This window comes from Netta rufina, assembly GCF_964035555.1.
Source record: "Netta rufina genome assembly, chromosome: 9".
NCBI lineage: Eukaryota > Metazoa > Chordata > Aves > Anseriformes > Anatidae > Netta > Netta rufina.
In genome coordinates, this window is record NC_140132.1 from 8674586 (window position 1) to 8735428 (window position 60843).

The window sequence follows — 60843 nt, forward strand, 5'->3', positions numbered from 1 at the left end:
AAACAGGGATGTGCCCTGCAAACAGGACATGTTGGAGAGTCCAGCACCAGGGTTCCAGCACATCAGTGCCTGGCGCTGTGGAGACCTAGGGGGGATCTCTCAGTAAGTGATGCAGCTTTCGTTTTCCTCCCATTTCACAGCATTTCTGAAATGATTTCTGTGCCTGTGTTAGCACCCCGCTGTCCCCTTCTGTCAATGTTCAGAAACCTCTGATCCAGAGAACAGGCTAGACAAAACAACACTGGCATTGAGTGAGAGCCTCCAGGCAAGGGGTAAGCAGAATTTAGGGGACAGGAGAGCATTTTGCACTGGAAGGAGAAATTCCCTGTCTGCCAGGCAACAGCAGAAAGACAGCTGGTAAGAGCCTCACCTGAGCTCTGCCAGGAGGTCACACCACAGAGGATCCTGGAAGCAAAAAAAAAAACACGACCAAGACTGCACAAGGAGGCAACCAGAGTGGACTGTCAGGCCCGGAGGGGCTCGTGGCATCGCTGAGGTGCCAGGGACTGCTCAGCTTTCTTCCAAGGCAGAGAGTTACACGGAGCTTAGGGGCTGGGGTGCTCGCTCAGTGCCTGTGCTGCGCTCCCCTTTCACAGGAGGGTCTGGAAAGGCAGCCCCAAATCCCTTGCCATCACTGTTTCAGGGAAAGAATAGCTTAACAGATGGCAATTAGTAACTTCTCTAAAGGAACACGCAGCAGTGGTTTCCTGGAAGCAGGTTTAATTACTGAGAACACAATCCCAAATTGCTATTAGTATTCCCTATCAGTGTTACAAGCGGTATTGTGGGATGGGCAACAAGCAGGCAAGCATTCAGCCGTCTCTTATCTGCTCTTCAGAACCTTTCATGTCTGAAAAATAGCCAAATGACTGAAAATTTGCTCCTGGAACTGTTTTGCATCCCATTTTTGTGTGCCAAGGAAATGTTGTCTAGCTTTAAAGCAGACGTTTCACTGCATGCAGAACCAACCCCTGGAAAGTCCCAAGGGAGACTGCATAAATATTTGGGTGTAAATCAAAGGATCAGATGTATGGTTAAGCTAAACCAGTACAAAAGGAAATTAACAGCATCTGTATAGCATCTGCAGCATAAACACAGCCTGGATTTTAGTGTCCTAATTAAACAACCTGCACTAGCACAGCCTCTCCAAACTTGCATTGACCCAAATGCGTGCAGGACTGGCAGAATTCCTGACCCAGGCTGCTTAACTGCTCTTCTCATTAACCAGAAGTGCTTTCAGAAATGGGAGAGTGAAATAAAAGGAAAAATTCACGCCAAGATGGTTGACAGCTGATCTCCAGCTTCAGCACTGGGACAGGCCAGTGGGACAGCAGCTCTGCCCTGATCCAGGAACTGATAATTGGGCCCAGAACCACAAAAAATGGGTCAGATAAAACCAAGTTCACCTTTTTGGCATGGTCCCACATGCTGACACAGGGGCACACAGGTGTGAAGAGAGGCTCTGCCCCAGGCCTGGCTCCCCCAGCTGGTGGAGCTGCCCTGGACCCAAACAGCCTCCTCTTTAATGAGGCGCCCCAACGAGAAGCTGGTGGCTTCTGCACAAGGCAGTTTGGCCCAGCTACATTCCCACAGCACCCTAAGCTACAGCTATAATTAAAGATGAAAATGAAGCCAAAGATCTTAATGAGCTCAAGGGATGCCTGCTGCTACATCCTGATGGCAATGCATTTGCCATGTCACGTTTGATGCTGCTAAGGAGAGACTTCCCAGTGCTTCCAGCCACGCAGCAGCCAGCATTAGACACTATAACCATGTTTTCATCCAGTAAATCAAAGCCTGATACTCACAACTAATGAGCCCCTGCAAAATACCTCTCAAATATGAGATTTAAAAGCCTGAAGTGCTTCTAAAGGCAAAGAAATTGAGAACAGGTTCACTAATTAGGGTTCAAGTGAAACAGTAGCGATCCAAATACACTAAAATGCACTTGGTACCAGCCACAAACAGCTCTAGCAACAGGCACCGTGAGCCAAAGAGAAAAACATACTTTGAAAGGAAACACAGGAGGGATGAATGCAGAAGACCTGATTTTGCTCATTCCAAATTGCCTGCCAATGTACTTATGCAGCCTGAAGTGGCTGAAGCGTGAATTTCAGCAGCTATGAAAAGAAAGGTATAAAACACAAGGTACAAGAGGCTTAAGTCAAAGAGAAAACAATCCTGTTTTATCATAAACACAGGAAACAGATTTAGCCAAGCAGTCATAGATAACAGCACAAAGTGTCCCAAACAAGTATTTCTAATACTTTCTAAACCCCGTGGCTGGTTCTGCCATGCCTGTACACCACATTGGCTGTACAAAGACTGATGGCTTTGCTACACCAGTTTAAGGTCTGTTCACACCACTGGAGCAATGGGGGAACGAAGGGATGCAGCAGGCTGAAGTGACAGTTGAGTGACTGTGGGCTCCAGCCTGAAACCAATGCTCTGCTGTCACAAACCCTTCTCCTCCAAGGGTAGTCCTCCTCCTGGTACGTCCTCACCCTTCCTTCAACCCCACTCTGCATTTGGTTTTGCTTGTTTGTTGTTTTTAAGCACATCTGTTGTGGTCCTTTCAGAACACCTCAGGTTGGCCCCTTGCTTTGGAAAACTGTCAGGGTGCAGTCATTTATTTGCATCAGACTGGAGCGACTTTTGCACAGAGGAAAGATCCCACTTTGCACACGTACGTAACTCAAATACAGTCAGAAAATTAGGGTATCCCTGTGTAAGGCCTTCTGCAATGACAGGACTGCCTGGAGCATCTCTGGCCCCCATCCCACACACGTACGCAGCTCCTCCCAAACACTTGCCAGCCGCTCCATCCAAATGCGCCCAGGTAGGAAGCTGCAGTAAGTTTGTGCAGCTAACTAGGGAGGCTGGATCCTGCACGTGAGTAGGAAAAAAATAAAGATTTGCTATCCTGGCCAGTGTCCTCGGGTGACATCTCTGGCCTGCTCTACGGAGGGGCCCTCTGGGCCTTTTAAGAGCCAACGAGTCTATAAATATTCCATGAGAAACATCTCTGAGTTTAAAATTAGCACGAAAAACACTGAGGTCTCAAATGTCTGAGAAGAAGGTTCCCCAGGGCTTTTCCACAGTCAGGCAGACCTCCAGCAACCCCTCACAACCCCCCAGTGGGCTGCAGCAGGGTGCCAGCTCTGCGAAGGGACGGTGCACCAGGGCCCAAGCGATGTCTCTGTGCATGATACAGGAGCAACAAGTACTTTCTAGTCGTGGCTTCTATTGGAAAAAAAAAAAATGTATATTTTTTTTTTAAACCTTGAAATGGCCATCTGACAACTGAAATACAAACAAGGTGGAGGAAAATAGGAAAAAAGCCAAGAGAACTCACTCAAATATGGTAATTGACAAGATTTTCTCTTTTCAATCCCAAAAGAAGAGAGGGTCTTGTAACATTATGTTTATTTTTAGTATAAATAGAGATGAGGGGTGGTGTGATTTTTTTTCTTTCAAAATTGAGGTTTTAGTTTTTCCTTACAAGAGAACAATCGTGTCTAAGAGGCTTTTATGACTTACTATATAAGTCCATGTTTGTTCACGAGTTGGTAAAATCATCCCCAGTGCAATTAAAGTCTTCGGGGCTGCTGTTAAAGCTCCACCCAAACACCCCAGGGGGCAGCTAAGAAGCAGTTTCATTATACTTCAGACTGGCACAAACTCTTACAGCAGGATTTCAGACACCATGGAAACCCATCCCAGGCTCAAAGGCAGGAAGGGAAAAAAGTCTTAATGCTTTTCTCCTCATATCATCTTTGAGAACAAGGTCTTAAGTGTTTCCAACACCTCCACATGAGCTGTGCTTAAAGGAAAATTAATGGTGGCTGTCTATGGGCCACCAGGAAAAGCATGGAAATAATAAATTTCATCAACGCTTACTTGCAGCATGGTGAGAATGGAGCACAGCTTGCTGAAGGACTCAATTTTCTTTACCCTTGCTAACAACCACAGTGATTATTAAAATATAAACAGTGCTTGACTGCTACTAGGAAAGTCCCCTGGATGTTAACAATCGTTTGATTAACCAACGTGTCAGAATTGTTGATTTCCTTCAGCCTGGTAGGAACAACTCTCTTCAGAGCACAAACAAAACGAGGAGTAGGACTGCTGTATTAAAGCAGTCACAAGCCAAATCCACTCTACTTGCCAGAATCAACTGTGGCATACTCAGATAAAGCCCACTGCCTGGGCTGTTTAATCCAGGTATCGGCAAACATGCAGTGTAAATACCAGAAAAAACCCACAAGGTTAATCTACTACGTAACACGTTGATGGGAAATGTTGGCTCACTTGATTGACCCTTCCTGAAGGGGAAGATAGGAAGGATTTATTTATCAAAGCTTATTCTAAAACGTATTGTTGGGCTTGGGCTTTGAAGGTGGAAGGAGAAGGTCTGCACAGACTGCCCCATGCCTGCCCACTCATTCCAGGAGGAACTCTTGGTATCCACAGCATTTGTCAGCCTTTCATTCAGTCCTGTTCATTCTTTGTGGAAAAATCTTTCCATATGAACAACTTTTAATCTACCACCTCTGCCTATATGAAATTAAAGCCCTGATTCTTCTGCTGCAAGGCATGAGAAAGGGCAAGCCTGCCCACATTAGCCCCTCGTCACATCTGATGGCTGGATTTACAAATGCAGTAAAAGAAAAAAGAATTACAACTAGCTAGCTATTCTACCAGATGTAAGATATGTATCAAAGGAGTACCATAAGATATACAAGCTCTGAGGAAGATATGTGAACCCTTGAGAGCATGCAGCTAGGAGGACACAACATCCAAGATTTCTTGATTACCAGAATTATTTAACACAGCATAGTACTTTATCACAAAACAATTTCACTTTGCAAAAGAAAAAAACACAGAAGACGATGGAATAAAAATATCTTGTGGAACAACAGAAGAACAATCAGAAGCAAAAATAGGAGCTTCATTCAATCTTTTGAAAAGATGCTCCCTGAGGCAGGCATCTGTACCACGGCTGCTCATGGCCATGCAGGCTGTGGAGGCTCCCCCGCTGGGGAGGTCTCCACACACCGAGCTTTCCCCCAGTGCCAGGCTGAGAAGCGCTGCCACCCCGCACCACACCAGGGCTGCTCATTAACCCATTAAACCATATCCCTAAGCTCTACATCTAAACGTCTTTTAAAGACCTCCAGGGATGGTGACTCCACCACTTCCCTGGGCAGCCTGTTCCAATGTCTAACAACCCTTTCGGTAAAGAAGTTCTTCCTAACATCCAGCCTGCTCATCCAGAGCTGCTCATTAACCTGGAAGGCTGCAGGCATCTCTGCCAGACAGACGTCTGTGTTTCTGAGAAGAGAGATGTGGTGTTTATTTTAGCGGTACTTCTCCAAACTCGCTTCCAGATAAGGGTGAGGTAATCACAGCACGGGGCACAAAAATCCAGCCAGCCCTGCTGGGAGGCACCGGGGAGGGAGCTGGGTACAGAAACCCCCGTGGGCCACGGGGCTGCCGCCTCTTGAACGGGCGCACTCCAATGAAGAGACTTGGTCCCCCAAACAAGGGGCTCGGGTCTGACCCTTTCGGCTCCAAGGCAGAACCAACCACTGGCCATCCATCAAGGCAGAGGTTTATTTATGGGACGGGCATGAGATCCAGGCAAGCGACACCACAACTTGCTAACGGCCAGCCTTGAAGCAGCAGCTCCCTGGGTCAGACGTCAGCTCTGCTTTGGCGTGACCTGCCATCCCCCTGCTCCTGCCCAGGGCTGTCCTCACTGCAGCTCCAGCAGCTCGGACGAGCTTGCTGCTTTTGTCTCTTCCCTGAAAACCCGGCAGCACAGCTGGGTCACATTCTGATGCCCTTTAGATATTGACTTACTGACTCACGACATTTCTCCACATTGGCGAGCAACCCCGAAGCAAATACCATTTCCCCATTTTTCAGGTGTGTGATTTCCCTGCAGGCTTTTTAAGGACAACAGACTCAGCTGCCCCACCAGAGACCCACACCAGTGTATTCAGTGCAAGGGCTGGGCCACACGCTGCAGATTTCACTGTGGTAAAAACACCTTTTAAGAACACTTTTAACAGCACTTCCTGTTCTGACTAACAAACAGATAACTATCTGCATTTTTAAATAACCAGAAGGAGCGATCTCAGGCTACCCAGACAGCAAGCCATTTCTTTTGTGGGTTTGTAGTTGAGCTCTGGACCTGTTGGGCAGCTCTGACCTTCTCCTGAGCAGGCTGACCCTGTGCCTGCAGAGCCAGCACCAGGGCCAGCGTGAAAGCTGGTGTGCCAGGAGTCTGGGGAAGGCAAGGGGAGAAAGATGCACACCAAAACACCCCAACCCCGAGGGTTTAGCACCCTCCCACTGCAGTTACCTGTGGTAAATGAGCCCCAGCACTCCCCCCAGACGTCTTTTGAAACAACCAGCATGTTTCAATAAATACCCAGGTCTAGCAGCCCTGCAAAGGAAGTCACAGCCCAAAGACACACCAAGGCCACGTCTCTTCTTCCCTTCGGGAAATTTCAGTCTGAGAGAGGAGTGTTTCTCATTACTGCTCATAGCAGCAAGGAACAATACTGGAAAAATTAACTTGTAATTGGGAAAGTGACTCAGAGATCAACAGAGGCATTGAGTCCTGAGAGAATAAATGGTAATAGCGCCAGCTTCCAGGAAGAAAGCATGCCAGAAAATTACAATTAGAAAAAAAAAAATAACATGCAAAAGGGGGACAGACACATGTACGTATTTAAATGGCTGAGATGAATAAAAAAATGCTTTTTTCTCCCAGGTTACGACAAGCAGACTGGAACAGCAGGCTCCTAGCCCTGTACCTATCTCATCTCCTGCAAGGGGAAGCCCTTGCTCCGAGAGCCCCTGCTGCCCAGGTACAGGCCGCTGTATTTTTAAGCGCATGCAAACATTTCCTGTGTCCAAGCTGCAGTCTGTGCCCCATCCTCAGAGGGGAGATTGCTGTGCTGGTAGAAGTTCTGAATCCACAGGTATGAGGGAAGTATCCAGAGACTTCATCATCTTCCAAAAGACAAGAAAGAAAAACTACATAAACCAGCAAAACCGTAAATTCTTATGCATTGACAACATACTCTGATCTATTACCAATAAAAAATGATGAGCTTTCTCAGACTTCAAATTATACACGCATCAGACTTACAAACATCAGCAGCACAATACAGCATGCAATTTGCTCACATACCGCACTATTAGGGGAAAGTGTGTGCTGTGGGAAGAGCACACAGCAGAGCCCTGTAAAGTTACCCCCAGAGGCAGCAGCTATAAGCATCACTGCAGCACTGTGCAGCTTTTTGCTTCTTCCCCTTGTGCAAGCGTACAGCATATGGCAATAAAAGCCAGTGGAGTCCCAGCAGAACAGGAACAAACTTCTTAAATCATGCTGAATGTTGTAAATCTGATAAGTGAGAATCACACTGACAAAGCAGCACAAAATCGCTTCTTGCAGTCTCCTGGTGGAGTGCTGCGTCCTCACATCTGGCACAGAGAGGAACCTCTCAGGTTTACACATCGGGCACAGGGTTACTCAGGTTTGTAAGTGGAAACAACTTCTGTAGCACTACAGGATTTCTGAAGTGTATTCAGTTCAATAAAATGGCTTTAAAATATTTATACTGCAGCAAAATTGCACTGACATGGGACACTCATGACCACCAACCAGGACTTGGAGTTCCAAGCTGGCACAGCAGGCACTTTGGTCATTAGGTATCTGACTGATTCTTTATGTACTCACTTGTTTGAATATAATTTCCTGAAACTTATTTTACAGCTCTCCCATTCTCGTTATTTTTTTTTATTTTTTTTTCTGTTTGACAAGCAAACACAAGCCAAACCCTGCCATTGGTGGAGCGCACACCTTCCAACTTCAAAGGAAGAGCTGCTGGTTCCTGGAAACCTCCACATCAGGGGCTTCACTCTTCAAGCCAGAGGTACGTTATTAGGTAAACAGAGAGCAAATTTTTAACTCAAAGTTAAGCAAGCAGTGGCATGGGACTGTGCAGAGCACGCTTTGAGAGAGCAAGCTCAAAGTGACTCCCGAGGAGGCGCTGGTGCAGCGGTCACACTGCAGTCACCCATGGCTGATGCCCACCGAAGCACTGCGATACGCGGTGTTGTAACAGAGCCCCTGCAGCTTCAGCTCACCTTGGAAACAAAAAGCAAAATGTTTGTATTTTTGCTGATCCACAGAGGAGCTTTGAAATGCAGCCTCATCGCCACCAGAAACCTCAGAAGTAGATGCTCAGGCATTCCCAGCTGCTTTTGAATTCAGCGACTGAGTTAGTGGTGGTTCTGCAGCAGATGGTTTCGCAGGCCCTGTTTTGAAACTTTCCTGTATTTATTTATTTATTCAGCTCTCTTGTGACCACACAGCTGCAGCTGGGCACAGTGGGGGTATGCTAGCAAAGCACACTTTGCAAAAAGCAAGTGTGACCTCAGGTGATGGCATCAGCTCAGCTCTTATTAATTTCTGTATCATCTTTTCCAAGGATGCTTTTTTGCTTATGCTGGAAGATTACTGAACAAAGCATTTTCATATGGCTTAACCTAGGGAAATGCCAAACGCAGACCTACAGAAACCACCTGCTCACAACGTGGGAAGGATAACGAGTGATGATGGAATTAGGCCACTGTGTCTAGCTTCGGGGAAAACTGCTGATTCACGGAGAACTGTAACATACACCATGTCCCCCAGCCTTACAGGAGTCCCTGGGGACTGCAGGGACTGGGAAATGCAAAGCGCTCACTGGTCACTGCCTGCCCAGAGTTGTGCCACACTCACACGACTGCAGTCCCAGGTTTGCCTCAAACAGGAAAATAGGAAGCGACCGTAGGGCAATGGGAAAGGTGAGCTGCAGCTCACGGCATGCACGCTTTGGATAGGAGACAAAGGATCACCTGAGTGAGCAGTACCTGCATCACGTCTACACACCAAACACATTCCTGCTCAAAGCTGTTTGCTTGAGTCTAAGAGGAACAGGGTACTGCTGTGGCCTTTGCCAAAATGAAACCTCCAATTCTACGAGTGAACAGCAGGCACTCTGCGCATTACTTCTCTGCACGTAGAAGTAGGACATGGCCCATCTCTAGAGATCTCCTACCGACCTATTCTAAAAGGTTCCCAAGGTGTTACGCCCTCACAATTAACTTTAGGAACTGCATAGAAGCGTGCAGTTTGATGGACTTCGATTTCTCAAGTTAAAATTTTAAAAAAATAAATAAAAGAATAAAACTGCCTATCAGCTTCCAGTCTCTGAAGGCTCTTTTGTTCTCGACACAGATCCAACTGCAACAAACCTTCAGGGTTTCAAGACACTGAGCTGAAAAAAAAAAAAAAAAATCATTTATATTTCTGTATTATCACCTAACACACAGTGGAGATGTTTGTTTCCAGAGCACCAGGCTAGAGGCATTGTTAGCAACATAGCTTGAAAAGCTAATCAGCTTTTGGACACACAAATTTTCAACCGCACAGAAAATAAGCCCCAGTCACATAACAAGATGAGGTCTAAGAGCACCCCACTATGAGGGCTGTGACATGGGAATTCAATGGCAGGCTAGAAGATGCTGTTTGCCATCAGCTGTGGGTCACATTTTCTCTCTGTGCATTCACATCTTCTCCCAAAACTGTATCATGTGGCCAAATCTTGAAGTCTCCTGAAAACAAAGACTCTTGCAATCAAGTTAGATAAGAACTGTCTGAACTAGTACAGAAGGAAACAAAAATACAGCTAGATGCTCTCCACATGCTAGCAATTAATTTATTCTCAAACTCCCAAATCTCGGCCATCACATGAGCTTAAGGGCCTGATCCACAACCCACTGAGTCACAGGAAGCCTTTCTACCCTCTCACAGTGGATGTGAACAAGCTTCAGGTGACAGGAGTTGGTCAAGGAGGCAGGAGGGAGCAAGGGATAACACAAGCTTAGCTTTAATACCAATAGCAGGGCCCTAGAACTGAAAAACTGATTGAATTTGAAGTTGTCTGTATTGTCCCTTTCATGGAAAACAGTGATAAAAATATCTAACTTCTTGATATGCCACTTCCTTATTAATGTGTATCACCAAGGCTATGTATTTGTTATTTTTTTCCACTGCAGTTAAAAAAAAAAATAATACATTTTCTACCACATATACCATTACTGTATTACACGCAGGGCAACAGTCTGGGTGAGCGACTGACCTGCAGAGCTGGATGAACTTTTCACCGCGAAATCTGGAGCAACACACCCACACCAAAGCCCAGTCCCCAGCTGGAGGTATTGTGTACCCCAGACCCACCCACATTGACTCATTCTGCCTTTGTTTGCCTTGCACGTCTTGAAAACAGAAATCTGAAGAGAACTTCCCCCCCTCCTGCTTGCAGGACGCTCTTTGATTGTTCTGGCACAGGGGGACTGTTCTGAGTTTCACACTCCTAGGAAGAGAAACCCAAGGTTGGCACTGCCGTGAACCAGATGACAGAGAGCAGCAGGTAAGCAGCCCACCCCACCCAGTGCAATGCTCACATCCCAGCAGATCTTGGGTAGGATCAACGAGAAGCTAATCCAGCAAGGACTGCGTGAGCTTCACCTATGAATACAGATCGATGTTGAGGCTTTCTATCAGCTTCCCTCACCAACATTTGCAGTCAGATGCGAAGCAGCCCCTCACACCTCATTCCTGCCCAAATTGTCACAGTTCAGTTCGAGGCAAGCAGAGTTGCCACGGTTGGCATTCGGGTTTTGCTGACCATCCCACTGATACATGACTGCAGGACAGGCATACCAAGCCTCAGCAAGAGATGAAAAGCCCAGAATTGCCATTGTCACAGCTGTGCCACCCACACTTGGTGAGAGAACCAAGCCAGGTCAGATCAAGAGGTGCTGTGTCCACCCCCCAGGCCACAGGGACAGCACAGACCTGTGCACAAACTGATCATGGAAATGACTGTGAGGTGCTGCGAGGGACAGGTCTGGTATCCCATCTGTGCTGTTCGAAGGCAGCTAACACCAACTCAGCCACAGCTATCATTTGAGACCTCAGCTTGGAAACTAGGAGGGCCAGCTTTCTGCAAGAAATAGGCTTTAACCAGAATGTCACATACTGATGAAGACAAGGAGTGAAGGGGACTTGCTTCATCTCAAAACCAGAAAATACTGTTTCAATTCCCGAAAAAAAAAAAAAAAATATTCTGACTGAGAAAACAGCAATAAGCATACAGCTCTGTTGTCATTGCTGTTCTTCACAGCAGTCCAGAGCATCCCTCAATAAGCATGCGAGGAGCCCGATGAGCAAATGACCCACCCTACTCTCTCTGTGCAGTCTGCATCTTCTCATGGTTCTGCTATGAGCCTGTTCTGTACTTCCAAAGCCTGTAGTTCCCCAGGTTCTCCTTACAACCCTTCTTATAGATGGGTGTCACATTAGAGAGTGATGCCACAGAAGAGGCACTCACACACCTGGCATCCCTGTACCCACTGCAGACCTGCAGAGCTGGAGGCCATCTGAAACAGAGCTCACACCTGCTGCCAGGATACACAGCTTAGCCGTACCATTACCTCACACTACTCAAAAGCAAGAATCCCAAATGACTATTGCACTGCCAAGTTGCTCACGGATGCAAACAATGCCTAGAATTTAAAGTAGCAAAAATACAGACAGGAGACCACCATACCTATCTTATTTATGCAAGTTAGATCTGTTAATCATTATAAAGAAGGAAAGAGTGTCTATAGACAACCAGTTACAGTTACATCTGGTCAGACTCAAGTTATCTGCCATGACAGTGCTAGCGAACAAGGTTAGGTTGCTTCCCGTTACAAATGCTTAGAACATCTCAGTTTTATCACTTTAAGAGGAGTTTTATCACTTCCCCTTAATTCTTCAGCTAGGACCTTCCCCATTCACAGAGCCTGTATAATTATAATTGAAGGGGAAGCGGCTTTTCTTCTGCCATGAAACTGAGTTTTAAAATGCACTTTCTGGTTGGTAGTTGGGATGAGCCAGCAGCCTCTAAATTACCTGGAAAACTCCACTGCCCTAATAGCAGATTGCTTTGCAGCTGTTCTAGCCACACAAGGCCCAGCTTTAACCATTTGCTCCACCCGTTTTCCTAAATTCAAGTGTAAATGCCCCCCTCACCCACTTATTCCTAGGAAACATGGCCTGACCTTTAATATACACGTACCTTGGTAAGCTGAGAGAAAATCAAATAGCATAACACTCATCAAGATAACTGAGGAAAAAAAATCAACTCAGGGAAATGGATTCTCAGCTCGTGAAAATGATTTATAACTTCCTTGATTTATCCCAGTTAAAGATCTGGCTCCATTTTTGAGAAGTGTTTTAAAACAGTAATGCCGCTCTTCAGCACGTATGAAGAGGCGGGGAATACTTAGGCGAGCAAGAAAAAGCTAAGTTCCCCCTCCATACTCTCGTTAAGATTAATGTTTAAGTAATGGTGCATACACTGTAAATAACACCCATTTGGTAATATATAAACCACAAGTTAGGGCATGCAGTTCAGTTTTCCTATTTTTATCTTGCTGGATGCAGCTGAAACCGGCTTTTAACAAAGTACAACCTACTCTCACGCATACCAGTGCTGTTATTCTCTTTAGTGAATTAAAACAAATGCTACAAACACTAGTATTATTTTCACCACCTACAGCTCTGAGTTTCCTTTTACTCATTCAGTACCAGAGGACACAGATATTCGGTATTTTAGACTGAAGCAGGTTAGTTGTAAAGGTGGCCTACAGGCTGAACCTGTCAAGGGCTCAACTCGGTTCAATCCCCCTGGTGTAACAGGCCTCCTTCTGAGGCTCCCATGCACTGACAAGAAGGACTAATACACCGCAGACCATTTCTTCATGCTGAAGGGGACAGAAGCTCAGCCCTCCATAGACAGTTTCTGCCGTGCTTACACGGTGCCCGTCTGCAACAGGGATTTTGTAAGCTCCTGCTGGTCCCCTACAGCAAACTGCTTTCCACCCCAGGGTCATCACAAACCCATTGGAGATCTTAGAGCTCTTTTAAACTGCAAACCACAACTGCCCAGGCTAAGAGTCTAACTTTCTCTGACCTGAAGAACAGTCATTGTCATCTACTGAGAGGGTTTTGTCATGGGTTTAAAATCGAGTGGGCTCATGGAAGTGCCATACTGTTGTTGTTGTAGAGGACTCCAGGGCCAGGCAGGAAAAGGGCACCGCAGGATTTCTGCATGAATGGGCACACAGTCATTTCGAGCTGAGCTTATTCCCAGAAATACAGCTTTCAGTCCACACTGACCTTCAAAACAGGCAGCACGCTCAGCACTGGCATGCAGACCGCAGAACAAGTTCGCTGCATTTTGGGAAATCTCTGTTTCTGTTTAAAGAGATCCAGCTCCTGCCAGAAGTTACTTGCAACAAACTAAAGCACTTTCAGTCAACTCCCTCTGCTCCTCCCCTTCTCTCTCACCATCTATTTTTGTATCACACTGAAAACCATTTTCGGTGTCACATTAGCCACATGGCACAGCCTCCCCTCTCCTTCTGGGCTTCTGAATTTAAGAACAGCTGCAATAAGAAGACACACAACTGTGTGTCCCCTTATGTTAGCTAACATGGTCAACTTCATACAGAAAATAAATGAGGTAAGAGGTTAATTTAGCATTATGCCCTTAAAGATTGCATCTTCTCTGGCTTTTGGAGAATTACTTGGAAAAAAAATGCATTAGATATAGTCCTCCCAGAATGTACTCTGAATAGAGTTTTTTTTTCAAATACACACTGCTTAAGTTTTCTCCCCAAATGAGATTTGCTCCCTGCTCCTTGAACAGAGTTTAGTAGCAGAGTGCTATGTGTAGGAAAAGCTCCAAGACTGACCTGTTAAACGAAGCATTCCTTACGAAATTTCGCCCTTCTCACACACAAAGTTTTAGGTTTACACTGCTAAGCAGTTTGTTGAGTTTAAAAAATATATTTGCATACAAGAACAGAGCTAAGAAGACCACTTACCAGTTTTCCTTCATCTACATTTTACAAACAGGCATGTCCTCCTCCTTGTAAACTCCCTCTTCAGAGAGCAGCCCTCACGTGCAGACCCTGAGAAAAGAGGCTGCTCCTCACCTGGAGTGAGCCCCAGAGCAGCTGAGGCACAGCTTGCTCCTGCTACAACCCAGTTAGCTCGTTAGCTCCAGGTGTCAGCATGCTACCCATGGGGCTGGGGGCAGTTCCCTTCTCAGGACACCAGTTAACATTTACACAGCCATCCACAGGCTCTTTCCTATGTTCATCTGCCCTGCAAATGCACCAGGGCATTTCCATCTCTGTGGCATACTGTTTCTGGTGTGTTTGCTACGATCTAACACCTCCATAGCCATGCACACGTACATGTAATCTGCTCCAAAACAGTATCTGATTTTCCTATGCTGTGTCTTGTATCATCACCTGAAACAAGTGAAGATGTTTCCCTGTTAGATTGGTAAAATTTGCAAGTGAAAACAAACATCAAAAGGGCTGGAAAGAGTCACCTTCACGTTATGCGAGAGAGAAGAATAACCCTTCTCAGCTGTGGCTGTACCTTTACTTGAGTGTACACACAGCAAACAAAAGGAATATTTGGCTGAGGGGGATTGTGTTTCTTTCCAGGGAGTGTTTTTTTTAACCATGTTTTTTGATAAAACAGATAAGCCTTGTCAGATCTAGCTGCAAATCAACCACTATACTCATCTGGGGCAGGTGAGGAGGATGTATGTGTTGACTCAGCTACATAGAATCTGAATTTCTGGGATTTTTCTCCCCTTTTTTTTTAGTAAAAGCAAAATGACAAGAGCAACAAAAACGTGCAGTTTTGTCAGACCAGCGTTGCTCTCCTCCTGCTTTGCACATGGGTAGGAAGTAAGCTGTTCAAAGTCTGGAAACCTTTAGAAAGACACCGTAGGAGGCATAAGGCTTTTGTTACAGCCTAGCTTTTATTGCCCACTCATGTAAACTTGGCTCTTCTAAATACCAGACTCGTCATCACTTGCAATTTATATCAGATTTGTATCTATACAGCCAAAAAAAAAAAAGAGGGTTAACACTGGCCTATTTTAGGCTCCGTCATAATTCCCGTAAAAAATGTTTACTGCATAAGTGAATTATATGTTGGATCTAGCTAAAATTGTTAGCATGTTTGAAATTTCATGCTGAGTGCAACACTATTGCCAGTAAGTAACTGAGGGCTCTGAAAGACCCCAGGGAGCCTGTGTGGCATTTTTTCTCTTGCAGGAGAAGAAGCTGGTTCAGGAGACCCCCACGAGAACACCAGAAGGACTTCGCAGAGCCATGTTCAGGCACAGCTGCTCCTCCACAGCACGGGAACATCCATCTATCACGCAGCCCAAGGTCATCCCAACAGGGAAGATGAGGGAAAATGAGGTTGTGTGAAATAACAAATGAAACCACCTAAGAAAAAAGGAAGAAGCAGGTTGAATCCCAACTAAACACAAACTAAGAAGGCAAACCACTGTGACAGATAGTCCCTTAAACCAAGGGCCAGAGGTAGGACTGTTACATGCTACAAGTTGAGATGGCAAGAGCAGACAGCCACTTTGGGAAAAGCCTGCTGGTTATCTCCTTTCCCTGGCAGTTCAACATAAAGGAAGAAAATGAATCCTTCACAAGAGAGAACTGCACAGGGGCTTCACTACATTCTTGTCCTTAGTGGCTGTGGGCAACAGTGTAAGGATTATAATTTAAAACAAACAAATGGACAAATATATGTTCATGACATACAACGCACAAGCAGTGACAGATCCAATCCATCCCAAAAGGCCAACATGCAGAAAGCCAGCCTTAGAGCTTCTTCTCAACCCCAGAGCACTGGCTCCACGGCAGCACTCTCACCAAGAGCTGGACAAGAGCTATGGGCTCCCTGAAACAAGCATGTCAGCAGTGCCCATTCCAGCTCTGCCTGCTCTGCTGCAAGACCAGCCCAAGTCCCCAAGTCCCAGGAACAACAATACTTACACTGATTTCACCAAGGTAAGAATGGGCCAGCGACTTCACAGGATTTATTCAAAACAGAAGAAAAGGCTTTCTTTACAGACATCATGAAATACATTGGTATGGAAAAGGACACAGAAGGTGTTCTCACTGAAGTACAGAGATTGTGGAGCTGCTACTTCCACCATGATGCCACAGGAGAGTTGTCTCATAAAGAGGAGGGAGAAGGTGCCTCCTCAGCTCTGCCTGGGATTTAGCATGAGAAGCAGAGCACACTCTCCCCGTCCCCAGTGTTGATAAAGAATGGAGGCAATGCATCTGCTCCCCATGTATTCAGAAAGCACAAAAACGCTGTGAGATTACCTTGGTTAGTTTGCAGAGAACTGGATATCATCTGGCCAGCAGCTATGTGGCATTTTTGTTACTGAAAACATGCCAGAAAATAATTTGCCAATAATTACAAAGGTAGACCAGCAGAGTTGGAAAGAAGTACCAGCTTCCAATGAGTTTCCCCATTTGTGCCTTTGAACATCAACCCCAAAATATTTTCAAATAAGGGTTCTTTTGTACCAAGCACAAAACTATATTGGAGAAGTAAATGTTAAAAAAATATGTTTAAAATTATTAAAAAAAATCAACAACTAAAAAGTCTAAATATATCTTGCACAAATCACTGAATCGTGAGTCGCCTCCCTCCTGATTTGCCAAAAATGCCACCTGAATGATTTCAAAAGTCTTACAGTTTGAAAGGAAGTTGCCATGGTTATTTAACTGTTTGTAAAATCAAATATTTTGAACCAAGATTTTAGCTTATCAATACCCAGCTTTGACAGTGTTTCCATAAATCAGCCCTGCTCCCAGGAGCTCTAGGATCATGGGAATGAGTTTTATGGTAAGTTCCTTCTTTCTCAATGGACCAGGTTTCCAGCTGTCATAATCCCTTTAAGCAACCTGAACTTTATCAGCATTTATCCAGGCTTGTGCAATCTCTGCTTAGAAAGCATCTCCTCTGTTTCCCACACACCATCAGCAGTTGAGATGAAGACAGGGATCTCCACCGGCTGCATGAGCCTTGCTCCACAAGGAGTAAATTTATTGCAGTGGCTCATGCAGATACCGTGTGGACGTACCACAACGTATTGCACTGCCTTACGGTTTGGAAAAGTTATGCAACGAAGTCCCAAGAGCAAGTATTGCAACATGGAAGAGCTGTCAAAACACACCAGTGCTTAGACTTAACAAATCTCACAACCCAGATTTAAAAAGTGCTTTAACAGTCAGGATAAAGTTCTAAACGCACTAAAAATTGATTTGCTAGCAATGCACGTTTCGGAAGCCAGGCAAAGTAACTTTCCCATACGTATAAATGTCCTCGTCTGTGCCCCGGTTTATATGCTTCACCAAGTTTTTCTCAAACAAGAGAGGGTGGTAAGCTCCCATGGTACAGGCACGGTCGTGAAACTTCTGGTAGTAGTGGCAAATGTCAGTCTGCCGCTTGGAAGGGAGAAATTCATACACATCCACTTCGTCACACAGCGTCATCATGATCAGAATGCCTGCGGAGGGAAAGAAACAAACATCCCCATTTCAAAGCAGAAAACTCACAAACCGCTTTGGTGAGACTGATGGCCAGGCATGAAGGATCCCACTCCAATGGGAAAGGTTTCCTTTCTCGGGGGTTCAGGTGAGAGGGAGAAAAATCTAGCCAGACGGAGCTGTTTTCTGCCCCATCCGATGGACCTGATTAGAGCAGACTGCTTATTAGGATGCCAGTCATGCCACAAGGACATTTTTTTAAGAGTGCTGCCATTTACCAAGATATTCACGGAACCGTGGGTGTCTGCCAGCTGTGTGCTTTGCTCAGCTGAACCAAACAGCCCATCTCAAACCTGCTTGGGTAAGCAGAGAGAATTCCTTCACCTTCTCCCATCTGCCTCTTTTTAACGCAGAGAATCCAGAAGTGACCCTGCTTGGAGATGGCTCCTGGATAAATGCACAGGCATGGAACAGGCCCACAATGCTTCCTCGGAACAGAGCAGTGCTGCCCTCCTGTGTCTTCTGACAGGCACACGAATGACTTGAGCCCACTGATGCCAGTGCTAGGCGCAGACATGATCTGGCTGAAATAAGCCATATTTACCAATGATAGGATAAGGGATATAAACTGAACCATAGGAGCTCTCATCACCATATAAGGAAGAACTTCTTTACGGTTCAGGGACAAAGCAGTGGAACGGGCTGCCCAGAGAGGTTGTGGAGTCTCCCTCTTTGGAGATATTCAAACCCTGCCTGGATGCCATCCTGTGTAACACGCTCCGGGTGACCCTGCTTGAGCAGGGGGTTGGACTAGGTGATCTCTGGAGCTCCCTTCCAACCTCAGCCATCCTGTGACTGGCTACTTTTCTGAGCTGAAAAAGTGCAAGAAATAGCACGAGTATACTAGGGAAATAGCAGCGATGTGTACTAGCACATGAAAGCCATGCAGTAGCGGAGACTTGAGACATTGGGAGCAATGATGAGAGGAACAAGGAGTTTACAAGACATTAGGAGAACCCATCTGTGAAAGCACTTATTAAGTTACATTTTAGAAATATTTTCATCCACCTTTCCAAATGACAATTTTCAGTTACTCTGACCCTTCCAAGAAACCTGGAGCTGCAAACTGGAGCATGTCTGTGCTCCCCTGTGCCCGGTGAAGTTACTTGTTTTACCAAGCAGACAACCTGGCCACAGCTAAGCCACAGAGGAATTTGCTGTCTGAAGTGGGACAGCACCTAACGTTAAAATGTTTTTGCCCCTGAAGCCACTGACTGTATTCTTACGCAACTGTCTTGCGCATATCCCGATAATGATGTAATAGGTACAGGACAAGGGCAAGGTTGTGGAAGAAAAATAGGCTTTAACTGGCAGAAATAAGAGTGACTCGTGTTTACACAGATTTCAAGCGTGCCTGCTCCTCGGCAAAGACAGGAGTAGAGGCAGGAGTGGCTGAAGTGCAGCAAGTTGATGTCCATGTGGGGAACAAGACCACGCTTCTGTGCTGTGACTTCAGCATAGCTGTGGGATCCTGAGAAGTTCACTTCTTTTTATTCAAATGGTTGTGAGATTTGCTCTCTGATAAGAAGGAAAAGCTTTGCAACAGCAGAATGTAAAGGGAGCCTCTTCAATGGAAGGCTGGATTTAGCATGCTAATAAACAAGACCTTAGCATGGCGAATAAGGGGGAAGCATCACTGACCTTTTCAGGGCAACAATTCAGCCTGACCACCCCCAGCACCCCATTAAGCCTTTAGCTATATATATATATTTTTTTTTTTTTTCCACAAATAAAATAGGTAACCACTTAGGCTTCATCTAGATAAATACATTAATTTGTCTGACAAGATCTGAGCCTGCATGAGCCACATCCTTCCTCTCAGCCCGCTGTGCAGTTGCACTGCTTTGACTCTAGGAGCTAGAAATCTTAGAGAACATCTCGATGTTGCTATCTACTCTCCTGTTTCCACATGGAACCAGGCCATGCTTAGAACTGCTGTTCCAGAAGTGTGCTGCAAACTGCTTATTTTAACACAACCAAGCTGATACTTTCAAGATAGGATGCTTAAATTCTGGCATAAAACAATCAGGCCTTTGAGCCTGATAAGCCTTTGAACAACATAAATCCAGAACTGTCTTTGAAAAGGGTATGCTGAAGAGTTTCTGCAAACTGAACATGAAGTTTAGAAGCCAGTTATCTCACCAAGCGTTCCCGAAGATGGGGGGTTAGGCTGAATATGCTCCAGAGAATTCTCCTGAATAATATCCCAGAGTTGCCACTGCATTTTTGGATTCAGGATATAGAAGGGCTGCTCTGGATGTCTAACACGATACAACTTGTAGGTTTCAAAAAACTTGTAGTCTGGTTTTCTGTACCACTGGAAAACAGAAGCAAGAAGTCAGATTTATTACTAGCACACTCTTTCACATAACGGATGGAAAACCCCAGTAGCTGATGAGGTTGAGAAATCTGCCTGAAGCGATACAGACCCCCTGCCCCTCTCCACACTGGAGTACAAAGCACCCCATGCTGCAGGCAAGTGTCCTCAGCACAGCTGTCTCAAACAGTATGAACCGATTTGCATCTTGATACTTCCACTTTCAATACAAATATTGAGGAATACTCTGCTTTCTTACAGTCATTTTGATAGATTTTTTTACGCTAAAAATATCCCATCCTGCTTTCACTGACTCATAACCAGGCTGTACATACACCCTTACATCTCCTCGAGAGGTGGGGCTAGGCAAAAAAATAAACATTGGTGAGAAAATAAGAAATGCAGTCCAGAGCAAAGAGGGGCAAAAAAACTCTCAGCTACAGACAGGGCTTAAAACAAAAGTAAAAAATGGATTATTCACTCCTATCTGCTTCACCTGGAGCCTCCACAGCTCATTGCTTATCAAACAGCCCCCTTTTGTGCTCAAAAAGCAAAGCGAATGCTAAAGGGATTGCAACACCCACAACTGAAAATCTAGCTAACACAGAGAGGTGACATTTGCTAAGATCTTCAGAGGGTTTTCAAATCCAATCATACTGCATCAAGTACCTCTTATGTCTGACTGGTGCCTCTAAATACCCAAGCATCTCTCAGCAGCAAACCTTACAGCAGCCAACAGAGAGAGATCATCCCTCCACAGGGGGGCTGCAACAGCTGTAGCCACTGGTGGGCTCCTGCTGCTGGCACCAGCCCATAAGAAAGTCAATGTAGTGACCTGTTACACCCAGCCTGAAGCCCTGCACAGGGACCAGGAACAGGCAAATGCTCCCCTCAGACCAGAGCTGCATGGGATGCTCTCGTAGGTATGGATACAGCCATGACAATGAAGGGGGGGGGGAACAAGAATGGCCTTAAAATGAGTGGTTGCCCACATCAGGGGGAAGCGAGTTAACAGTTGCACTTCAACACATTTGCATCTGATTTTATTTAGAGAAAACTCGGCCTTACCTCATGAATTTCTGCATGATATGGTGCTGGATCCCAGATAATTAAGATCCCAGTGTTATACAGCGCATCCCTCAGGAACTGCTGCTGCTCGACGGTGACAAGCTTGAACGACAACAACAAACACACCACGGTGACAAACAGACCGCTGCCGGCACCCACAGGTGGCTAAGCAGCGAGGCTTCCTCGAGCAGAGCCACAGCCACCCCACCACCGGTTACTGAGCGAGCCCCACGGGACGGAGGTGAGGACACATCTCCCTTGACAGCTCAGACACGACCAGCACAGCCCCCGACAGCCAGCGCTAGCACAGGTTTGCAGCAAAAAGCAAGCGGTGTCTGAGGACAGGGGCTGACCTGCTGCCCTCCCTACATGCAAGCATAACACACAGCCGCAGATCTTTACATCCCAGAGAAGCTATGTCATAAAAATCAGCTCCTATCTGTCTCCATGTTCTCCAAGGATCTTGTTAAGGTCTACTCAATTTATCCTTGAGCATCCAGGCTGCCTCCAGCAGCAGAACGTTTCCCTGACCATCCCCATTAACCAGCACATGTGGATGCTGCGGCCAGCCCGTCTGTTACTCGAAAAGCAACAAGGGCTGCCTTCCATCTGGTCTCAGCTCTGGTGGATTAGGCTTTGTCCTCGACCACGTGTGCTGCACGGCCTCCTTTCCTTGCAGCAGCAGCAGGATCTGGGTCACTGGGCAGCAGCACGCCTTGACACCGCAGCGCAGGGCTGTGGGCGCCCTGGCAGCAGCAGGGTTGGCAGGGGGAGTGCGGCAGCAGGCGCCTGCTGCCCTTCCTCCTAGCAAGGGTGGGATGCAGCCCCACGCAGGGCAGAAACAGGGCAAGGCACCTGGGTGGTTCATTTTCATTTCAGTGGTTCTATCTATTTATTTCCTAGCTAGATTTGTTATTTAGCCAGCTTGTTTAGCAAGTAACTTGTTAATACAGCACCTGTCTTCCTGGTACAATCGACCATATCAAAAACAAGCTCCTTCCCTCCAGCTATTGCAGCCACTGCCCCACAATCTAAGCATGCTCCCTCTTTCCCATCACCACCTTACTTCATTCCACTGATGTGCTATCTCCTTCCTTCTCCTCCCTGCAGACTTGTTAGTGCCAATGACAGCAAACGCAGCCAAGGCAGTGCTCTCCCTTGCAATGAGAAGCCAGCCACGAGCTGTAAACAAGGGCTGGGAGGAGCGAGGTGCTCTGCTCCCTGGCCATCTCTGCAGAAAGGAATCGTGTCCTACATAATGACATTGGCATTCCCCCCCCCAGAGTCCTCAGCCCGTATTTTTGTAAGATGCAAGTCCTTTCCCAGCACAAATTGATGCTTTGCATAAGACTGCAGGAAAACATGCCATTAAAGGAAGCAGTACTGATGAAACAGCGAAGGTCTGAGAAAATAAGCAAGGTAATATTAAAGGACTTCTTTATTTAGAACATCCATGAAGCTTGTTGACCTACAAGCCTATCCCCAGATCTGAAGATCCCAAATTTCTCCCCCACCACTGACATCAATCCATTAATCTTCCCCTTTTTAACAGATGTTCAGTACAAGATACCCGACCCTGCTTTTAAAACCACCCAGCCACAGATATGTCCTAGAGACTAGTGAGCAAACTACCAAGAGGGTACTGTTCCCCAATCAATTTGGTTTTGGTTATTGTAGAAAATATATTAACACAGTTACTAAACAACCTTAGAAACTCCCGAAGGGAGATGCCTCCCACGGAGGGACTTGCATCTTTTGCCCTGGGCAGCAGCTAGACCCACAGTACACTTCGAGGTAACTTCAGCCTCCAGAAATTGCAACAGTTTTGCTTGCCCCATAATTGAAGTTTTCTAAGCTGGTCTCTCCATTTAGAGGGAATGGTGGCAGGTGAAAAATGCCAACCATGGCTGCAGGCACATCTCCATGGAGTGTAATGATGTGGCTACACCTATATATTACACACCTCTACAGGCTGCCGCCCTCCTCCCTGTGCAGCTAAGCCTGGGATCACCCAGGTCATGCACAGGTTTTCACTGATTAATGACTTCTTATCACCATGAGGCAATGGTCACATTCTCCAGAAAGAGTCTTCTTAAGCAATAACGCTATCTGATATTGTAAAACATACACCCAAAGGAAACGATAAAACACCCAGAGGTCACACAGAGTTGAGGAAGGATGTCAGCAGCCAGATGTGTCTGCTAAAAAAAAGACTGGCTGAGCAAGGACATGCCCCACGTCTGAGACCTGTTTTAGCACAGGGGAACCGAGAGGCAGCAAGCAGCAGGACAGAGCACAGCCACCCGGGCAGACGGTGACCCGGCATTTGCGCAAGAAGCAAGAATATATTTGAAGACACCTAAAATGAACCAGGGCCCCACTGGCTGGCTGCAGAGCTGAGCGCTGGGACGAGAGCAGCAAGATGCCTCTTTGGTCCTGGAGCGCCAAGTGCCAGCCTCTCGCCTCTGCCCCGCTCAGCCCCTTAGGTCCCCATCACCTCTGTCCCCGCTCCTGGGTCAGGCAGTGCCCCCACCACACTGCTATGCTGCACCAGGTCCCTGGGCACAATTGTGTGTTTATTTCTCTCACCAGCACACTGTGATTTCCTCTTCTCTCTGCACGCCTACTCTTGAAAATTTCTCCCCAAAAGAAGTGGACAAACATTAGGTGCAGCAGTTCTATGGAAGCACAGTGCAAACACTCCTAAGGGCACCCAGAGCAACAACAGCCTCTGCTATGGGTCTCGTTCTGCTCCTCAACAGGGGTCTTACATACCCTGCTGCATCACTAAACATGGCTCTTAAACACTGGGCATCTGCTTCAAAGTCTTCTGAAGTCCAAAGAAAGATTTGCAGAGACAGCCTCATACTGAACAGCTCTCAAAGCATCACGGAGAACTGCACTCCATCAGGGATGCCCTGCATTACAAGGCACCTTCTGTTGTGCTCTACCATGTCCTGGGACCCCAGCTCACACCAGGCTGTGTGCAGCTACAGCTTTAAAGGTGTGTCCTTTGCCACGTATCTTCAGTCATTTAACAACATCACTAATGCATTAGCTGCATTATCTCTGGGCAGAAAAGTATTGTTTTTTTGTTGTTGTTGTTTTGTTTTAAACCATACAGACTCCCTTTGTTCTTCATACCCATCTCTGGGGCATGCACGACTGTGGCTTCATGCAGGTTGGTCTTTTCTTAGCTACAGTGACACTTGTGCCTCACATTCCCAATTCCCAACAGCAAGGGTGCAGCTGGGCTTTGGAAGAGCCAAGCTGAAAACCAAATTACCTTGGTCTTACAGTAGAATGCAAGCAGGCATTTGCTAGCACCTGGTAATTTAACTGCAGTAACCTCAGAAGGTATCTGAGCAATGCGGAGAGGACTTGCCAGCGTCCCCTGTTAGAAGGAAAGCCGCTCCCTGCCATGCAGCTCCCAAGCAGAGAAGCACACAGTCGTGGCACTCTCGGTCCATCTGGGCACGTTCATCAGACCCACCTGGGAGTTAACGAGACGAATCGTTGTCTTTTGCCCCACGTCTTCCTGAAATCCTTTGACAGGAGCCCCATTAAACCGCAAGACGGCATCATGGCTGTCTGAAAGGAAAACAGAGTGAAGCCAGTGAGCCGGCAGCTGCTCCTGCAGCTACAGGGGAGATGCACAGTAGGTTGTTCACCCACACTTCTCATGATATTTGGCTAGTTGCTGGAGAGTTTCCCTGTAACTATTACAAGTACCAGCCCAGATGCTGTGAAAGAAGTGCTAGCCTAGCTCCATGATCAATGCACTTTTAGAAATCCCCTTTTTCAAAGCACAATTCACTTGCAGGTTCAGAGAGCAGCTGCAGTATTTGCACTGCACAGGACAGTGTAGGGTGTCTCTCCATTCCCCTCTTCTTCCTTTCTAACACTACAGGGACACAGACTGATGCACAACTGATTTACCATGTGGCTGGCTGCAAAATAAAGACTTAGGAAATAACTGTGAGGCACTGTCCTCTCTCGCAGCCTGGAGGTTTACCCGCCTGAAAAATGTGTCTAATGATCACAGAGGCAAATGAAGCTGGCTTCAGTCGGCCAGGGTACCTCCCACGTTGCAGAAATAAAACCATCATTGTGTATTTAACAGGCCCAGCTTGCTAAACGCTTTGGGATTCACTGCATTCTCCTCTGCTGGCATCACCCCCTGGGGCAGCACAGTGCTCTGGCTGCAGGCACACGACCACTGCAACCTGGCAATTCGTAACCTTTGCCTGCACCAAGAAGCCAGTAAGGCGAGAGCTGCCTGTCTACCAGGAGCTCCTGTTCCCATCCACCAGACCTCCCTACACCAACTGCTGCTCATTTGCTGTCCTAATGTGATTGCACAGAGCAGGCATTTCCTGGTCACTGAAGGAATGATACCTGATCAGCCCCCTGTGCTCCTCCAAACATCTAGAAAAATGCCTCATTTTAAGTAGGTCAGATTTAGTTTCTTTTTGGCACCTTCCTCCAACCAAACCATAGCTTTTCCTACACCAACACGTGTCAGGGAAAACTACACACACACTCCTGCATCCTTCACTACTCACACTGCCCAGCTGAAGGGGCTGCAGTGAGAGCAGGCTCCGAGCACCCAAAACTGCGCAGAACCATTAGCAGAGATGATCACCTAAGCGAAAGGGGTCAGGTCTGGGACTGAAGCAGGAGGCACACTCGCCTGGGGCACCAGCAGGGCTAATGGCACATTACAGCGACCTCTCCAGAATTCATCCCCGGTGACTTGGAACAGCCTGGTGCTGCAGTATGGGGGCAGAGGAGGAGACTGACTGCAGACACAGTGACATTGCTTTCCACATCCAGCACGCTCGCAGCACTGCGACCGAGGTACAACATGCCGCTGCAATGCCCTCGGCTCCCGAGGGGTCTCGTTAGGGAGAAAGGAGCTGTTGTATTGACATGCAGGAGCCTAACATGGACACCACTGGAAACAAGCCAGCTGGGTCAGAGGAGAGTGTTAAACAAGAGATCAGGTCACCTCTGTAGAAACGTTCAGGGACTGAACTTCAGGAGGAACCTAAACAAGCCCAGGGAGGTGTTCAAAGAAAAAGCCATGTCTGACTTCCCAGGCATTGACCTACCTGGCCTCAAATGTTCTTTATTAGGTGGAAACAATTCCATCAACCACCTGTCAACCACGATTTGTATCAGGAGGCAACGCTACCTTGGTTAACACTGACAATGCCTTTTTCATTGCTTCCTTCAGCACATTTTAACACACTTCAGACTGTTCAGCCCCTTCCTAGCAGCTTGGGACCACAATTCTGAAGGCTTTCCCTAGGTTGTTCATCAATAATGCATCAAAGGGCTATCCGTCTCCTTCTTTCAAAGGATGAAGGCTACTTCCAGCTTAGTACAGGCCAAGGGGACCCGATCCAGCTGATAGCCTATGAACACACTGATGCTTGCAAACAATCTCTACAGGAGAGACAACCACAGGCTTTAAAACTCCTGCAGTCAGTTTAGCACAGTGTGAATCTCAACTGAGCCTCAAACAATAAGGAGTGAAGAAAGCTGAGTGACCTGCAGGCACAAGCGAATTTTCTGTCGAGCACAAAACGCAGAGCTGAAGGCTGGAGAGCTGGTTTCCCTGCATGCTGCCTTCTGTAAGCTTTAGCATCAAAACACACCTCTTTGTAATCCACGCTATAAGACTGATGCTTCAGCATTTATGAATTATTGTATTAACTTCAGATAAACATGGCCTCCTACTTCCTAACGTATCAAGAAGACAGCACAGCACAGACCATCATCTGGCAGGCCACCCAAACGCAGCCACTGCCTTGTGGCTCAGTGAGGCAGCGTCACTCCTCAAAAGCCATGAGCAACAATCAGTCACTGAGGCTGGAAGGGACCTCTGAAGACTGCCTATATCCAGCCTCTCTGCCCAACACTAGGTCAACTAGAGCAGATTGATCAGGGCTGTGTCTTTATTTCCCCCTTTTGTGTTGTTTCTTTTTCTTTTTTTACTTCCTTCTCTGCAGATGTCTTTCTGAATAAAAAAGCTCCTGACTGTTGAGTGTGAAATGAGCACACTGGCATTACTCAACACATCCCACACTCCCTCAAGAAACAAACACTTGAGGTGCCAAGACTTCCTGGTATCCATAGTAGTTCTGCCCTCTGGTGATGTTGACATGATCATGAAAATTAAAAGGCCTAGCCAAAACGGAACTGCCTGCACATAAGTCATGTCCTCTCAACAAAACCCAGCCCCTTGCGGCTTATCCATTTGGGGAAATGTTTCTACTTACTGCTTTCCTTCTGAAGAAGCAGTATTACACCATAATCAAATCTTCACAAGATTCCAGAGTTGAGACTGCATCTGTTTTGTATTAAAATCGTTTCTATTTCTACCACTGAGAGGTGGCTGCTGCCATCAGTGATTGCTCATGCCAGCAGATATGGCCAAGGCTTGTCCCAGGTCTAATGCTCACAGGCACCATCAGCTAGCATCGTAATGCAGCCTATACTGTGCAGTGTAAACACTCAGAGAAGCATCTCTCATCATCATTCCCATCTTCTCCTATGCTGTAATGTTCACTGACTATAGCAGAACTGTAAGGAAAATATTTCAATTTATTTTAAATACCCCCTTGACTACAGCAGAGTAAGAACATGCCACTAGGTCCTGTCTGTTCAATGCAAGTTATAGAACAGTATCGATGACTTTATCCTTGTAGAAAAATACCAACCTATCTCTGGTCCCAAATGAGATGATTTCAGAGACCCTGCTGAGGACACGACAGCACAGCGACCCAGACGGCCCACCGTTTCATTGAGGCTTTTCTCCGGCAGGTATCGCAGCCATGCGGATGTGTTAAATGGACTGTCTGATCCACGTATCATGGACACATTCACCCTGTCCCGTAGCTGGCACAGCAGCTGCTCTGGGCTGAGTTTAACGGCGTTCCTCTTCCCACTGTAGGTCACGTTGTACTTGTTCATGGACAGGTAGTTTTTTCTGACCTTCTGCAGCCTGGGTATAAGATTTTGCGATGAGCTGTCCTTATCCCATACCTTCATATAGTCTGATGCTTTCTTGGACTTTTCCACCAGTCCAGAGATGCCGCCTTTTACTTTATTTTCGTTACTGAGCAAAGTTTTAGGCATCTGACCCATTCCGGCAGCTGCTTCATGGACAAGGTCCTGTGATTTAAGTAGGTTCCACTTTTCTGAAGTCCTGTGAATCTGTGAATCATCGTTCTCAGTCTTGAAAGGAACATAGTAGCTTTGTCTTGTCTCTTTCCAAAGGCAAACTGTCAGAGCTATCAGTATCACCACAAGACCACACATAACTTTTTTCAACACATTGATGTGAACCATAGTGTACGTTGCATCCAAGTGGGACAACTACCACAGGGCAGGAAGCTGGTCCTGGAGAGAGGAACACACCTCGGTCAGGGGGTGTGCACACGCATGCCTATGTGTAAAGTTATAAGCAGAAGTGTGCAGGCAGTAAGAGGGGAGAGAGAGAACAGAGGGGCAATTTTAACATTTCAGTCTCTGTAAAGCTCTCATTTCAAAGTCCACCACCTCAAAAATCAAATGAACGGACTTGCATTGGCTTCCCTTCCCATCCCAGTCAGTCAATATCCAAATCCCACCAGGAGCATTTCCAAAACTGAGCTTCCACTTGACCACAGGCCCGAACACTAACAAAACATATATAAGGAGACACATCACAGTGGAAAAAACCTGCGAGTTCACTAACACCAGCAATTTCACCAGCCCAACACTGACACATCTGGTGACTACATAGGAAACTTCTGCAAATCTGCAGTGGGCTGAGTGTACTCTCAGTGCGAGACCTCACTAAACAGCTGCAGGGAACCGATTAATCCACAGCACGTTTGGGTTTATAAATGTCCTCTGATAGACGTTATTCTATCTATGTCAGCCCTATGGAAAGTAAAGCCAAACCCTGTTGTACAGCACTACCTGTCCTCTTATGTGCTACCTCATCTAAGCAGCCACCTCCAGCTCCCATCCTATGTAATAAAAGGGGGCACGTCAGTGGCAGGAGAACTTAGCCCAGGTAGCACAAAGGGCCAGTGTAGGAACCGTGCTGAGGCACAAACACCTTGAGAGTTACACACGTCCAACAGAAAATTTCTGGCATGGAAAAACACTGCCAACAGAAAACATGTCAGACGGCCTTCGGGCGTTTCTGCCTTCATGTGTTTCTGCCTTCATGCCTCTTCTACAAAGCCACATTTTCCAGTGAAACCATTTCACACAAACTGCCTCCCGGCACGCCCAGGGAGGCAGGCATGCATGCAGACCATGCCTCAAGTCAAGGCACTAGTGCCAACTCCCTCCTTGGACAAGTTGCTGAAAGCAAGCCATGCTAAGCTGTGACTTATTAGAAGCCACCAACTACCAAATACTACCTGTTGGACAAAACAGTAGGTCTTCAGCTCAAGTCATTGTTGGCTGTTGGCAGATTTTTGGCCAGGAGTCAAAGCAGGATATACCAAAACACAACGGTTGTGTGACACACGGAAGAGTTCAAGAAACACCTGAAAGAAAGAAAAAAAAAAAGAAAAAAACTATTATGGAAGAACCTCATGGCTCTGGAGATCAACACAAATTCCTCAGCTAAGCACAGCAGTCCCATAAAAACTGTTACCCAAGCATGGAATGCTCAGCGGAGAAAATATTACTAACACACTGGCTTTTTAAAAGCTTAAACACCCACTCAGAATGAGTGGTTCAAACTTTGCTCACCACTCATCTTCCCTATTAGTCGGAAATCTAGCCTCAGCCAAAGTGGGAGCCTGCTCATAGGCTATCTGCTCCCACCAGGCTGACAGCCTTCTCGACGGATGCTGCTTCCAGGTGTGGATACGCAATGAACATTGCACAGGGACAAAAAAATAATATTAAAAAAAAAAAAAAGAAAAAGGTAACTTTTCCTGGGGAAATATCTTGCTGCCTGCTGTGATTCATGCACTCCTCAAAAGCAATGGCATAGAAGACTCTCTGCTTTTTCAAATCAAGTAAGAGCAAGTAGTGTGAAAGATTACTTTACTGCATAATACTTTATCCACAGGTCCTCACAGAACACTGTCCAGAAGAATGTATTTTAGACTTCACAGCTTCACTCCACTGAGGAAACACAGCAAGAGAAGATTTCACACAGTGTGATGCATTTCAAGAAGTAAATTGCTTCTGCAGGAACACTGAGTCAGTAGAATACCCTGTAAGCTAAATTACAAATGCTCCAGTTCATAGGATTAGGTCCTAAATTAGTCACGTATCTCAGTGCTGACTACTTTTAAGTCTATTAATCATCCTGACTTGTCACAGTGCAGCCCACAATTAAAAGGCATTCTTCTACCCCCACTTCGTAAACCATGAAACAAATAAACAAACAGGTAAATAAATCAAGAAGCACAAGTAATTCTAGTTTTCATTGCCATAATTTCCTCTGCCTTGACAGACCACCTGGTTTTTCATTTGCCTGAGAAGCAAGCGCTAGAAAGGCACGCTGAGGTCTTTTTGGTCGGCAGCATTTTGGAGGCAGAGCTCCAGCAGATAGGGAAGGAGCGTGTGTGCAGGGAGGAGATAAGAAACCTCACTGCAGCCACTCTTACAAGCGGCTTATAAAAGGCTCCCCATGCTGCTCGCAGCTCCTTTTCTGTCGTGGTCACTGCAGGATGCTTCGCCCCCTCTTTGCTGCTCTGCACTGACCTGCAGCGCTTCGGAGCGGGTGCGGGCAGGGGCTGGCAGCGCGGCAGAGGCAGGGTGCTGCATGAGCCACTGCACCGCTGAGTCAGCCTCCAGCCTGCCCTGGGCTCTGCGAGCAGCCCTAATGTAGACAGCAGTGCTTTCAAAATCTATATATAGAGAAACAGAAACACCAAAATAGAGCCGTCTTGTCTCAGTTCAGCGCGAAGCTCCAAGACGCCTCCCTCTGAACACACGTCACACAGCCCCCCACCCTGACTCTGTTCTACGTCTTTACACATGACGAGGGGCTGACTTCCACAAAACTTCAGGCTTCCAGATCGCAGCCACAGCAGGCATGTTTCAGTACTGTCAGCTTTTGTTTCCCATGGCTAGGATCACCCAGAGGAGCAGCAAGTTCATCTCGACGAGTGATCCTATGGGAAGTCCAAGCTCAGTGCAAGTTCCTGCTGGGATGCCTCTCCTGATGCCCTGCAGCAGGAGATGCTGAACAAGTCACAGCACCTCTTCTTCCCAGGCCACACAAAGGAACGTGGAAAACTCAGTTCAGCACTTCATACGGTCCAACCCCACCTCGATAAGTGCAATGGAAACAGCTACTCTGCTTTGATTTGTAAGCTGGCAGAGTCTTTTTTTGCCAAGAGGGAAGATAACTTATTTTCTGGGCAGGCTGGGATAGCACCCGAGTGGTGCTCTCCTCCAAGACCTGTAGGTAAGTCATTTGTGAGCACTTCTGTGTCAGTGTGCTTTGCACAAGTGTGCTTCTTTGGAGGTGACAAGAGTCTGTCTCTGCATCAGCTTCGCTATCAGCGGACAGGCGAGCTCCACGCAGCCAGCTCTCCAGGGCTAAATTTTAGCCCTCTGCAGAGAGCAAATAAGCAATGCTGCATCGTCAAGGCAGGCAGGGAATTACATCATAACCTGCACTCCTTTATTTAACTTTTATGTTCAAGTACCTTACTGAACTCAGGTCTTAACACATGAAGTGTCAGAACGCTGCCTCCTGCGTTCTCTCAGCCTGGAGGCTTGCATCCTGATGCAGCCCACCAGCCGAGGTCACGGTGGTTTTGTCTGCTGAGTGGTAGGAAAGAACAGCTGCCTTAGTCGGGCAAAGAACAGCTGGCAAGCCACACTTCCACGACCCAGAGCAGATCTGCCCTAGAAGTGCTTATGACGGTGGCTTTGCTGTGTTAAGACAAAAAGCCTGGCAAGCTCTCACCTGTTTTTTACAGCGACCAGAAGCAGGTATATATGGAAACCATGCAACTATGGGCAAACATGTGAATATGCTTCTCTCCCAGAAATACACCCAGCTTCCAGAAATGTTTAGGGTTGCAGCTGTATCATCGGCCATACTAACGCCCACCCTACACAGATTTGTTCGCCTGATCTTGAGCCCCCTCCCGCGTGCAGAACAGCTGGGGGTGACGCAGCCTGCAGTGCTGCTCTGTGCAGGGACATCCCCTCCTCTCTCCGGCTCAGAGCAGCCAACCCAACTGCTCCCCAGCACCCCTCCTGCCTTCACCCATGGCTGCATGCCTCTCAACTCCCTCCTTTTTCTGCTTGGTGTTCTTCCAAGCTGCACCCTGCTTGACTCACTCTCCCCTTGCACTGCCTCTCCACACCTCTGGCCATCCCGGCCGACTCTCTCAGCACCCCCTGCATGTCACCAACGTCCTTGGGCACAGGCCCAGGGCACTGGCACGCTCAGCTCAGGCCGTGTGGCCCCACAGCCAGGCTGCTTTGCTCTCCTTCCACAACTTCCTCTGCTTCTATTTCCTTTATGGCTGGTCTCTAAGCCCCAAGCTCTGAGCTGTCTGCGCGAAGTTCACGGTGTGTTACAAGCATAACTCAGAGAGCTGCCCCCATCACACAGAGGTCAGGAACAGAATAAACCCAAGGAGCTCTATTGCACCTCTGCTACCACAAACATCCCTTGCCCTGTCACCTGGGATCTCCAGCTCGCTCTGCAGCTTCCCGGTTTTTCCTCTAGTCTTAGCAGTCCCCTGTGGACAAAGCAAGCCGTGCTTACAACCTTGCTGTTCCTCTCCTCTTCAGATCATTTATTGCTGCTGAACTGCAGAGATCTGGGAGTGAATCCTTGCAGGAGTCCTGTGGTGCTGTGAAATCTGACCGCTTGGCTTCCTACCAACCAAGCAGTTACTAATCCAGGACAGGAACTTTCTTATCCCTTGACATCTTAGGTTTTTTTCTGAGGCTCTTGGTGAGCAATCTCACCAGAAACTTGAAAACTCAAGTTCCCTTCCCTCTCTACAGGCTTGCAAACTTATAATGAAAAAAGAGGAAAGAGGCAAATAGATTTGAAACATCCTCTTCTGCAAACAGAGGATGAGACTTCTCCATTACATATTCTTACATATACTAGAGCTGCCAACTGTCGTTGTTTTTTTTTTTTTTAATTTGTTTACTGGTCTGAAACAATGGATCTCACTGCAGTCCCTTTGAAATGTCTCATCCTGTTTGTTACCTCCCATTTTTCCGGGTCAGGGACCCAGTGAACAGGCTGCTGCAACTCAGGATTTCCACATTTCAGCCCCTTAGAACTGCTGGTGCAGACAAGTTGTTTCAAAGTATTCAGCAGCCATGTCAATAACACCTTCAATTTAAAAGACAGCTCCAGAGGTGTGGCCTCTGGGGATGGGACAAGCAGGGAACATCACCTGCCCTACCATGCTTCTCTTTGCTACCTCCATTTATATACCAGTATCATTCGCCAGCAGTTTTCTTGCCTCTGGTGTACCTGCAAAAACCTTATACTTTAGCAAGTTGTTCCTCAGTCTTTTTTGGATATACAACATTTAAATTTCTTTCCAGATTTCCTTCACTTATGCGTGGCTTATTTCCATCTGTACCCACAACTCTACCATGACTGAATACAAGGCAGCAAAGCTTTACTTCCCAGATCTTGCTAGGTAATTTTTGAGTGTTTTCTTGCCCCCCACAAGAATATTTTACACTGCAACTACACCTTTTAGCTTGTGTTCATTTTCTGTAAATTCTCAGTGCTGTGCCTTCCCTCCACCAGCAGCCTCCGCAAGGAGCCTGTGAAGGAGCAGTGCCCAGCAGCATGAGCTCACATCAAAGTGTGTAAAAAGAAGAGGATACCTGAAGGGGGAAGACACAGAGCTGCAGGGCATGAATCCCTCCATTCAAATTAAAGTGATATTCCCAGGGAAACAGAGGGAAAAAAAAATCCTATTACTGTCCTGGGGAATTAAAAAAAAAAAAAAAAAAAAAAAAAGGAAGAATTATCAAGAATCTTTATAGCTGTAAACAAATTATGACTGTGCCATTTTGCAGTGGAAGAAACTGTACTTTTCACAGACTCAGTACATCAGGGTGAGAGCCGATAACACGTTTATTAAAGCTAAAGTTAAAGCTAAAGGTCTGCCCCTGCAGAGCTGGGTTTCAGAAACTCTCTAGCACTCTGTGTAGCCTGGCCTGTTAATCCAGCTGCATGGATTTCAATTCGATGAACAGAGAAGACTTACTTCTCAGCAGTTCCTTGCTGTTTTTTTTTTCCTCATAACAGGAGTGGTGTGCCCAGCAGCACTGGGGTGCAGCTTCCAGAGATGGGAGCCCTGCTGCTATCACGCTTCCAGAGCATGTGCGTACAGGGGCAGTCTTCAGTCCTGAAGTACCAAGAGAGGAAGGAAGGAGTTAGCACAGCTGTACAGTACGGCTACGCCAATGTAATGGCTAGTGACAGTACCAGGGACAGTCCTGACCCCTTGCCCCTTCTGAGACCTCAGCACGTGCAGAGGGAGGATCTTCAGCTGACAAGCGCTTGGCCCTGCTGTGTATAGGAGAATAATACTCGAAATGGCTCAGCCACAGGGTTAGTATCAGCCCAGGAGGCTCTGGCAGCATGTCCTGCTCAGATGGGGGGGCATACTGCCAGAGCTCCCCTGCTCTCCTGATGGGGAATCACTTCCAAGGACCTGGAAGCACTGGCTATGCTCGCTCCGGGGGGGGTGGAGGGGGGGAAGTTTTTAGAGGTCAGTGTAAAACAGAAGTCATCTCATGATGGGCACATTCCCATGAGAGTCTATTGCAAGCAGCATTGCCCTTTAAGACTTCTCCTGCAGAAAAGCCTCACTCTGTAGTAAGAGATCTGGAGAACATTGCTGGTAACAAGCTTTTCAATTTCTAAAATTGCCTGTTTCATGTTCAAACTGAAGAACAAAAGAGAAAACACATTATACCATGCATGTACAGTACTGATTCCCAAAAGCACTGCTTGTCTCATACCTGTGCCCCACTAGTATCATGACTTTACTAGTGAGGTTTTCATTATCTAAAATTATTTTTAATTAATTAAATTTATTCTAATTAAATTATTTTATTTATTTATTTAAGCTTTATCATAACAATTGCCACACTGAAGCCAACAGTAAAAATTCCTGAGCTATAAAAGCTAGGGTGTGAGCACTCATTTAGGACTATTTACTTTATATTATGACTTCAGATCAAACAAATTACTTCCTCATTTTCTCCTCTCTTCTCCAGTAATGTGTTTCTCCAGGGTGTTTATCTTTCAAAATGAGAGGGCAGCAATTCTTTATTTTAAATTAGCAGCATGTGGCAGGTCAACACTTAATGCCTCTGCAAATATCTTCGCACACCAAGACACCTAACCGGTATTCCATGGCCCCAGGACAACAAACACATTTTGTGTCAGCCAGAGCCCCTCAGGATAATACTTCTGTGACGCCAGCCTTTTCCAGGTGGGCATGATATCTTTCCATCTCTTCACGGACAATGCAATCACTCTTTAGAACTTGCTCAGAAAAGAACCTAGTTCAATGCCAACTAAGAGATTGGAATCAACTTGCACAACTGCACATCCACTGCCTGCTGTTTGGCCCAGCAGCAATACTCAGCTTTGGTTCTTCTTTTCATACACAGAGCTGGCACCCACCACAGCGCTCCATCACACCAACCTCACCGGAGCACAGAACTGAAATGGCAATTCTGAAGCCACTGGTTTCAGAAAGCACTTATCAAAAGTCCCTGCATGGCAAGCAAAAGATTCCTTGCAATGTTTAAAATAAATCATTTTTTATCACTGCGAAACCCATAATTCTATAATGTAAGAGAGACATAAAGGTGGCAAGAGCATTCCTCAAGAAGTATCAGGAGCTGAGAACAAAAGGCACACCACGACCACAGCAAACAATACTAGAATGGACACCCATTACAGCCCATCAGAACATGTGATTTTCAGAGAATTTGTAAAAAGAAATTATTTAACAAGAGTTTCAATTAATTCTCAAAATGAAAGTAGTTCTTTCCCATGCAAGGAAACTGAATAATGGAATATAAAGAGGAAGATCAAAATTACAGACAACTAATTCTTCTGTCCCTGACAAAATCAGAAGAGGGGAAAACCACATTACAATAGTCAAATGTTTTTCCATAACCCCATAACGCTTGCTTTTGTTCCCCCCAACCAGTGTTAAGCAAGCTAAGCTGATACCTCTTCCAGTCACGTATCAGCAGGCCATGAGGGCTGAAAGTGCCCTGGTCAAGTGGTTATCACCAAGCACAAGCTACTGGGGAAACCCATGTCCGGGTTAAGAGTCATGCTGTAAGAGAGAAGCCCACATAACAGATATGTAGGAATCTATATATCAAAACATCCTGAATATTGTTCACTGTTGAAGCAGCAGCCAGGATCTCTGAAGCCAAAATATTTGCAGTAGAAGATAGCAAACATGTGTTTTGCCAAGGCACATCCACGAGTCACGTCCCCTCGCAGCGAGCTCATGGCCTATCTGGGCTTCAGATGTGAACAGCAGCAAGCACAGCTCTACCTTGGTTTTGACCCCCAGCTACTATTTCAAAAACAAATTACAGGCTGATAGTGTTGTGATGGACCCAGCTTTAAAACTGTGTTTGTGAGATTTAATAAACGCTTGAGCATTTCTTGCAGCTTTCACAAAGCAGAGCAGACACGCAGAAGAGAAAGCTGGTCCACGTGCAAAAAAGAACAAACTTCAAGGACTTGTTTGTTAAAATCCAGTCTGAGTTACTGGTAACTGGTCAATAGACCTCCTGGTACATTGTTTAAAATGTATCTACCTTCAGTAAGCCCATAGGAAAGTCACCAGGGAAGTGACCTTGCCTGATTGAGACTCAATTTTATAAATCTCATGAAATATAAACATTTAGCATAAATCTGGGCATCTAGGTATGTTTAAAGGCATTTAAGGAACTTAAAACACTCCTCCTGCTCAAAGTTTCACATATGTATTTATAAGAACAGAAAATATTACTGAAACTTCCCTGATGAACACTTCACTTAAAATCTCCTCACAGTTTGCTTTCCTCAACCCCCCCCCAAACAGACACATACAAGGGTACCGTCCACCCAAAAACCAACGGCCATGCCCCCAGCTGAAGGATCCAGCACCACAAAGGCTCTGTAGGAGCATACAGATGCCTCCTGGCTCTATGTGCCATTACTGCTCCTCCTTGGGATGTGGGGCCCGGCACCACGTGGTGAGCAGAGAGCACTCGATGGATACCACGTAGCTGGAGATTTCCCCTTTTTATTTCCTCACAGTATACCATGACAGCATCCCAGTGAAGGACTGCTGTGCCTATGGGCAGGGTATAAAGTGATCTAAGTGCAGTATGTTAATTACAGAGGATTAACACAGTTGCTGGAGGGAAAAAAACACTACCCTTGTGATACTGAAGTGTGTTTAATTAAAGTTTACTGAGGCCAAAAGGGCAATAAAGACTGTTGTAGTGTCTCTCAAGCCTATTTAATAACACCTACTGTTCCAACTGTTATCAGCCTGCTTTTTCCTAGCAGAAAAAACAGGTACAAAGTCCAGAAAACTCAGAGAAACCTCCAGCCTCCACCAGGCCCCATGCCACCCCATAGCTGCCGCCATAGGGCCTGCGGACACGAACGACTTGGTCACTGCCCCAGCAGCAGTGGTTCCCAAGCTCTGCCAGGTGTCATTCTGCTTCCCCATGCCCTGGCAAGTGGTGGCCCATCTCCCCAGGGTCCACGTGGCCCCAGGGGACAGATGCAGGCACTCAGGCAGCGGGCAGCAGACCCTGAGGGCAGGCGGCGTGGCAGCCATGGGCCAGAGACAGGCTGAGCGCAGGGCATGCCGCCGAGCCAGCTGCACGAAATGGAGACCGGGGCTGCTGAACAAACAGAAACAAAAGCGAAACAACAACAAATCTCAGCACAAATGTGTTTTTCATCACAGCCAGGTGGTGGCTTGCAAGCATGGAGGAAGCGTTTTAGACAGCTAAATCCAACAGAAACACGGGTTGCTCCCTGAAGCGGTAAAGGAGGCCGCAGCCATTTTATCTCCTCTGCGCAGCATTGGTTCTGGCACTGGCTATAGCACAACACATTTCAGCAGGCTGTAAGCTCTTCTATGACCTAAAGAAAAATGGAAGGTGCTCACCTTCTTCATTGGGAGGAAGGATGAGGTACTGAGGGAAGATGTAGCCAAAAATGTGACTCCAGCACAGCTAAACAAGGTCATAGCTCCTGGAAGCAGGCTCCACGAGCACGCAGCTCTCCTCCCTTCCCCTTGTTGCCACCTGGCCATGAAGAAGCCAGATTTCTTCTTCTGCGAAGGAAGTGGCTTCAGGAAAGGCCAACCTCAACTGGAACGCAAGGAACCCGGACTGCAGTAAGCACCAAGCATTGCCATCTCCAGTTACAACACTCACTTCGCTCCTCACCCTCACCATGCTTTCTGAACGTAACTGCTAAAAATTGAGCAATTTCCTAGTCATAGCAGCTGGAGGATTCTGAATATTGTTTGCCCTGAGATGAGCACACACCTGACAGCATTAATTCACAATTTGTGCCCCAAGGGAAAGCCACACTTATCTGTACTGCATTTTTTCCTATTGTAACATCACGAATTGGTTCTGTTTCAATACTGCGTTAACATCTCGCTGCATCAGTCAGTTCTGTCCTCAGGTCAGCCATTTCACAGCACTGCCAAGACTGACTTCATCTTTGCTGAGTGAATCCTGAAGGGAAGCTCACAACATCACCTGTGAGGCATATAGGAGAGGGTGTACCTTGTGAGTCCTGCTGGAGTCCTGCGGCCATGAACTGCAGTAAGCCAAGCAACTGGTATATCTGCGGGGAGTTAGACTGTTCCTGGAAATCTTCTTCTCATTGGGTTCCACTTGACTCGAGCCCTGCCTAATCCAAAACTGTTTCCCAAAACGAATGGGAGCACAGCAAGTATGAGGTGATCAGCAGACGACCTTCAGTGGTGTATTCCCAATCCAAAGGAGCACACTGCAGCAGATGCCCCAGACCTCACTGTGAATCCAATCCATGATGCATCACTCGTTCAGGAACCCTAATCACAAAATCCATGCAATTATTTAAAGAAGTATGTCAATAACCCAAACAGAGGAGGCCAAAATGCATCAATGAGGCTTCCACCATCCTTAAGAAAAGAGTCTGAACGTCAGCATCAAATGCTCAACATTCAGCTGAACCAAACTTTCACAAATCACAGAGAACGTGCAGAATACTGCAAAACTTATCTCTTAGATTAGATCGTGTGGCATACGCTACATACAGTTACCTCTTGCAGCAAAACGTCTAGATGGCCTGCACAGATAAGCAGATGTGCCAAAATGATCTCTATCTCTGAAGCAGACTTCTACGCTTATGTGCAGACGAGGAACTCAGATTTCCTTCACCCGCAAGCAAAATCCAGTTGAGCTGTGGTATGTGACAGGCTCCTACAGCCAGCAGCAGGCAGGTGACTCACAGGAAGTCTGCAGTGTTTGACACCGCGCCTGGCTGCTTTCAAGCAAGAACTGCTGTTTTCACAGGGCTGTCATCTCGCACACAACAACATCCCACACGGGGCTAGAGCCTGGAAGGGTGATCTTACACCACCTCCAGCACCTGCCTGATTCATTTGAGACATGGCAAGTCCTTCTTGTTGCTTAACATCAGACCTAACCTCCCAAGTGGAAAGCACTGGGCTTAAAGTTCACAAAACTTTAAATAAGGCTGACTTTTGATCTAGCTCAGATCAAGCTTTAGGTTAAAGTTACTCATTTATTTTATTTAAACAAACCTGCCTGCTTTTACTCAGTTTTAAGGGACAACCAGAATCCCCATTTACCTGTTGAGGACAGGCAGTCACCAGGCATGGAAAAAGCAGGAATTCTAGACCAGAACTAGAGGTGACCCTTCATCTCCACTATCCTCAGTCCTCCAGGTAAGGGAATCCTCCCCAGTGGTGTATCCCCCTCTCCTTCCCACGATTTTCCCTCCTCCAGTTCCTCAGAACATGATCCAGGCTTCTACCACAACACGTCCAAGCTTGCAAAGGGATCTGGAGGTACACAGTGGCCATTCTGGGGTCTCCTGGCAAATCTCTGGGTGCAGGACTGGTTTTTAACACATGGAGAACCAAATGTTGACTCTAATCACAGTCTGCTGCAGTTTGGGCACAAGCACAACAGTAATCTGAACATACAGATGCACAGATCTGCCTGTGCCATATCCATTACTTGAGTCCATCTCTTTATCATCCCACTCCCCTGCGAGCACACAGATGCCTTTCCCATCCTCAGGTAATCACAGCAGCAGACCCTCAGCAAAACTGGCTGTGAATCCCCCAAACCAGGTACCCTAGTTAGTTCATCCCCTCTCATTTAGAAGGCTGTGCATCACTCCAATATGAGAGCAAAGAAGAGCCAGAAAAAAGCCTAGCAATGTCCTCTCAAACTATCTTGGGATTCTTAATTTGCATTTCAGTAGTCTTTTTTTTCCCCTCTCCAAGAACAAGGTCAATTCAGCTAATTTCCTTCTGCTTCCACTGATATCATACAATCACAGAATGGCCTGAGTTGGAAGGGACCCCAAAAATCGCCCAGTTCCAACCCCCTGCCATAGGCAGGGACACCACCCACTAGATCAGGTTGGCCAAGACCGCATCCAGACTGGCCTTGGACGCCTACAGGGATGGGGCATCTACAGCTTCTCTGGGTAGCCTGTGTCAGTGCCTCACCACCTTTACAGTGAAGAATTTCCTCCTAATCTCTAAATCTATTTTCTTTTAGTTTAAGACTATTCCCCTTTGTCCTATCATTATCTACCCGAGTAAAGAGTCCTTCTCCATCCTTTCTGTAAGTCCCCTCTAAGTACTGAAAGGGCACAATGAGGTCACCGCAGAGCCTTTTCTTCTGGAGGTTGAACACCCCCAGCTCTCTCAGCCTATCTTTGTAGGACAGGTGCTCCAGCCCTTGATCATCTTTGTGGCCCTCCTCTGGATCCGCTCTAACAGCCCCACATCCTCCTTCTGCTGGGGGCCCCAGACCTGGATGCAGTGCTCCAGGTGGTGCCTCACCAGGGCAGAGCAGAGGGGGACAATCCTTTCCCTCCACCTGCTGGCTACTCCTCTTTTGCTGCAGCCCAGGACACAGGTGCCCTTCTGGGCTCACAGTGCATGCTGCTGGCTTGTCTCAAGCCATTTGTCCACCTGAACAGGATGTATCACAAATATATATACTCGCATACTTCTGTTCTTATATCCCCCTCCTATTTTTGAATTAGGAAATAATGTATTCAGGACGCAGTAAGAAATTGATGTAGCTGAAAGAAAAGCTTTTCAGAAAGCTGTCCAACATGCTTAGAGGCCACGGTTTTATGTAAGTAAGTCATGTAAGTACTCCTGCAAGTCATCTTCTCTAAATTCTTCTTCCTCCTTAAGTGTTAAACGTAGAAATCACTAGTGAAACAAAAGCAATAGTTTTAAGAATACTCTCTGAAGTCTGTTAAGACGATAAGCCTGCTCCAGCTTTTACATTCCTCTCGCCCTGGGTCACATATAAAGCCTAAACCGCACCCCTAAAAAAGCCTACGCCTCTGTAAGGCTTTACCTGTAGCAGATCTCAAACAGTGGAGCACCCGTGCTGCAGCAATGAGAATGCTCGGGGCTAACCTCGCATGCCTTTTCTGAGGGGGCTTTAAAAGCTCCCCAACTACCCCAACACCAGCACAACAGGCAAAGCCAACACACTGTGGTGCTCTTTCCTCCACTGCTCCAAAACCTCACGTCCCTGGGGTTCTGCTTGGACCACGCAGTACTCACACACACGAGCTGCACAGCAACCTTCGGCAGACCAAGCTGGCTTTCCTCAGACCACAGCTGCTTCTGGATTCTCATACCTGTCCTCAGCCAGCTCGCTCACAGCAGACCACCTGAGCAAGAGGTGAGAAGACAAGCACTCATGGAGTTCTCTGCAGGTTTGCAGCCAAAAGAGGCGACGATGTAGGTAAGAGAAAGGAAGCGGGACGGAGTTCCCCACATGCTCACCTCAAGGCGCTGGGTCACCTGAACCCTTTGACTCTGCGAGGGCTCTGCTGTTTTGAGGAGATGGAAGTACGGCATTCAGCACAATCTAACCAAACACTTGCTCAAGCGACAAGCACAGAGGCGCTGGTGGTTTACGCTTAACAAAACCACTTCTCTGACTGCCCCTGTTTTTAAGAGAGCTATTTTTAACAGACCGAGGATGCACAACCCCTGCCAGAGCTGCTCCTGACAGCAGCCGGGAGGCCCTCCCCAAACCAGTGCAGTGGTGCTGAAGGAGCTCCCACCACACAGCTGCTTCTGCCATACGTGACCTGTGTGGAACCAGCAGCTTTCCTACCATAACTGCATCTCCAGCACTCCTCTTCTTCCTGGGAAACCTTTCCTAAGGCCCTTCACTCTCCTTTCAGCACTGGCTCTATATGAGGGGATGCTCAAATTTCTGTGGCCTTTCCCCAGGGTGAAGTGGTGTGCAGTCACCTCCTGCCTCAGTGGGACCCTCACGTCCGTCTCCAGAGCTCCTCCTCCCCTCCATGAACCTTCCTTCTTGAAAGTCCTTCTCTTATCTGCTTTTTGTTTGTTTTTGTCAGCTTTCCTCCCATCTCTCCCAGACCCCCAGTGTGCAGTGACTGTTCTGGGCTCCTGTCCTCTGCTCACCAAGATGCTGTGAGTTTCAGAGCCCACGTACGACTCCTGTGGAAGCTTCACATCAGAAGCAATGCCTGAGCTGGTCATCTTCTGCACCAGGAGCTGGCAACAGAAGTAGCTCCAGCAACTGCACCCGCAAACCTGAACAGAAGGTGAGCAAGACACCTGCTTGCCTTGACTGGAACAGAGTACAACCCTAACCCAAGCCAAGAGCACCATCCTGCTTACATATGTACAGCTTCACAACCACTTGTCGTTAAGAGCGCAAATATACACACACACACACCTGTAAAATCAAATATAAACACCCCCAGCTATATTTACACGTAGGTATGTGTACAAGCATTCTTTTAAACCCTGATATTGCATAGTGCTAACCAACAGCAATTACTCCAGAATAATATACACAGAAGTGAATAAGCCGGGGACTGCAGCACGGACCTCGTAAACATAAGCCAGCAGAAGCCCTGAACAGGCAGAAGAAGGCTGGCACCAGGAGACCCAGAGCCACAAGCACAAATGACCAGCTCCCAATCCAGAAAGCTGCCCAAAACCGATAACAACTGTGGAGCCACCCTAAAGGAAAACCACCCAGGTGGGCTGGCACTGTGCTTCAGAATCAAGTGTTCAGAATTAATTACTCCGTTATCTTACACAATGCTTAATTACTCTGCTATCTTGCACAATACTTCACGCATCCCCTTTAGAGGAAACTATTTTAGTACCGGGTCCAAGACAGTGCTGAGTGTGCTCAACCAGCCTGGACACCCACGCTGCAGAACTGCTGCTGCTGAAGAGGCAGCACAATGAGCCTCCCGTTGTCCTTGTGCGTGGCCGTGCTCCTCCCGTCTGTCACCCAGGCCCCAGGTACCAGGGGGACACGGTTCCCAAAACCTCATTTAGTAAAAGGTTTGGGTGTGACTGTCCAACAGACCAACTTCTCAGCGCTTCAAAAGGAGATAAAGACTTTGTCCTACCAAGGTAGGTTAAGAGAATGAATATCACTGGATTAAAAGCAAAAATTGTGCTTGAGGGGTCAGCTTGGCCTTAGATTTCTGCTGTCCTAAAGACTGGCATCCAACCGAGGCTAAAGTAACACTGGCTGGTGCAAACTTACACTTCACATGGGCTCACAGAGCTGCTCCGTGCTGCCACACCTTCCCAGGGAGTACGAGTCCCACTCCTGCAAGATACACAGTGCTCCGAGATCCTGTTATCTCAGCAGCAAGCCCAAGGTCACACCGTGAGTCACTTCTTTGCCTGATGAGCAGAGGATTCTCATCAAGGAACATGGGAGGAAAACAAACAAAACCCCTTGTTTCCACACACACACACACACAAAAATAAAAGTTTTTACATAGGCAACACTCCATGGCTGACCTGCTTGATCCTCTATTCTATACCGAAATCCTCTCACCAGAAGCCGTCTGTGGCTCAGTTTCCTTCTTTCCCCAGGAAAACAACAGCTGCCAAGGATGTCCAGGGCAACGTGCTGTGCCTCTTCTCTCTTCCACTCACCTGTCTCCAGCAGCGCATTCCCACTCCTGCTGGTGCTGGCAGGGTCCAGTACCCCTGGGTCTCGAGGCACTACAGCAGCAGCCGCTCCCTGCCCTCAGCCCACAGGCAGGAGGTTGCTGAGCCGCTCCGCCACGGCTGGGGCTCTCCAGTTTGCAATGCTAAAGGTAATACAACACTGGGAAGTGTTCCCTGGACAGAAGGGAAGAGAGGGGGGTGCGTTTTCCATATTAAAGATTCAGGTTTTAAGCAGTGGAGGGACGACTACCACGTTTCCAGCGGTGGAGGAAATGGGGAAGGGACAGAGGCCACCGCTGCCTGGCATTCCTGATGCCAGGAAGTTAAGGATTAAAAAAAGCAACTGTACAATGAAATCCTCTCAAACCCTCTTCACAGATGAAAATGGGCGTAAGTCCAAAACCCGTACTTGCAATCACTGCTAAAAATCTCCCCTGCTGAGTTTGCTTTCCTCTGGTCTCCCATGTGCAGAAGGTGGTGTTAAACGGGGAACGTGACAAAGCAGAGGTCTGCATTCACCTTGGGGCTCCTGGTACCACCACCTTCCCAGTCGGGTTACTCAAAACCTTGCTGTGCCCAACCGAAACACTGAACTGGGCACCAAAGAGTAGCCCATGCACACGCTTATTAGACTAATCTGGCCCCACACTGAAGCACAAAGCACTGGGAACATTCCATAGGCAGCACAGCTAATCACCCAGGGAGACAGCTAATGAATGCTTGCAGTGCTGTGATAAGGGACAGGATGTCAGGGAAGAGCGATGAAGAGGGCAAAAAAGTAGGGGCACCACCAGTGAAAGCATGGAAATCTCCAGGGATGTTGAGCAGAGGTTGTCTGTGAACCCATCCAGCTAATTACTCTAACCCAGTGCCACCAGCAATATCCCCAAGGGGTTTCTGGGGAAAGAAACCAAAGCGAGCCCCAGCACACATCTCATTTTAGTTTTATGCAAGTCAGAATGCAACCGCATCTCAGGCATTTATCTCTGGAGCTTAGCCAGTACGTATCAACATTTACAAGAGCTCCCCCCAGAAGCAGAACAGACATTTTTTGCTTTACAGAAAGTATAGGGGAGGTGCAAGAGGAAGAGCAGAGAGCCCTCCCAGTTCTCTTCACACCCCTCTCAACTTCGCATGCAACTCAAGACAGCCCCTCCACAGACAGTAATGCCTTCATATATACGTGCCCTTACCATGCTGACAGCAGCCATGCTCTTGCTGCCAGGCCTGCAAAAGCAAAAAGAGGCACAGGGAAGGGAAGAGAGGCACGGCTGTTACCTTCATCTCCAGGTTCCTTCGCTGTCCACAGCAGCTTTTGCAAAACCCTTCCAGTCACAGCGGGGTGGCCAGGTGAGGTCCAGGCGAGCTGCTGCCACATCCAAGCTGTGCATGCAGTTCTTCATGCCCACATCTCACCTCGAGTTGAGTTTTCTGGCCTAGGAAAGAAATGAAGGATGCAATGTGAGACAGCCGTATCGGTCATACAGACTGCTGGCCCTGGGACCACAGTGGGCAGCCAGGACACACACGGCACACCTGCAGTAACAAGCAACCACATGGAGCCTTGGCCAGAAATACAAAAAAGCCTTTTCAGAGTTCATTTCTCTAACCTCTCCCCTATTTCTACAAGAAACTAGGAGTAACTACAACACGTGTCCTAAAATCCTCTTAAATATGATATTCATCACAAGACTGCTTAGCAAGTCGGTGCACACAACCCGCACAAAAAGCACCGCCTCCCATAATTACCCTGCCCCAGGCAAGTTTCCAGCCTGTGTGCATGGCCCAGCACGGGTCTGCCCCACACGTCCTGCAGCTCTGCTCCCTGCTGTCGGGAACCCAAGTACCCACAGGTTACAGAGATCCCGACACGCTGATATCCTGCACCACAGCCACCTCTAACCCCAAGGACCCCAGGCCCGCGGCACCCAGCCCTGCCAGGAGCAGAAAGCTCAGCAGAGGGGGCTGCAAGAGGCAGCGTGGTGCTGCACGTCCTTGCAAGCAGGCCAGAGGGCTGAGGGCGATGTTTGGTGCTAGGCAGCCAGCGCCCAGCTCTCCCCAGGGCTGGCGAGGGCTGAGGCTGCATGAGAAATAACGAAACCAAAGAGATCTTTGAGGGTTACATCAGGCCAGGGGAAGGCAGGAAGGGAAGGCAGGAAGAACGGGCTGCTAAACTTGAAAGCAAAGTTTTGTGCTTCTTCTGGCAACCGGCAGTGCTTTTGGGTGGCTGCACGTGCATGCCAGGCTAGGAAGCCCCAGCAGCAGCTACAGCAGTCACTAGGATCGCTGGTCCACGTGCTACTTCACACCAGGCAGTAAGCACACCAGGCTCTGTCCCACAAGCTGTAGGCATGAGAGGGATCTGGCCACCTCGCCTTCTGATTGTGGCCTGGTATGGCCATCCCCGTGGCAATATAGGGACTGCAAGGAAATGGCCTCAGGTTGCACCAGGGAGGCTAAGATTGGGTATCAGGAAGAATTTTGTCATGGAGAGGGTGGTCGTGCGTTGGAAGGGGCTGCCCAGGGAGTCCGCCCAGTCTGCCACCACAGGGAAAACGAAAAGGCGTAATTAATCTGGAGAGCATCCAGGGGGGTCAGAGCCCTCTCCACCTTCTTTGACACCTCTCATGAAAAAGGTTGCAGATTCGCTCAATCGCCCAGGCTAAGCTTAACAGAACAGGCAACATCAGCAAACCTCCTGCTCCTCCGCCCCAGCAGCCAGCGAGGTGAGCAGCTTCACGTACCAGCTCTCTCTACGCTGCTTTGTTGGATTACAAAGTACAAGAACAAAATAAAGCTGGGTCAGGAGGCTACCCTCTCTCCACTCCAGCTGTAAAAATTGATGTGCAGCAACGAAGCGGTCAGCCTTGCAGCCTGAGCCCGGTGCACACGGCAGAGAAGCCTCAGCCCAATTCATCAGGGCTGTGCTTTCCCCCTCTGAGCAGCACGCATCTTTCCCACCGTGCTGCCAGGACCAACCCGTCTGCAGAGCAGGGTCACCAGCACACCACCAGGAAACAGTGCAGACCACACTCTTATCACACGAGTCACAGGAAGAAGAAAACAGGCCAGCTACATTTTTATTTTTATTTTAAATAGAGCAAATTGTGTCCCAGCCAGATGTCAATTCTCTAATAAGGCTGCAGTATTTTGCTGGGCAGAAAGCAGAAGACAGCTGTCCCCCAACCCAGGCACACAGGGCTCCTGCAAATAGGATGGAGATAGGACATCACCCCTTGGTCCTGCATTTTGTTTTTACAATGCTGCCAGAACGTGTGGGTGGGGGAAAGGGGGTTTTACCAAGTTTTACCCCCCAAATGTGCGCGTGCCTATCTACAGATCAAGTATTAGCACTGCAAGAAATACCAGCAGTTATCTGATGGGAAGTCACCTTTGCAAATGCCAAGGTTAAGCAAGAACTTCAATATTAACCCCCCCACAACAGTGTAGAAAAAAAATCCCATCCTTAAGAGGAAAAAAAAAACAAAAACAAACCACAACAAAAACAAAAGCCAAAGGAGCCCCCAACCCAAACAAGGTAAAAAAAAAAAATAAGAAAAAGGAAGTGATAGCAGTAAAGAAATTTATCATTAATTCTTCTTCCCTTCTTTTCACAGGTGAGAAATTATTTCTCCTCCCCAGCTGCAACACGAACAAGCGCCCGCCGGCTGCTTTGGCAGAGGAAAGCACTCTGCTGCGTTCTGGTAAAAGAAATCACGTTTGTTTATTGCTTAATTGGTACTGCTGATTCATCCCCAAATTACAATCCTTGCCACCACAACTCTTCTAAAACATAATAATCAAACCCCTGCCTGCTGGGTTAATTACGGTTAAAAAGAGAACCATTAAGCCATTACCAGGAAAGCAGCGGCTCCCTCCCGCCGGCAGCCACGCGGTGCAGGCGTGGACGCTCACCCGGCCCGGCCTCGTGCCCTTGGCTCCTGCTTACACCCCGACCCGCAGGCTGAGCCACGGAGGCACCGTGTGTGAAGCTCAGCACCGTCCAGCCGTGCTCTTGCCTGGACACGAGGCTGGCACCACAGCCAACAGAGCCCCAGGCGAGCTCCAAGTTCACGGCCCTCTGAGAGCTGCTTGTGGCTCCCGCAGGGCGCGGACCGCCGGCAACTCGCAGGGCCAGCAGGGCAGAGAAGCTGCCTCGACGTTACAGTGAGGTATGGGGAAACCAAGCAACCTGCCCCAAACCAGAGAAAGCGGCGGGGGCAGACTCCAAGACCAGCAGCCTTGTTTTGGACCCTTTCTAAGGGTCTGAATACTCCAAGCAAATACACGTTTCTTTGGTAATGCTCAGAATACACACAGCTACAGCTGTCAACCAACCATCTGGCAGTGACAGAAGAGCACCCTCAGTGTGTTTGCAGGTGACACCAAGTCGAGCGGTGCCGTTGATCCTACATTAGGAAGGGATGCCATCCAGAGGGACCTGGACAAGCACCAAGCTGAGCAGCAGCCTTGGAACCATGCAGTCAGAAACTGCAGCACAGATGCAAGTTGCATTAGGGCTGTGTAACTTAAACACTATCCTGCCTTCTGAGCTTGGCTTTACAACCCTTTCCTTGTCTGTTTTCTTGTCCCTTTTCTTGTCAGCCCGGGCTGCCCGCTTAACAACTCCAAAAGGACAAAATTACACTTGACAAAACCCCTGTTACTACAAGGTACGCTGTCAGGTTTTTATTTATTTTTTTACATGGCTGATGCTACTAGAGTACTACCTGTGCTATGAAGTGGAACCTTCTTACAAATAAATTATAACACAAAATGAAGCCAAAGACATGGCCATAGGCTTGACTACCGGAGCTCCAACGCCACAGCCCGCAGTGTCTGAAGGGAGGTGCCTTTGCTTGGGTTTGACACCTTCAGCTGCAGCAGCCCTTGTTCACCTTCAATTGCTTCATGAACGCTACAGGGGAAAGACTTCACACACTGACCGCTGCTGGAAACAGAGAAGCAGAAGCCAGCAACTTGCAGGGAAACTACAGAAAATCAAGTTACTGATTACTGCCTTGGCCATACGCCAAGGGAAACACATGCCTTTGGAGGAGCATTGCTAGGATAGAGGAGAGAAGAAATCTCCCGCTCTTGCCACCACCTTCCCAGCGACAGAACTGGAAACCTGCCTGCCACGAGGCAGGCTTGGGCACCACTTTCTGCTCTCCACGCTTCCCTCAGACAGGACACAAGGCAGCAGCAGGAAGGCAGCCAGCCCACACCACATCCTCCAGCGCAACCGTGGCCCAAGCAGGAGCTGCAGCGTGGCCAGGAAGAAAGGCAATCCATGCAAACCAGAGCTGAGGGGGTTCTGGCACCCAGAAGCAGTCTCCTCCAGGTACGACCCCAGCCGCATCCCTTTTCCGTGCCTGCCAGCTCTCCAGGAGCCCCTCGCTGTTTTCCCCAGACAAGGCGCTGCAAACAAGCAGCATATTGCAGCTTCCAGCCTGTCTGAACTCCACTTCCTTCGTCCTCCTCCCAAAACCGGTGCAGAAAGCCACAAGAAATTGGTAGAAGCTATGAAGAAAGAAGTGAGACTTTTATCAGCTCAGCTGCCCATCAGACAAGGTGCTGGAGAGGATGAGCGCTGCCCAAAAATGGCTCTGGCACATCAGCAGCTTAAGACCCAGTGTAAAACTCTGCTGAGGACAGGTATGAGCCCTGAGGCCGTGCTGTGAGCAGGAAGAGCTGTGCTACAGCCCCGGCTCTCCAGCTGGCACTGCCGCAACAGGGATGTGACAACCCCACCACAGCACCTACCTGCTGCACTGCACGTGTGGCAGGGCATGGCACGCAGAGCGCTGAAACCTTGGCCTTTCCGCAACACCTCAAAGCAAGTTAGGCTTTGGAGTCTTGTCTACATGGAGACAGATGGGAAGAGTTAAGCCAAATTAATGGCAGGCAGGAATTTTAAAAGTACGAGTTAATATGCATTAATGACCCTGGTGAGACCTCTCATTTCTAGCTCAGGTAAGCGTGGGTTTCATTCATTTTCATTCAATTCCAGCATGGACTAAACAAAATATAATTAAAGAGTGTCCAAGCAGAAACTTAACACCATTTCTGACATAAAATTTTACAGCTAATCCTTAATTGTTTTGATTTTTTTTCCCCTACCTAGATGGCAAGTATGTGATTATCTATCCATCTAATTAAACAATCCATAAATATCTAATGAAATATGTATCTGATTATGCTCCCGTAATAATTAGGGGAACTTCTCAACCCTAAAGCACACATTTCATTGCAACACACCAGTGCTGTCCGTCTGAAGAAGACTGGTGCTTTGCAAAGCCATCTGCCCAGAGATGACGACAAAGTTCAGAGCTCAACTCACCTCCGAAATCCCAGTCAAGAACTCTTTCCCTGGGGTTCAGCCAAAACCAGAGGCTGCTGAACCACAGACAGACTGGTTACACACATGAACATTGAACAAGAAACTTGCCCACGGTTTCCTGGGGAACACTTCTGTGGGATTTCTCCCTGGTTTTATCCTGAGAGATCAAAACCGCATCAGGAGCAGAGTTGCAGGGTTGCCATACCACCCTCACCTGCCCAGAGCAAACGCAGAATGCTAACAGGTTTCCAAAACAGAGAAAGGGAAGGCAGAAAGGGGCTTTGCCACACTTGAAAGTGAACTTGATTTTTACCTCAGGTACAGATGTGAAGGAATTCCCACAGATTTTCAAGAACACGCTCCTAACCACAACTCAAATTGATGAGCCGCATCCACAGTGCCTAAAATGTTCCCAACCAACACCCACGCTGGGTTACAGAAGAATGAAATGAAAGACAGCAAGTAGCGACTGCTATCAAAAGTAGCAGATAAATCTAAAGACAATGAGATTCCTTCCATGCACCTCTCCCACCTCTCTTCCCCTGAGGACTCGTGGCACTTTCTGAAGTCCACACCTTGCAGCAGGCTCAGCACAGATGACCACGCACACGACACGAATGTCCACACACACAGGGCCACTACTCAAAGCAAAGCCTCAGACATGTTTTCAGACTCCTCAGTCCACAGGTGAACTACTCATTTGGCCAGACGTCAGGAAGGCTATTCTTTAAAAATATGTAAAATTTAATTTGAAGAGCCAGAAAATTCCAGTGATCTCAGTCCCCAACCTATATTATGAGCAGATAGTCTGGCTAACTCATCATGCAAGCCATTCTTCAATTGAAGTGTTCTTCCAGTAATGCTCTTTCTGCTTTTCTAGCTTGGCACTCTCACATCTCTCCAAACCACCCCTTCCCGATTACATTTATATGAGTGATTCAGTTATATCAATGAAGGGAGCTTGGCCTGCAGGAATCCCACTGCCTCTAACAACAAAACACATCCTTGGGACTATTCCTATATCTCTGCTCCTCATTCCTTCAACCCCAACACCATCTCTGTTCCACTTACCCTCAAGCCTGGCCTCTTCTGGTTTTTGTTTTCCCTTCCATCTTAAATCCACTTAACCACTCCTTCCTACAGCGTGTTTTTCTTTGTTTTATTTCTCCCCAAAAGCAGCTCCACTCTCCGACACTTCTCTCCACACAGCAGGAACCCCCCCAAGGAAGGACACCCTCTGGTACCATCCTCACCCTGCCTTCCCTTCCTCCTCTCTGCCACCAGACCCGAGTGCCTTTCTAGTACCCACCACTGCCATGTCTTCTCCTTCATTACACTCTGGAGCATCTTTCCTTTTTTGCTTATTTCCAGGAGTCCGTGCTTTCCTGGTCCTTGTCACAAGCACTCCTCCCAGAGCGCTGCTGGCCACCTTTCGCCCCAAAGGGTGCCAAGAGCCTGGCACCAGGAAGAAGGAGAAGTTCTCTCTTCCTCCACTGTTGCACTATTCCCAGCAGATCTGCCCACCTCCAACAGATTGCTGCCTTTGCACCGGTTAATACCAGACCCACCTCTCAGCTCCCTTCTCACACACCTGCAGACATCACCTCAGTGATGCTGAGAAGTTAGCAGCACGGAGCATAGAGGCCTCCAGCTACTACGCGAACATACCAGCAAAACTCCTCAAAAGTGGAAAAGCTCCCTTTGAAAGAGCCAAAGAGTAATGATACACAGTGCTGGGTCATAAAATCCTGCAGAATCAAAAAAGGGTTTTAATTTGACCTGTATTCTTTTTCTGCACCTTGACTTTCTCCTCTGGATTCTGCCCAGGTTGCGGAATTTTACCTGGGGCCACATAAACATAAATCATATTTCAACCAAACTCACGCAGACAAATCAGCACAGAGCTGGCAGAGAACAAGGTTTTGGTTTCCGCTGATGAATCTCACTTAGGAAGCACCCAGCACCCTGACAATTCTTTATACCGAATCTCTGCTGAGGAAACAAACACTGGGTTGTGTATTAATGTTAATTATATAGGCTTACATTAAAATGAAAACAATAAAATATAGTTTGATTGTAACATCTATGATCTCATACATTCAAATCTCCAATTTTCTTAAGACCCCTAGCAAGCACAAAGGGTTTCAGGATTCCAGTTGGGTCATGAAGATAGGAAACAAAGTCAAGGAAACAGAAAATCCTTGTGATTTGTGTTTAAAATTCTTATTTATTTAATTTTTACTACACAGTTGTTTTTAGGATGCTCAGTGCGTGAGCTACTCTGTTCAGAAGGCACGTGGTGGTCTGCATGACCTTTCTGCCAGCAGCGCTTCCTGAACGCTCAGTCCTACAAATGAATCTAGAAAAACACAAAACCTTTCCACCCTTGCGTTGCAAGTTAAATGTTATTTCAAGATAAAAACAGCTCCTTGAGATCTGTGCTCTGCAGGGGACAACTATGACCACGGATCACTTTTAGCCTCTGGGAGAACCGTTTCAGTAAGCAGCTACCTTTGCTGCAAGACTGCCATGACAAGTCCTATTGTCTCTCCATCCCACTTACACCACTGGCACACTTCCTACGGACTGTGACCTCCATTAATGCACACAGGGCACTTGCAGGAACCGTGGCAAACCGATTTCAATCCCTGTGATTTTCTAATCAGCGAATGCTGTAGTGGTACGAGAGATGGGCCGTGAGGCATACTTCTACCTTTCCGCAAAGTTTTACAGTTATAAATGCAAACTGCTTCACTCCCCAGAGGAGGAAGGGTTGCACCAGCTACACCAGGAGTGCTATCTTGCTCTCAGCTTCTCTCAGAGTCAGGGATCTCAGCCACAAGGCAGGGCTCCAGCACCAGCATGGTAAGGGCTGTGAAATGCAGATCTGTGTGCACGGTGCATGTGACAGGCCTGGCTCCAGCTCCATGCTTCATTCCAACAGCTTCGTAATTCTGCTGATCTCTGTGCCCCAGGTGAGCGACCACGTACAGCACAACACCCACCCCCTCCCCTGCTCCTGCTGACAGCCCTTTCTACCAACCTAGGCAGGAGGGAGCAGGCACCAGCAAAGGACCTTGTAGATGCTAGAAGTATTAACACTCAACGTGTACTTAGAAGTTGCGCCGTGCATTTGAGTGAAGTTCCTAAATATTTCCAGGTGCCTTGGGAAAGGGACGGCGATAATCAGAACCAGCAGCACGCCTGGGCTAGCTGGCTGGGGGTCGCTGGCTTGCTCCAGCAGCACCGGAGCACACACCAGGCAGCAGAAGGAAGGCAGCTCCGCTCCGTTCATTTTCGGAAGCTGCCAGTTCCCAGAGGAAACACACATCAAGAGCGCACAGACATTTTAGCTCAGCCTGGCAGAGCTCTCTTCTCCTGCATTCACAGAGGTGCTGTTCCAGGTATCCAGGGCACAAGGGTAAAAGGGAAAAAGTGGAGGCCTCCCTGCCCTGCAGCACCCCATTGGTACAAGGGGTGATATCCTGTGCAGTGTTTCTATTCTAAATTAAGCTATCACAAGCAGACTTGTTTTTACGAAGACAGAGGAATAAGCAAGATGCTGCACTGCAGCTGTCTCTGCAACCTTTGTTTGAGAACAGAGGTTATGGTATCTTGTGAGGAACAGATCATGAGCAAATATTTAAGATCATCTGACATCTTTCTGGCAGAGCTGCAACTCTCAAGTCTCTGAAGACACCCAACACAAGGCAGAAACTCAGCAGGCAGCTTCCAGAGGCTGCCAAGGGACCAACAAACCCAAGTGAAGCAAACGCACCACTCGGGACCTGCGGAGACAAAAACCTAGCAGACAGCACGCAGCGGGGACAGCACACAGCCACAGCGGGGACAGACTTCACAGAGATGCTGTCACTCTGCCCTGTTTCTTCCCCAAATGAGCTCCTAGGAGCTCTCAGGACCAGCTTAGATTGAATACCCCAGACCTGCAGATGAAAACACCGGCATATACACACCCCACTTCAAAGGTCCTTCACCAGAGCTGGCACCCACGACCACACCAAAAGGCAGATGTGTGGGCTGCTAGCACGTGGTGGGAAGCACACACGCCCCTCTCCCCGCTTCCAGCTGTCCTGCAAACCACGGGCTCTGTCTTGCAGAGCTGAAATCATGACAGATACGAACAGGCTTAAGTGCCGCCTTAAAGCACTAACCAGCGCAGCACCATTGCTCAACGTGGTGTTTAACAAACACAAACAGATGTGCCCACACAACCAGAGATGTCCACAACAGGGTACACAAAAAAAAAAAAAAAGAAAGAATAAAAAGTTTACACCAGTGTTTTCCCTTACCCAGGGAGGGAGCCAACACTGCCAGACCCCACACTGCTCGGAGCCGGGAACAGCCCTGCTCTGTTGCAAAGCTGAACACTGACCCCAAAGACTCTCTTTGCTCTGCGTGCCATCAGCTACAGCGTGTCATCCTGCTCCTCACCTTCCCAAGCTGCAGCAGAAAGCAAGCTCACATCAGCTTTGTCTGTTTTCACTGCCACCACCTCAGTGAGAACTGCACCGGTGTCCTTCGGCTGATGGACAAGCCAGCAGGGAGCAGACTGAGCTCCCCGTGGAGCTGCTGCTTCACAGACCCCCCTCCAGCCCCTCCTCGTACCTGCTCACCTCCTTACTGCCCGCATCACGGCAGCGATGAGATGTGCACGGGCACAGCGAGCCTCCGGGGTGGTTTCAGGAAGGACGCTTTGGGTTCACATGTCACTAGGGGTTGAACTGCCACGTGTGTTTTAAAAAAGGCAACAAGCCTGGATTTTATCTATAAGCAGATACCTGAAGTACGGAAGTTTTCCCAAGTTTTTTAATTACACAAGTAATTAAATCATCTGATAACAAGGAGTTTTGCTGGCCAGGTATCTAGGAGCTCTTTACAGTGAAAACACCTCCTTTCATATTCAAGTTTTTTAATCAGCACAGTTACAACTGAAAGAGCTTTCAGAGGAACTACCATGGCTCGCACGTCACAGACAAGTTCCCAGCCAAGCAGCACCAGCTTCAAGCACGGCTGAAGCTATAAGGGATTTCAGCAGACCTGCTCGTAACCTCGGTGAAAACGTTCCCAGCACACACAGACATCTCACAGCTCGGCAGCACGCGGGCCACCTCACGTTCAGAGATGGAGCCCGGCCTCCCTGAAGCAGCTATGCCAAAAGCTGTATGTAGGTCAGCAACCTAAGAAGGGCTGTGGTTGGGATGAAGTATCAGACTGATTCATAATGCTCTTTGATTGCTAAATCCTTTACAGAATTGGGTTTTACATTACTCCAGCAAAGACAAGGGCTACAGTAAAGGCCAGTATGTTTCATAAAACATCATCAAAATAATACTGTCAGATCTTTTATTGCCATCTTTATAAATGCTGAGTTGAGAACAGGAAAATGACGTTTTGCCCTAGGGCTGCAAGGGCTGCTTTGACCTTCCCATGAACATGACAGAGGACTGCGGCCCTACTGCACCATTCCTGCCCCTCCAAAAGCTGCCGGTGCAATGGCTCAAGTGGGTCAGGAGAAGCAGAGGGAGGTGACAGACCTTGAGTTCAAACATCGTCCTCAGTGCCAGCCGGCTGGGCCAGCCTCAGAGCCCCAGGTAGGACAACCCGAGGTGGATTTTGGCTAGCACCAATTACCATCCTCCACTCCCTCCAGCCTGGAGCAGCGTGGAAACCAGGAGAGACTTGTGCTTCACTACCAGCTGCGTGCTCGCTGCCTGCAAGGGCGCTGTCACCTGTGCACTGCCTTTGGCAAAGCTCTGCCCTTCAGCAGGCCACCTATCCTTTCGCACAGACAGGGAAATAAGCCTCTGAGCACGCAGTAATCCCGTTTCTGCAATCAAGTTCCTCTTGAACCACAGCCACAAGATCAGACTTAAAGATATGAAACATCACTGGCTGCATCCACTTTGCCATTAATTAAAGTACCCTCGGCCATCTCATTGTGGGACTTTTAATTTCCTCCCATGCATTTCCAGCTCCTGCAAGATGGAACTCTGTCAGCAACCGTTACAAATTACGATTCAAGTACTTGCTTGCTTTATCACAGAAAATTAGGTCTTGGCCAATGACGATGCACCTCCACGTCCACAGCTTGGTTTCAACCAAGTATCAGCTACTTCCAAACAACCAGCAGTTAGCCGAGCAAGCAGCCCTGTTATCAAAGCCTTGCAAACACATGCTTGCTTGCACAGGATAAGGTGGAGGAGACACTCATGTATTCCTCTCGCTTTCTGAATCATGACACATAACCTTATGCTTGCTGTCAGCAAGGCAGGCATGCTGCTGGTCCCAGCTGGTGGTTCACTGCCCAGCTCTCTGAGGCAGGCTTTTCAGCCTAGCCACTGCTTTTGCAGAGAGGTGCAGGCACAGCACAGCACAGCACAGCTCGCCCGCAGAGCCTGAACCGCTGCCACTGCTTACCACAAACAAGGCCATGGCACAGCACTTTGCCCACCTAGAGGAAGCATCCACAAAATGACTGAAAAGGAGCGAGAGCACAGTGTGGGGCAGCTGCAGGCCGTGGTGCCATCCTGTCCCTGGCACCCAGGCCCCCTGGCTCTCCCGAGCACACGCAGCTCTGCTCACTGCTCCCCGCACCACGGCCACCTCTGGCAGCAGCAAACAGCCCCAGGAGCCGAGCCAGGCGGTGACACACGCTCCATCCTGCTGGACCCTGTGCCCGCGGTGCCTCCAACGTGGCGGAGAGGAGCCGCGCTGCCCGCAGGAGGGGAGCGCCGGGTCCCCACGAGCTCCTGCAGCCCTTGCAGAAATGAAGGGGGAAAGTTGGCCTCATGCAGCACTCCTGGCCCGAGTCCCAGGGGCCTTCTGGGGAAGGTTTTTGCCAGGAATACTCTTCTTCCTAGGGCACGTCCAGCATTGCTCACCTCTACACAAGCCCCACCATTACCCCGAGCTTTGCTGAAACCTTCGCCGATGCCGTGACCCGGGCAGGAGGGCTGCACACTCCAAACCTGCCCTTCCCCGGGCAGCAGGTGAGGAGGCTGGCTCTGTGAGATACAGATACACGCTGCTACAGCCAGCAGCTCCTGCAGCAAACCCCAGGGCTGCACCCTTCACACCAGCACCCCGGGCGGCCGCTGTCCTCCCCTGTGCGGAGACCGGGAGCGCATCGCGGTGCTCCCCTGCCTTCAGGCAGCACAGCTCGGCAGCGGTAACCCGCCGACAGCCCTGCAGGGGGGTTTGGCTCCCGCTAGGCCAGCGAGAGCCCGAGGCAGCGCCCCGCCAGCCGCGCTCCCTGCTGCCAGCGGGACCCGCACAGCCCGCGCCCCGCCGCCCTCCCGGCACCATCCCCGCGGGGCTCGCTGCCCGCACACCGCCAGGGCAGCAGCCCCCAGCCCCTCTCCTGCCACGCTGCGAAGCCCCCAGCCCCCGGCCGTACTCACGGGCTGCGCCCCGCCGCCGGGGGACACCGCGGGGGCTCCTCCGCCGGCCTCCGGGCGCTCCGGCAGCACCGCCGCGGGGGCGGCACTCCTCGGCGGCACCCGGGGAAGGGGGCGGCCGGCCCGGGCCGAGCCGAGCCGAGCCGAGCCCCTCCTTCCTCTCCTCTCCTCTCCTCCCCTTCTCCCTTCCCACCTGCGCCGCCGCCGCCCGCCTTTGTTGCCGCCGCGGCCGGGGCCGGGCGGTGCTGCCGGGACCCCCGGGGCCCCCCCGCTCCGTGCCCGTCCCGCTCCGGGGATGCTCCGCAGGCTCCGTGGCCCTCCTGGGGCCGCACGGGGATGCAGGCAGGGCCCCGGCTGCATGGCCCCACCGCCCCACAACGCTCCTCTTTGGGGCACAAGCCCCGGAGCTTTGGGGTGTTATATATGGAGTGGTAATGCCTGTCGAGAGAATGGTTGATATTAATAAAGAAGGGGGAGATTTGGGAGTGTGGCCATGGGGGTTGGAAAGCCCCGTGGTTGAGATAACATTAGACTCTTAAGGATGAGGCCATCAGGAGTATAAAAGAGTTTAGAGGGAACAAAGAAGGGTGACTCAGGAGACTCCATGCAGTCTCCGGTTTCTTGTTCCCCAGCCGTTAAGGCGTGGATGTTTCTGGGTGTTTGCTGTTGTTGTTCCATTCAAAGTTGTTTGCCCAATGAAAAGTTGTTTTGAAAAGAACTGCTGTGGGGAGAAGGGTGTAAGAGGGGAGCCTGCCCTCAGGAAGAAGATAAAAAAAAAATAAGGAAGGCAACACGATAAAGTTATGTTATCAATAAAGAAGCAGGAAAAAGGAGTGAAGAGGAACAGGCTGGCAGAACGGAGACCAGGACGGGAAGAGGCACATTGATCGCCTCATGAAGATCGGTTCGGCCAAACTCAGCAAACGGCTCAGAGAAGCTCGTACTGAAAGTCGCTGGAAATGGGCACACCGGAGCTGGAGAGAAGCTCAAGCTGAGACAAGCGGAGCCTCACACACAGCTGGCCATCGCTGGTAAGCAGTTGCGCATTATGGGGAATCATACGTCCTTAGAAACAAAGACTGTCCTGGTAACCTTACAGCTCATTCTCCTCATTAACAGTCGGACAGTTTATGAGCCTGAAATATGGGACCAAATTGAGGTCAAGGTGTGGGACTCTGCAACTAAAAACGACAAGGTTGCAGTGAGATTGCTCGGTACCTGGCGAGCAGTCTCTGAGGCCTTAAAGAGCCATGTGGGACCACAGTCAGACATGTGTGGCTTGCCAGACAGTGAGGGAGCTGCGGGCTCCTTTACTGATCCGACTGCTACGCCATCAGCCCCTCTGCTGCTACAGCCATCACAGGCTTTTGCTGTTCCGCCTCCTGCTGACCTGGACGTGCCTTTTGACCCAGGCCCTATTGGCCTTGAAAAGGAGATGAATATGCTTTTCTTCTATGCGGGAAGAACGGGATACATAAGGCCCGAAGACCAAGTTGCTTAACAACTTAAAGCGAGACATATTGTTCAAAAGGAATGGAAAATGGAGACTGTTAAGTCATGGAATTTAGAGGATTGTTTGTTACCTTTTCTAATTGTTTAGTATGTAAAGCAATGTTCTGTATATTTAGAATGTTTGATGTTCGTGTGTGCGTGTTGGTGGAGCGTAGACTCCCCACACACCCAGCGCTGTTTACTTGCCTTTTATACCTTTTATAAGTATAAATACATGTATTACTAGATTCAGATTGAGTTGAGACTTCATTTATAACAGGTATCACAGGACAGAGGCGCTTTGCTGCATGGGCAAAATGGTTTCGGACACTTCCCAGCACTTACAAGGTGGTTAAACCTACATGCTGAAGCTAAGCTGAGTTTGTGAGGCTCCTTTGAGCAGGATCACAAGCAAGAAAGGCAGCTGGCCAGCCCACACTTACCACTAATCACGTTTGTTTATGCGGATGGTTGCTCTGAAAGGTCTTGGCCTGGGGGTAAGATCCTTCACTGAGCATCTCGCTGGTCCTTTTGCAGTCAGACCACGCAGGAACATAGCCACCGTCCCCCAGCAGCAGCCAGATGGAAGCCCCCTGCCCTCCCCTGGAGGCCCAGGTGGGTAACGCACCTGCTTGCCCCCACGTCTCCCACTGTGCAGTCCCCTCTCACGGCTCCTCAGCTGCACCTCGGATCCCCCCACAGCTTGCAGGAGGGAGCATAACTGCTCAAATCCCCCAGCTGGTACAGCAAGCACCTCTCCTCCTCGTGGCACCACTCATCCCTCCCCTCTTGCTGCACTGAGGCTTCAAACCCTGATGCTGCCAGCGAAGGGACCACCCATCGAGGAGGGAAACCTTCCCTGGCTTTGGAAGCAGTTACAAAACATGAAGATAAACGAAAGCAATCCTTCCCGTGGCCCTGCGGAATGAACCTCACCCACCTGCCTTGCCATGCCCTGGGGCAGGCAGCAGGGACCACAGGGGGAGCAAGGGAGAGCAGCCAAATTCCAGAGGGACACACTGAGCATGCTGCCTCATCTCACTCTTGACTCCTGCCTTCTGGCCGTGCTTCTTTCCAGGGAGCAACGCTGTCTCCAGCTTCTTTGTCTGAGATGCTTTTCCCCACGCTGCAGAAGAACAAGCAGTTGCAGGGTGACCTTTGCAGTCACAGGCTCTCCTCTTTTTCTGCCGCTCTAAAAGGCCGTGCAGCCTGAAAGACGAACATCACAAAAAGAAGGCTTTTGTCCCAGCACGTGTCCCAGCCAGTTCAGAGGCTCTCATCCCACTGCCAGCACCAGTAGCTGCTGCAGCACACAAAGAAGCACGTCCTGGCGTTACGGATCCTCCTCCAGGCTCAGCTGCCAGGCCGCTG

The 60843-nt window shown here is 48.4% G+C and overlaps 1 protein-coding gene across 2 annotated transcripts; it reads right to left on the reverse strand.

Moving 5' to 3' along the window:
* Positions 1–17131: 17131 nt before the first annotated feature.
* On the reverse strand, positions 17132–58061 carry ST6GAL1 (ST6 beta-galactoside alpha-2,6-sialyltransferase 1). 2 transcript variants are annotated; one of them, XM_084291840.1, is made up of 9 exons: positions 57985–58061; positions 45499–45656; positions 34195–34335; positions 29383–29511; positions 27685–28366; positions 24450–24547; positions 20957–21058; positions 19714–19888; positions 17132–17531 (listed from the first exon to the last, which is right to left on the reverse strand). In XM_084291840.1, the coding sequence occupies exons 5-9, from the start codon at positions 28313–28315 to the stop codon at positions 17290–17292; spliced, it is 1248 nt and encodes a 415-aa protein (XP_084147966.1). In that variant the 5' UTR covers positions 28316–28366; positions 29383–29511; positions 34195–34335; positions 45499–45656; positions 57985–58061; the 3' UTR covers positions 17132–17289. The 2 variants fall into 2 exon arrangements, with proteins under 2 accessions (XP_084147966.1, XP_084147967.1); XM_084291841.1 differs by lacking the exon at positions 34195–34335.
* Between the last annotated feature and the right edge of the window lie 2782 nt (positions 58062–60843).

Bases quoted from the DNA above. Each gene is read 5' to 3' on its own strand.
- ST6GAL1 (XM_084291841.1), bottom strand. From the start codon at position 28,315: ATGGTTCACATCAATGTGTTGAAAAAAGTTATGTGTGGTCTTGTGGTG. The intron at 24,548-27,684 runs GTTGGTATTTTT...TTTTCCTTTCAG, and splicing joins TCATTTGGGACCAGAGATAG to ACAGCCATGATGCCGTCTTG. The intron at 21,059-24,449 runs GTGGGTCTGATG...TTGTCGTTCAAG, and splicing joins TTCGTCTCGTTAACTCCCAG to CTTGTCACCGTCGAGCAGCA.